This window comes from Mytilus galloprovincialis, chromosome 7 (genome assembly GCF_965363235.1).
Source record: "Mytilus galloprovincialis chromosome 7, xbMytGall1.hap1.1, whole genome shotgun sequence".
Taxonomy (NCBI): domain Eukaryota; kingdom Metazoa; phylum Mollusca; class Bivalvia; order Mytilida; family Mytilidae; genus Mytilus; species Mytilus galloprovincialis.
The window spans coordinates 25,619,139-25,684,200 of record NC_134844.1 but is presented as its reverse complement, the minus strand read 5'-3'; the positions used below and the strand labels follow the sequence as shown (position 1 = coordinate 25,684,200).

Here is a 65,062-nt window from a genome sequence, read left to right as displayed (position 1 = left end):
ATACTGAGTTTACACTTAATTCGAATTCGATTCGCCTTAAGAAATTCGAATTAGTTTAATTCGCATGGGAAACGTTTTACGTCCTCACATCAATTCTAATTCTAATTGGAATGCGCGTCAAATTCGCTCTACTGTCATAACGACGTTGACTTTTAATTCGGATTAACAAAAAACGTATTTCTAATGCGAATTAGTTAATTCGAATTCGCCAATTCGAATTAAAAAAGAAGAGTGTGTGAACGCGATTAGAGAATTCGATTCGAATTCAATTCGAATTAAAGGTACGTATGAACGAGGCATAATACATTGAATTTCTATGTTTGTAACTGACTATATTATGTAACTGTCTGTTTATGACACCAGGTACTGTCTGGTCAATGTTTCATTGTACATATTTGAATAAAATTTTATCAAGAGAAAAAACCCCGATGGCTACAGTGCTGAAAGTCCCTGGCTCGATCCTGACTCGGGGCGCTGGAAATTTAGTACCATTATTAGGGTAATTTTCACCCTCCCACACACATCTCTGAGACCTAGACTGGAGATTAAACTATAATACGTACTTTGGGGGCCTCGGTTGGTCAAAGTGGTCCCCGACTTTGACCTGGAGATCAAGCTATAGATATCTCTTCGGTTTGTCTCTTTCCGCCGAGAAGCACGGTGGTTTCCCCCGAGTTCTTCGGTTTCTTCCACCATAGTAACAGACTTCCCTGTGTCTCCTAACACTCCCTCTGTGTTGGGTTGGGGATTATCCTGGTGGGTTGTATATAAGTAATTAGTGATACATCTCCATTAATCCTGATAGGGAGTGTACACGGATTCCACTGTACCCTCGGAGCAATCGAGGGGTGCTCCGATCACGGAGGGATCTTCGTAAATACATACATACATGCCGAATTTTAGTTATATTTTCTACGTTAAATTGGTTTTCTTATCACTAAATTATACTTCATGTCACTAATAAGGTTGTGTTTGATTTGAATTTTATCGTTCAAATCAAACACAATCTTTTCATCGTGTGTTCTTGCCAAGAGAGTTAGCGTGAAAGGACAAAGTACGATAAGGCCTGTTTTTTGCCCCCCCCCCCCCCCCCCCCGCCCTCTCCTTTTTTCTTATTTTTCAAATTCTGTTTTTGAAAACTACTTCTTATGTTAAAATATTCCCTAGTTATTGGAGTTTGTTAGGATGAAATTCAAAACCACTTATTTTAGCAACTGGGTGAGCTTTGGGGTGGGGTGGGGGGTGGGGGGTAAACTTTTTGTCAAGATATTCAAATATTGTAATTATTATTCTCTTTTTTAGGTGTTATTTACAACATTTTGTTATTCTTTAAGTGCCTGCGCCAACGTGACACAGGCATTTTTTATTCGAATGCCATTAGCACTGTTTTTGTTGTCTGAATAATATAATAAGTAATTTTTTCCAGGTCACGTAGGCACACCCTATTAAATTTTAAGAAACAATTGCCAAAAATCGTAAGTTTCTCTTCTTAGGGAGTTCTTTGGTGCCCTTTAACCCCCAAACTTTTTCAGAAATTAGTGATTTTGAAGTTCAGACAAACAAACTTTAAACCTAAGGGAATATTTTAACGTGATAAGTAGCTTTCCAAAACATAATTTGAAAAATGAGAAAATAGGGGGCCAAACGGGCCTTATCGTACCTTATATATCTTTTTAGTGTATTAAAATTGTAAATGACCGAATTAAAATACGTTTATATAATACTTCACTTTCGATCACGAGGAAAAAGACCGATCGCATAATAAATATAACGTATATTTCAATTTTGAATTTCATTTTTATATGTTGAATTTCCTGTTATAGTAGAAGAAACTTACTAAATGCCTTATTGAATATCTATTATAATAGAAAGGACTTGTCGAATGTCCTATAGTTATAGCAGGTACTTGATGGATGTACTTAATTTAAAGCAGGTACGTGTTTAATTCCCCTGTGTTACAGTAGGAACATGTTCAACGTCTTTTAGTTAAAAGCAGGTATTTGATCAATGTCCTATAGTCATAGCAGAGACAGTCGAAATCAGTTTTTCATTAACAGACTGGTGAGCGTTTACATAATGCCTGCATTTTAATACTGCTTTCAAGCATCTATATGTCCCTCAACATTCTTACAGCAACAGTGGATGAGCTCATGCCAATACATTGTAGCTTTTGCAAGCCGTCATCTTAGTTTTTCCTAATCAAATAAATCTGGTAATGGCATAACCAGGATTTGTAATTTTAAAAACAATTAACCCCAAATAACTTTAGTCAGCTACACGTTTCGAATGTTGTAGTAGTGCATCTCTTGAAATGAAATTTTTGATTTTAATAGTTTAAGAGCAAGACATACAAGTCATGTACTCCATGAACTGAAATACATCAAAAGTTCTTTCCAAAACCTATCCACAACCATTCAATCTGCAATCTGTTGAATCAATAGAAAGACAACACAACATCATCTTATGATCACTTGTTCAGAGCAATGCTCTGTTATGTCCTTTCTGTGTTGTTTTAAATGTATGCTACAAAATTCCTCAAGTGAACACGATCTAAATAATTCTAACTGTGTTCTGCAGTATATATCTCTTGCAAGTTTTCTGGAACATTAAATTCATCTTGTACTCGCCTTCAATTTCCTTTACTATGAGAAGACGCTTATAAAATACAATTGTCAATGTACGTGCTTGTCACACACAACGTTAATTTAGTGTCCATCTGTTTTAATATTCAGAATACACGGTATAGATTACCTTAGTCGTGTTTGGTGCACTATTTTGGAATTTTGGGTCCTCGATGCTCTTCCACCTTCTACTTGTTTGGCTTTTTAACTATCTGAGCGTCACTGATGAGTTTTATGTAGACGAAACACGCGTCTAGCGTTTCAAATTATAAACCTGATACCTTTGATAACTATAGACATATTGAAAGTGTATTCATTAAATGTTTAACATTAGTTGGTTTACGCATGTTAACAACTACAGATCCACCTAGATTGAGGGAAGACACTACAGTTCGAGGCGACAAATTATGTATACATTTTGACAGAATGTCAGCTTGTGTACCTAAACGGATCGTGTCATATTTGACAACCAATGTACAACCTTGAAAATAAAGAAAATAAACTTCTCAAAAACGATAGCTTTGGTTGCCAAACAAGAGAGGGAAACATCGCTTCGTCACGATGGTCTATCTCTGAAGCTTGTCTGCATTTGATAAAAGTCAATAGAAGCAGGCTACCACTTTTTCAAACACAACCTCCAGCAAAATTGTTAATTAACGTGAGAGTACCCAAATTGCGCCTATTTTGACAAGTATTTTCACCTGTATTTTTCAATGATCCAGAAAAAAAGTTTCCATTCTATGTTTATATTGTAGACCTATCCTTATTTACTATACAGTTACACCAATATAATTTTGAATCTGTATTGAATCATAGAAAAATGCTTGTAACATTTTTTTGGCTCATTTTTAAGATACGATACAGTTTTGATGAACATTTACAATTTGGCTTTTTTTAACCTGATTAAATCAACTATGTAATAGAATATATACCTTCATATGCTACTTTTTGAGTAAAAGGAGGTAGAAATTCTAGATATTTGCACAAATTTGGGATTTGTGGACGTACTATTCCTTTCGAAAGAAAAACTTTTTTTCATTTTAAAAGATAAACACAAGCTGTTTTTTTGTTAAATTGTGTGTCATTTTTGTTTTATAAATATTTTTTTTTACAAATAACTCATATTTATCAAATATTTTTGAAGAAGGACTGTAATATTTTGCCAGTCTATTCGAAATAACACAAACAAATGTGGTGCACACTGTTAAATAACCCGCTACGCGCGTTACTCAGTGTGCACCACATTTTTTATGTTATTTCTTCATAGACAGAAAAAATATTACAGTCATTCCTCAAAAATATTTGAATTCCAAAATAGTGCACCACACACGACAAAGGTAATCTATACCTTGTATTCTGAATATTAAAACAGATGGACACTGAATTAACGTTGTGTGTGACAAGCACATTTTTTTTTTGTTAAAATCATATTACTTTTTGTTCAATATCTAAAGACGGTGAAGACATGGAAGCAACGTCATCAAATTTACCACTACATACCGAGAAACAGCATGGTGGAATTAAAAAGGTAAAACTTTGAACTTTTGCATTTAATGTAGAAGGTAATCTTATATTATTTTCTCGATGCTCGTCCAAGATAAAAATGTTAATAACGCCGATTTTTTTGTGTTTCATTTGCCGTGGCAAAAATTACATGTCTATAATGTTGAAGACATGTTAATATGGTATAAACTTACACCCTTCTTTGTACTAGATTCACACGCTGAGTTTGAGCTTTAACGTATTAGTCACAGGGTAATAGTCCAGATAAACGTTTCACTCTATCTTGACGCACGATTTATACATCGTGTCGACCAATCTTCTTTACTCCCGAATTGCACTGTCAGCTCTACCTTAGATAGAAACAATGTTAAGACAACAGAGTTAACTTCTTATCCATTGTATCCTATTCTTCAGGTATTTGGAGATCAGTTTGATTTCTTTTAAATCCAAGAAACTTATCCACATGTAAAAAACAATCGAAAGATTGTGTCCTGTTATTGGCCATTTCAGAATCTAATGCATTCTGGCGCGTACACCAACACGTCGTGATTAGTTAATAATGTCATAAACGATGGAAATTCAATCAATGACGTGACGTTATTTTCATTTTAGAGTACGAACAATGAAATTACCCATTATTCCTTAGATTTTAAAACGGCCAATTAGATACTTCCTGGCTAATACAACTCGAAAAAAGTTCGAATCCATAGATTGATTTAGATAACATAGTTGAGGTCAATACATAGCTGACTGCCATCTAAAACTATCAAATTTTATTATTTATTCCAGAAGCTTTACAAATTGATAAAGATTGTCCTTGGAGGTGTCGGACTGGTATTGGCATGTTATATAGCTTATTCCATTTCTCAAACAAAGTTAGTACTTATAGCAAGGATATCACGACACCTAAATGACACTTTAATTTAAGATGCGTGTTTGAAGGTCAACAACAATAATCAATAGAACAAAGTAACAGTGTCTTCATAGTTGTTTTTATATAATAACAACTGCTTGAAGGTCTTTAGTGGACTTTTTAGGAAGTGAAAATTGTAATGGGAGTAATCTTCTCGAATGAACTTTGAACGTCCTGTGTTACTTTGTATCTCTGCTTTTCTGACCCAAATACCAATGTGAATCAGAATCGAAACATAACTTTAAATTTTGTCACTAAAAATTGACCGAATGACATATTGCAAAATTTCGTATTTCACTAACAGTCAAAGTAAAAAAACCAGGCTTAGATTTTGTTTTCTTTCTCAAAGTGCAGAATCTGCAGATACATCATTGTTGTTCATACTGCATATTCGAGTTATGGTCTTTCTTATAAAATTTGTGATGGCGTTTAGTTACTTTTGGAATCATGATTTTGAGGACATATATGCCAAAGTACATGCAATTTTTTTCGATGTAAGGCTTCTGTTTTTGTTTGTTTATCCTGACACGTTTCATGGTCTTTCATTTGTAGTGAAATAAAGAAAAATGTAGAACAACAAAGTAATGCAAAAAAGGTGCCAGCCAGCATGGACTTAAATGTCGGCAAGTGCCTGTCTAGTGTTTAATTTCTAGAATGAGTTTTTTTTTCAGAAAATAGTTTCATTCCTATCTGCAACGCTCAGAGCATTTCCGCTTATCAACAGTTTGATTGCAATTTTCTTAACTTTGTGTGTTTGTCTTCCTCACACATTGTTGTCAAACCATGGAATTCTATGTGACTGTCAAATAGTTGCAAAAAAGATTTTGCTAACTTTAAACCCTGTTATTCTACACTGTTCTACATAAGAAAAAATAATGCCTGTACCGTATCAAGAATATGGCATTTTTTCTGTTCGTATGATGTGTTTAAGCTTGATTTTTCCATTCGATGAACGACATTTTTTTTTTTTTAATGTTCCTTTCATTGCAGTCCTATACCATGTTATATTTGGGTTTTACCTCCCTTTTCCATCGTGTAACTAGATGTCTCTATGTTAATACAGAACGCATGATGAAGTATGTCTTTGTTTGTGATAAGACGTGGAAAGATTTGTTTTGATTTGTTTAAGATATAAATGAAGGGAGATTAATTTAAGACTTATAAGTATAAGTCATGTTTATGTTGTTAAATTGTTCCTATAGACTCAACTATAAGACAGTTATTTTTAGTTCTGATTTTCAAGGCTTTTGATTGGCTGTTAACTAATTATGACATCATTGATCGTTTAACATTGTTACTGCCAGGTCTTGTGTCTTATCAAAGTTTATACAGAGTTTATATACAACATTCTATATTTTATTACAACTTATTTACACTATTGACATTATTATCATCATTCGATATTTATACGTTTTCCAAGGATATAACTGTTATCAGATTATTTGCGAAGTGGAATTTATTAAATCATAAACACTCGGACATTGACCTTTCAGTGATCATGGCCGATCGCCGTGCACCTCGTTTCAGACAGAGGTCTAATCAGTGGAACAGTTCCGACCCAGCTAACTGGACTGCTAACAAATTGAAAGTTGAATTGGAAAGTATTAACATTTTTGTTCCTGTTTCTCTGGGAAAAAACATGCTTAAGAAGATTTACATGGATAACATCTCGCGTAGGAACATCGCCCCAGCTGACCAACAGATGACAGGCAACACCTCACAGACATCAGCATCATCAGACATTGCACCAAGTACATCTACTGCTGATGCAAGTTCTAATTTGAACTCAGTTACAATTGCCAGTTCTAATCAAGCTCCCGATCAAAGAGATTTAATCTCGGACAGCGGAAGTAATTCGGCTAGGAGCAGATCCGTGACAGAACCGCGGATGAATTTCCAGAGTGGAACGACCGGATCTACGTCATCCAATATGGCGGCGCCCAGTGCCAATGTCAACAATGAAGTTATGACAGGGATGTTAAATTCAATGCAGTCCATGCAAGGAACGATGCTGGGTTTACAGCAGACAGTTATTAAATTAATTAACATCAATGACAAACCAGTAACCGTTGGCGTTGAGGATAACAACCTCAGCACTGCATACGCAGCCATGGGAAACAACGATCCCGGTCCAAGGCCAAGCACCAGTGCAGGAGCTGAATCTCCATGTAGCCAGGCTTTCCCATTAAATGGTGGGTATCTCTTTCCTATATCAGAATTCGGGGTTCCATCAGAATGTATTCCCCATGTAGACATTGTTTCTGATGCTATAAAGAAACGCATTTGGGAAGGGAAAGATGTTAACTTAGCGGCCCTGTTAATTCCAAAACATGAAGCCGACAAGAACATTATTCAACAACAAGGGTCTATAACAGTCAACTTATCTTACCACGAAGACACTAGGCTTCTCAAATCTTTGACCATTAGTGAATTCATAACTGCCTTTGGAAAATACAAGAGAGTGATGTGTTCGAAATTCACTAATAGGAGAATTGAGTTGGACAGATACGAGGCCAATATTATTGATATATACAATGTATATGGGGCTAAGTTTTATGACTACCATTGTCAATTTTCAGCCAGGGCAGCAGCAGCATTGAGAGACTGCAACATTAAAGTTGATTGGTCCATCAAAGATACCACTATGTTAAGTATGGTTGCAGGGAATGCTAAGGTCAATTCATGCTCTAATTGCGCATCTACCATGCATTTGTCATCATTTTGTCCACAAATTCAAAATACAGTAACAAACAAAGTGGCCAACACAGCTAGTTATTCTAAAAGTTCAACTTTTGCTGTGAAGGATTTGGACCGTTATGGTAGAAAAAGAGTAACTCATAATGAAACTGAAATCTGTAATAACTTTAATGATAGGAGGTGTAATAGGCAACCATGTCAATATGCGCATGTTTGTTCTATTTGCTATTCTAATAACCATGCAGCATTCAGGTGTCCAGGAAAGAAAAATCCAAAACAAAACAACACAGACAATATTAATAAATGACTAGATTTTAACCAGAGAGAAAAAGTTGATACTCCAATTAATGTAAATGAGTTAAAGCAACAGTTACATAATCATCCAGATAAACAATTTGTAAACTATTTATGCCATGGCCGTGCTTTTGGTTTCGATACCTTAATTTCTAATACAGATGTTCCTACTAAAGAATGTCGAAATTTAAGATCAGCTATTACTCAACCAGATATTGTTGATAAACTTATTGAAAGTGAAGTTAATAAAGGGTTTTTAGAAGGGCCATTTGAGGAATTGCATTTTCAGCAATACAGAGTAAGCCCAATAGGTGTTGCAATAGGAAAATATTCAGGAAAGCCAAGACTTATAGTAGACTTATCTTCCCCACATGAAAATATTGTGCATCAAAGTGTTAACGACATGATTGACAAAGATAGTTGCTCTTTATCATATGTGCGCATTGACGATGCAATTCAAATTATACAGAATTTAGGAAGATACACAACCATGTGTAAAACCGATATTTCTGATGCGTTCAAGTTAATGCCAGTATTACCCTCACAGTGGCACATGTTTTGTATTAAATGGCGTACAAAATATTATTTCTATACCAAACTTGCATTTGGCTGTCGATCAAGCCCAAGAATTTTTGATAACTTGTCGCAAGCAGTATGTTGGATAGCAAAGAATAATTTTGGCATAGAATTCATTTTGCACCTTCTTGATGACTTCATAACTTTTGAACATCCACATAAATGTGGACAGAGAAATATGGATTTATTATACTACATTTTTGACACTCTCAAGATTCCAATGGCTAAACATAAAACTTCAGGTCCAGACACAGTTATTGAATATCTTGGAATTATTCTGGATTCAAATTTAATGGAGGCAAGACTGCCAAACGATAAACTTATTCGAATTTCAACTTTCTTGAAAGAGTTTCTGATTAAAAAATCCTGCACAAAACGGGAGGTGTTACAATTACTAGGCCATTTAAATTTTGCATCTAGAGTCGTCATCCCAGGGAGAACATTTGTATCCCATCTGATCTTAGTGTCAACAACAGTTAAGGCGTTACACCACTATATCAAACTAACATGTGAATGCAGGGAAGACATTCGAATGTGGCTCTTTTTTCTTTCAAATTGGAATGGTGTCAGCATGTTTTATAACAAAGAAAATATAACTTCTGATGACTTGTGTTTATATACAGATGCCTCTGGTTCTATCGGTTTTGGTGGCTATTATAAAGGACTGTGGTTTGCTGAATCATGGCCATCAATGTTTTCAAATTTAGTAGTTGATGAGAAAGAAGTATCTATAGCTTTTAGAGAATTGTACCCTATAGTGGTATCAGCCGTTTTGTGGGGACACATGTGGAAAAAGCAACGAATAATTTTTATGTGTGATAATGAGGCTACGGTAGCCATCTTGAAAAAAGGACGTTCCAAATCAGCTCATATAATGCCTTTAGTAAGGAGACTTACATTAATTGCTGCACAACAAAATTTTGTGTTTTTGTCTAAACATGTACCAGGAAAATTTAATTCTAAAGCTGATGCTTTGTCTCGTTTGCAGATAAACAAATTTCGTCGCCTTGCAAAAGAAGCACAGGAGGTTCCGTGCAAAGTTCCTCCTCCTCAACTTGTGTTATGGAGCTCGACACCGTAGTTAGCCAGTTGTGGGAGGCAGCAATATCTACAGGCACAAGAAAAACTTATGAAACTGGTTTTAGATCATACACTTCTTTTTTGTTATTAACTGGTGTTGTTTCTTTAATATTGCCTGGCTGTGTACCAGTCAATGAACAGTTATTATTACTTTTTGTTGCTTATTGTACAAGTAGACTACATATAAGTTATAGTACTATTAAATTGTATTTGTGTGGTATTAGGTTCAAATGTTTAGAACTTAACATTAATTATCCTGATTTAACTAAGTTAAGACGACTCAAAGCTATACTGAATGGAGTAAAGCGTACTTATAAAACCAATCCTAAACCAAGGTACCCTATAACTTTTGATATTTTACAGAAAGTCTGTCTCTGGCTGCGCCAGAACAGTAGTTATGAGAATTTATTATTAGAAACTATGTGTACAGTTGCATTTTTTGGTTTTTTAAGATGTGGTGAATTCACAGTTGATAGTTGTGGAAATTTTGATCCAGCTTTTAATTTATGCATTTCAGATATTACTATTCTAAGCGACAGTATACATCTTAAGCTTAAAATTTCTAAAACAGATCCTTTTAGACAAGGTGTGACTATTAAACTTTTTGAAACAGGTACTGAGATTTGCCCACATAGGATATGCTGTTTGTATATGAATAATCGCTTTCAAAGGAATCCGTCTCCTGAAACTCCATTGTTTGTCGATTTAACTGGGGCTGCTGTCACCAGAGCTAAATTTCTCTCTTTATTCAAACATGCTTTAGATAGTTTAGGTATTGACTCTACCTATTACAGTGGCCATTCTTTTCGTATAGGGGCAGCGACAACTGCCGGTTCAGTTCAGGTTGAAGACCACTTGATAAAAGTTATGGGAAGATGGTCTTCAGATGCTTACTGTAGATATATAAAAATTTCAGAGTCTGACCTGAAAAGAGCTCAAAATTCTTTAGCAAAGAATTGATAAAATTGGCAAATTTGTCAATCATTATATAACTATATATTATTATATGAGATACATTGTACTAGTTTTACAGTATACTATATTGCGGATCGATCTAGGATCACTTCTATGTCTGTCGTCATTTAGGTTTAGGAATAATTAGGACTTATGTAGTGTAGTATGATACATGTATTAACAATGATAAGATTGCATGTATATAAATGTATTGTTTTGATTTATATCTTTGGTTGTTATAACTTTTACTTAATTTTGGGGCACTCAGACCGCATACATTTCATGTATTCAATCTGATTTATGGCCGTATTAATTAATTAATCTGGTAATGGGAATACATAATTCATTAATTCCCCAAAATTCTGTAGTTTTCATTTGTTTCCATGTACAGTACATGTACATTAATATTTGAATGGGCTATTAAATTTGTCTAGCAGTTTTGCTATCTTCATCCACATCAATTTGAAGTAATGCTCTTCCGGCTCTTGTAGCACACTTGTCTTCCGGCTCTTGTAGTTCTGGGTACACCGAGTAGCATCTAACATTGCTTCCGGCTCTTGTAGCTAACTACACCGAGTTGACCGCTACACCGAGTTGAGCATTACTTCCATGTGCATTACTGACATTGTTATTCCGGCTCTTGTAGCCTAAGCTACAGAATTTACAGTGAGTAAACACTTACTCTTATGTTCTAAAAGCTTTCCAATAGCTGCTACACCGAGTTTAATTATGTCAGTAATTTAGAAAATGCTGAGTCTGCCCCAAACCCAAATCAAGTATAAGTTTTTAGTTATTTTGTATTAAGAAGTTATGTAATATAGTATAATCTTTCTGATTAGAGTAATTTTGAGTGATTTATTGTGTATGTAAATATTTTGATATTATGTTTTTTATTAATAGAAATTATTAACTACTTTAGTTTTGTCTAATTATTACATTAGGGAGTGATATAATCGAGAATCAAAATAGTAAGTCGACATCACCTTTCTTATTACTATACTAGTGGTAAGATCCGTCGTCAAATTATCCATACATGTAAATGTAGAAATTGGTATATGAGAAGCTGCACTCCCTTGCAAATATGAGGTATATGTCAATGCATAGGATGATACTAAGCAGAGTCTTTACAGTACTCAGTAACCTGTTATGCCTTATAGTAGAATATATGGCATCATTTTTAAGCTGTGCACATACTTGGTTTATCTTATAGAGTTTTGTCTTAGGTTGTTTCTTGCTTCTAGGCATATGTATATACACTTAGTTTATTGTCAGACTCTACAGAGCTCACAATGAGAAATTACTTGCAGTACACTATGAACACTAAAACATCAGGAACATCTACAACTATACATGTATGCTGATTGATCTCAGAATTACAATACAACACTATTACTATATTTGGTGGGATAAGAATACAGTTGAAGGATCAACATGGTTTTCTATTCTAATTAGTATTTACAAAATAAATTAAGACTTATAAGTATAAGTCATGTTTATGTTGTTAAATTGTTCCTATAGACTCAACTATAAGACAGTTATTTTTAGTTCTGATTTTCAAGGCTTTTGATTGGCTGATAACTAATTATGACATCATTGATTGTTTAACATTGTTACTGCCAGGTCTTGTGTCTTATCAAAGTTTATACAGCCACTACCATCCCCGCCGCTCTTCCATAAATTTTGAATGTTGTTTAGCACATTTAATGTTGCTTTGTTAACATATAACTTCTTGTGAATATTTTTTCATATATTTATCCTTTTAATTTAGTACATTATCATGATTATTGTATGTATTTACACTTGTCGACTATATGCATGTACTTTGGGCAGATTCAGTTAAAATTGTTAAAGCCATATTGGCCGTATTAATTAATTAATCTGGTAATGGGAATACATAATTCATTAATTCCCCAAAATTCTGTAGTTTTCATTTGTTTCCATGTACAGTACATGTACATTAATATTTGAATGGGCTTTTAAATTTGTCTAGCAGTTTTGCTATCTTCATCCACATCAATTTGAAGTAATGCTCTTCCGGCTCTTGTAGCACACTTGTCTTCCGGCTCTTGTAGTTCTGGGTACACCGAGTAGCATCTAACATTGCTTCCGGCTCTTGTAGCTAACTACACCGAGTTGACCGCTACACCGAGTTGAGCATTACTTCCATGTGCATTACTGACATTGTTATTCCGGCTCTTGTAGCCTAAGCTACAGCATTTACAGTGAGTAAACACTTACTCTTATGTTCTAAAAGCTTTCCAATAGCTGCTACACCGAGTTTAATTATGTCAGTAATTTAGAAAATGCTGAGTCTGCCCCAAACCCAAATCAAGTATAAGTTTTTAGTTATTTTGTATTAAGAAGTTATGTAATATAGTATAATCTTTCTGATTAGAGTAATTTTGAGTGATTTATTGTGTATGTAAATATTTTGATATTATGTTTTTTATTAATAGAAATTATTAACTACTTTAGTTATTGGTTAAGGAAACTGGACTACCTGTGAAAGACCACTCATCATTTGCAGGAGAAATGACAATCATAGTCAATTCATAACCGAATCGAATGCACTTGGAGCGTGTGGAAGGTAGCGCTGACATGATATTGACACGGTAGATGAATTGCAAGCATATGTGACCTTGACCACCAAGGCCCACCCCTAATAACAATGAAATGTACATACAACATTTAAAACTGCTGAAAAGCAAAGCAAAGCGGCCATCACCAAATCACAAGGCTATTTTTGTAAAGCAAGTTTTTTTTGCCCTCCATGTCCTTTAGAGCTAGAGGATAAATGATGCAAAACCATGCGTATTGATTTTTTCATGGCATTTTAACTAATGTCATACATTAGTTATATCTAAGAGCACAATCGTGCCTTTGAACGAAAGTTTACGAAATAAAAAAAACCCAAATAATAGCGAGTCGACCATAGCATACATTATTAAGTACACTTTTGTTTCAAATTTACCAACAACAAAATCGAGGGTCTCAAATTAAAATATAATGAGTTGAAGCCTGTTATTCTATGGATATGTGTCCACATAAAATGCGAACGAACAATATACCATGTCTTGATTAATCATAAATAAACTAAAGTATAAAAAATAAACGAACATGTACAAAGGAAATTTTGTAAACATTTTACTTATTATTTGATTAAAAAAGAAATGGTAGTAATACCAATCTGTCTTCAATACAGCGAGAAAATACCAAACCCGGAGGTGTGGTTCAACTGGCCCCTACATGCAAATGCGTATATGAAAATAGTATTTAGGAAACAAAGTTAACCAGGAAAACTGAAAATTGACCAATGAAACATTAAATGAAGTAAGTAAAGTCAGATAGACACATACACCTTTCTTTTAATTCATAAATCAAATATAGATATGGTTGATTAGTTGATTAAAGTTAAGAAATAATAGACCAAAACACAAACACAATTTAGCAATGAACCCTGTTGCCTTTATATGCATCGTTAAATATTTCCATTAACCAAAGACAGTTGAACTTTTGTATATAATATTAGAAAAACAGTCAAAAGCACAATAAATGAACATTAGGCAATAACCCTTGAAAATTAGGTCAAGGTCAAATAAAACTTGCCAGACTGACATGTACATCGTTAAAGTTAGTTGACAGATTGCATTTAGTATTGAAGTGCAAAATAATGGCTAAATTAAAGGGAAATGTACAAATTTTAAACATTTTTTTTGGGTAATCGAAATCGTTTTTTTTTTAAACGTTTATTTTTATAGTTCGTTCTTATGGTGTACTGTTATACCATTTTCCAAGGTAAGGGGAGGGTTGGGATCCTGCTAACATGTTAAACCCCACCACATTATTTATGTATGTGCTGGTCCCAAGTCAGGAGCCTGTTATTCAGTAGTTGTCGTTTGTTTATGTGTTACATATTTGTTTTTCGTTTATTTTTTTTTATTTAAACAAGTCCGTTAGTTTTCTCGTGTGAAATCCTGGTACCTTTGACAACTATTTACACCACTGGGTCGATGCCACTGCTGGTGGACGTTTCGTCCCCGAGGGTATCATCAGCCCAGTAGTCAACACTTCGGTGTTGACATGAATATCAATAATGTGATCATTTTTATAAATTTCCCGTTTACAAAACTTTTGTTTTCAATAAAAACTTAGGCATATATTACCTAAGCCGTATTTGGCACAACTTTTTTTGAATTTTGGATCTTCAATGCTCTTCAACTTTGTACTTGTTTGGCTTTATACATATTTTGATATGACCGTCACTGATGAGTCTTATGTAGACGAAACGCGCGTCTGGCGTACTAAATTATAATCTTGGTACCTTTGATAACTATTGAATTGTTTTACATTGTCATATCGGGGACTTCTATAGCTGACTATGCGGTATGAGCTTTGCTTATTGTTTTAGGCCGTACGGTGACCTATAGTTGTTAATGTTTGTATCATTTTAGTCTTTTGTTGACAGTTGCCTCATTGGCAATCATACCACATCTTCTTTTTTATATATGTTGTTGCTAAGTATTTGACAAAACGGATTTAAATCTAAAGCATTTGTTAAGATTAACATAAACATAAACAAACTACGAAAAGCTTGACCTTTTGCAAATCTAAACCGTAATTAAGTATTCCCATTTTAAAGTTTAATAGCTAGTAAGTAATTGTCCTGTTACTTCTTTACGATTCTATCTAGCCTAGTTTTATGTAAGTAGGACGTTACCACCAAGCTTTCGAACTAACCCAGCTCACAGTACACACGTTTCTTTTCCTTGTACACATACGGCTGATATTTGAAGACACTTAACAGTTATATTGATGTCAGTTTATCTAACACCGGTTGCATATCGATTCACCAAGAAAATCAAAAAGGTTGATTAATATTTTGTGACAATAGGTCTATAAAGGTTTAAATTCCAAAAAAGTGTAAACATTATACGAACACGTGAAGAATACAACATGCGTCGAGACACTGCTAAAACTTTTTGAATGCTCTGAATTTTAAGTTTCGCCATTTTCAATTCTTATTATCTCTTTTGCAAGGTCTTTCTGCTTTTTCAACATTTTCTCCGTATAACCTGAAATAAATTTGTTTATAATGAATTAGATCGATACTAAGCAAAAACAAAATATAAACGACAGTAAACGTTTGAATAGTCCCGACATATAAATAGATAGTAAATTAGAAAATTCATACGAAATTCTAAAAGAAACGCTATGAAACTAAAAACCAATGATATACCCTTAGTTCTATTATTACGTGCTTCTTTCAATTTGTAAACAACATCGTAATAAAATTCTCGAGAATATATCTATACTTAGCGCAGACTCAGATATATGCATAATAATGGATGTTACATTATACATCTCACGTAAATTCATATGTATTGGACCCTTTTTACATCAGAGGCCCCTGAGGGGGCCTCGGGTGTATTGCCATCGCCTACTTTTCAAAGATCAAAGAGATGCATATATAATTAGTGTTGGAATAATAACCGACATTATAGACCCGCGGACCTATATAGTGCAGAATAAAATTCCGTATCGCTTCTTTTAAATTCATGTTTTCAATGGATACTCAGTTTTTTTTAATTTTTCTTAATGCAAAATTTATAATATGAAAATGTTTTGTCGTTAGAAATATTTGTATATTAATCAAACGATCTTCAATATCAATGATGTGTCGAAAAATTGTTGTTGCGGATGAATACCACGAGTGCGCAAGAGGGCAAGAGCGAGCGTGTAGAAAATCGAGAGGAAATCAATTCACACATTTATACACAGAAAGGTAATTATATTTCAATTATTTGATTTGGAGTCACCTTTTTAAACCGTTTGTAGCATATTTGTCTATAATATTAACGTAGCAAAACCAGGAAAATTTAATCTGTCATAATATTAAAATAAATTATCAGGTCACGTCCCGCCCGGCCCGCAGCCATTTTGAAAATACCAGCAGATTGGGTAGAAGTAACAAGAACCTGCAAGGCCTTTAAAGATAAGGTTACTATTTGTGTATTTTTTATAACAACAATTTGTTTTTATAAAGATCTCAACAATTTTTGGAGTCAAATTTCTTTTCTTCGTAAATAACAAGTAGATTGATCACTTGGACACACACACGGAACTATTTTCTGTTTTGTAAGATACTGTTTCGGATTTTCGCTCCTTCTCCGACTTAGTTTGTTGCATTATTATATGTGAATATGTCACTTGACTGGAAAATACGCGGAATTTGTAATGACTTTGACTATGTCTATGTAAGTAATTCTAATATATAATTATTGGTTGGATTTATTGTTCATATAATATTCAGAGAATCTTCGACTTTTTCTTCTTCCAATAGAGTTGGACTCTTTTTGAGTGTATAAAGACTCTTGCTCGTAAAATCAAGAGTCTTACTTTACACTGAAATGTCAGAATTTGGGTTAATCCCATTTACTGAATTACTATAGATATATTGGGAGAAACCTTACAGTTTTGGAGATATAAATATAGATTAACTGTCCTGTTTTTTAAGTCTTCCTTAGCTTGTAGTATTGTATAAATTTATTTTGACCAAACATGACATGTATCGCCAAAATTATATGATAATTTGATGACATACTTGTGCTTATCATACTCTACAGCATTATTTAATTTAAATGTGTAACCATATTCATGTCAAATTTTAGTAACTTATATTAGACATTTGTTCACACATACATGCATATGAGAACTTGAATTGAGCAAATATGATTAGTTATATCTATGAGAAATACAATCAGTTAACTTTATCTATGAGCACCCATGAGATCTTAAATTGAGCAAATATGATCAGTTATATGTTGAGTAAAATTTGAGCTAGATCTACTCAATTGAGTTAGATATATATCAATATTGAGACTAATCTAAATGGTTATTTGAGCACACATGAGCCTATTTATACTATTGAGAGCAATATTGGGATACTGCATGAGCAAACTAAGCAAATCATTATTGAGACAAACCTATGAGCGCTATATTTTTAAATTTGTTCTTGACAATTTGTTTTTGTTTATTTTAAAAAAAAAATATAGGGACAACAGAGTTGGCGTATGTGGGTTCGATTCCCACCCTAGGCATTCATTTATATTGGCTGGTGCAAAGCGGGCAGTTTAGCTTAGTGGCCCCACACTGACTCTGTTGTTCATATGTTACTTAAAAAAATTAGGCGGCATCGTTCAGGTCTTGCCATCTTTATTTTTCTATTCGAAAATCAGACACAACAAAACCATTGAATAATTGTGAAAATTATACCACAGATAACTATGGTAAAACTTTAATTGTTTTAGGCATAATTAAACTTGGCTGCCATCCAAGATCTAAAAAGTTTTTATATTGATGAATTATATATATCAGATTTGGATTCTTTTGGTTACAAAACATTTTGGATGGTACATGTAGGTAGCGGCCAAATCTTTATTCCTGAGGCTTAAAGCTTTCAGGTCTGAAAATTGCCCAAAATCATCACATTTTGACAAATTTGGAACGTAAAATGTACTTTTATGAAAAGAACTGATTTATTGAGTGTTAAGACTTTTGAAATAGACCCAAATTACGAACCAAATTGAGAACTTTTTGGAGTTTTATAGTTTAGGCTATTTTGGGCAATAAGTGAAAATTGTCCTTTAAATCAGTGGTTTCACAATAACCATTATATACTAAGTATCTGTTAGAAGATAGCTCTTTCACAGTACATTGTTAAACTTAAAGATAAATATATACCGACAATGACCAATATTAATGATGGAATGAGATTATACATGTATATATACTGTTTTATATTGTTACATGTACATACATAAATGAAAATTAAAACCAAACTGTTGTCATTATTCATAAAAAAAGAAAAGGGAGGTATGATTGGTATAAATCAGACACCAGCTCTAGACAAAATGATGAAAAAGAAATAAAGCTTATAACCATACAACATTTTTACAATCAGAAAAAAACTAAACATAAATCAGTTAGAAATAGCCATGAAATGTCAAATGTTAAACAATATATACAAGAAAACTAATGGCTACATCAATGTACAATCGGGAAATCAAGATATACACCAAAAAATTACAAGGCCTGTTTTACAGGTTTCTTACAAAGGACCGACACATTCATATGGTAGTTGTAATCTATATGTATAGTGCAAAAATGTTCTCATTGCTATACCAGTGGTATCCAAAGTATTAAATACAGAACAAAGTAAAAAAAACCTAACAGTTGAAAAACTATCCAAATGTTTGACGTAGAATATGATTAAAAAACGAAAAACAGTAAAATACACGTTTGTCATTAAGTTGTGAAAGAATGTACATTAGAAATGTAAAATCAAGTGAACAAATTTTTGATATAAGCAGATCTAGACGGTATATTTTTTAAAATATCCTTACGGGTTCATCGTAATCAAACATTAAACAAGAATAAACACCTGCCTTTTGGTCTTTCATTGACACAAGAACAGCACGGGCACTTAGCTACATAACAGAAAAAGCTTAATGGCCTCATGACAAGATTTATTGGTGAAGGTATTCTATTCTCATAACACATAACCACTGAATGTCTATGGTATCGCCATTTCTGTTTTGACTTTGCTGTAATTAAGTTGAATCGTGCGCTGCAAATAAAATCAAATATATCGTTTACACTGTATATTGAGGCAAGACACAGAAACATGTTATTCAACGCAATGTATTTTAAGTCATATATTCAATACTAACCATAAGTTCAATTTTCTGACGATGAAATTCAACTGTCATAAAACGAGATAAAGAAGTGATTTGAATGTTTGTAGGTTAATGGAGATGTATATAATTCTCTGTACTTGCATCGTAGCATTTTTTTTAAATGGGTTGCCATTTATTTAGAAATTATGTTACTTTAGAAGAAGATCTTGTACACTTATATATATATACGCTTATTTGATAAAATACTTTCATATTATTTAGACATAGGATTGAGTCAAATACTGCATCAGCATTCCTTAGATAATTCTATTTCAAATGATTTGTTGATTCAGAATTCAATGTAACGTCGATTAACAGGTATCTGGTCACGCTATAGTTTTGAATATTTTTCAATATACACTTATATTGAAAAATATAAGTCTGAATGGGGTTCGTGTTGTTTATTCTTTAGTTTTCTATGTTGTGTCATATGTGCTGTTGTTTGTTTGTCTCTTTCATTTTTAGCCATGGCGTTGTCAGTTTGTTTTAGATTTATGAGTTTGACTGTCCCTTTTGGTATCTTTTGTCCCTCTTTTATAACTGTTGCTATGAAAATGAAAAAGGGAAAAGTACTCCCTCTAATTAGTAACATAATTTACAGGTATCATTTATGATAAAAATATTCATGCAAACCTTAACATAGCTATGACTATGTTTAATAAAAGCCAGTTAGACAGCATCATGTAGAATGCGGCAACTACAGAAGTTATCCAGTCTCTGGTAGGACACCTCTCAACCGTTGGATCATTACTCCAAATTGTTACATTATCTGTACAAATGCCGTTATCTGATGCTTTAAAACGAGACAAGTGTAAAGAAATTCAGTTAATGTGTGATACATATAGTTTGTTTACAAACAACCGTAATCAGTGTTTTCATTGTACATTTCAATGTTAGTCCTTATAATGTTTTATGTAAATATGCGCTGAGAAAATAATGGTTGAATACATATTTGATGAATACCTTTTTAGATTCTAATACGATGCACATATTAGCATCAAATAACGTTTTGTAACGGAAACTTGGATTTAGCACATTATTAGCTAGAAAAAAAATACAAAAAAGAGAGCTTAAGCTTGGCAATAAAATATTTTTTTTTTATCCCAGTGGAAAATGTTACTGAATGATTCGTGCTTTTCTGTGTCCGTTAAATTAAACTGTCGCTTACAATATTAACTTTCAGGGTTTCGAAAATAAGTATTTAAGTTATGATGAACAAAAGTCTTTTCAGTAATTTCGATGTACTAGCACTAGTTTTGACAGAAGGAAACAGTCACTTATCTTTATGAAATAGTGAGACTAATTCATCGAAAAATTGTACAATCCAATATAATGATTTTTTTTTAAATGGCAAATGGACAAAACCTACAACAAGGTACAAGGAGTGTAATCTAAAAAATGCAGATGACTATCCATTGAAGTTAACTGTACGGATGTTTTTAATACATAATTGTTGAGAAAAAAGTCGCTAGTAAAACTAAATTCGTGTGCTTGTTTTCGATATATAAGCCATTTAAAATTTGGCGATTATTAATTATTTTTTCGAATATTCAACATTCGCACCTTTTTTTCTTTTCACAAAAATATGCCAAAAACGTAGTCTTGATCACTAGTGTCTGTGGTAAAGGTATTTTCAGAATATGATGTTGTAAACAAGAAAACAATTTTATTAACTCGCAAACACAATGTACATTTTTATTACACGCATTGTAAGTCTTTTCTAAGATCAATCGCATACAGTTAAATCGCAAAACATCGTAAATGTCTGTATTATATAGTAAATAGATTTAAGACAAGTATTTTGTACGCCAGACGCGCGTTTCGTCAACATAAGACTTATCAGTTACGCTCATGTCAAAATATTTCTATAAAGCCAAACAAGTACAAAGTTGAAGAGCATTGAGGATCCAAAATTCCAAAAAGTTGTACCGAATACAGCTGAGGTAATTCATATTCTTATCAATCCGATTTTACTCGGTTATCATAGTGTCATTAGTATACAGACCTTCCAGTAAATCTAAGAACGGCTCGCCGTAAACCTGCCAATACGGTGTCTTGAGAATTGTCCAAATTCGCCAGTTCTGAATTCCGTTTGGAAATGGTTTGACATCATGATTTGTATAAATGTTTGCATGATAAACTGTACCAGCAGCTAATATCAAAATCACCAGAATGACTAAGTAATACAATAAATCCACGAGCTGAAACATATATTCATATTAAACAGAACAATTCAAAAACAATGCCTCATTACTTTAACAATGTGTAAAAACTGAAAATACATTATCTTTGTTAGATAAAGATACCGAATAAATATTTCACTCCGGAAAGTTATTCTATTTTTTTTTTTATATTTCCTTAAGGTGGTACCAAACACTTTCACTAAAATCAATTTGACTCAGTTAATTTTCACAAAATTTTGTCAAAGTATTCACTTTGACCCTTTAACAAAAATATAAAAATTTCAATAATTTGGAACCAACTGTTTTGTCAGAAAAAAATACACTGGTTATATAGCAGTTTGACAAACATCAATTTTGATCATTGGGAAGCTTACTATTCCTTTTACAACACAACGTAATTAAAACGTTTAGCTGACTTTACAGAGTTATCTCCCTGTAGTGTTAGGTACCACCTAATATACTTATTTGTGATTTTAAATTACAGTACGTTAATTAATTCCCGTTTTGAATTTTCCTTGATAATGTTTGTTTTTTCCTTCTCCTTTTTTCATCAATTTTGACAATACGATTGTTTTTCGTTTAACATAAAAAAAAAATTAAAAAATACAACAATATGACAAACAGACGGTGTAATTAAACCCAATAAAAACTATTGTTGATTTATATTTATCGTATTGGTCGATGTGGCGCTAACAAACGGGTTTCGATATATTTTTGTTAAATGAGCTCAGTGCTAAACAAATACATTTCTTCAATACATTTGAAATTGTTATTGTGAACAATGTAACTTATTATTGAGAAGTCTAGCAAGTTCAAGAAACAGGACATACTGAGATAACAAAGTGAGGACCAATGATACTGTACTAAATTTTCAAACAAGATAAAACATAAATCAGCGTACTACGTAATACTTGCCATTTCTTTGACTATAATAATGATGATACCAATTTTTTTAAACATTAAAAGAATATTATATAGGCGAAGGAACATAAGAAACAATGCCAAGCTATATATTCTTCTAGTATCATTATGTATTTCCTCGGGACCAACTGCATGCATAAGGAAGGCAGTGATGTACATAACATCGCATACAATGTCCATAAAGTTCCATATGTCAAAAATATATAGAAATACTCGTTGAATCGAACAGTTACCATCCCTTGGTCGTACCTATGAATAAATAGATTTAATAAAAAGAAAAGAAAATTGTCATTTATGGAGGTGTGTAGAAGAGTGTTGATAACTAAGATTTTGTAGTTCTGGTAACCTATTAATTAAGTAAAGTTAAAAAGAGACAGCCATTTGCAGGAGATTATTGTTTAGAATCATACACTCGTAATTAAAATTGCACTTCTCTCTAAATTGGTATTCAAACTTAGCTTGAACTTTTGTGCAGTGAGTAGTCTGTAGATAATATTTATTTTCTTCTCGTAAGCTCCCCGTTGCAAAACACCATAATTGATTTCTTATGTGGTAGTTTTAAATTAATTGACATGATTTTGATATGTCGTCTACAATGAACTAAAGTTCTCATCAATAAAGTATAACAAACTTGCCGAAATAAAACATTCTTCAAAAAAGTCACCAATTATCCAGATAGAGACTACCCATTCCAATACAGATATCGAATTATAGTGCATGTCGGTCGTAAGGAAGATCACGAACATAGCGAGAACTGTAATATACAATGCCTAAAAAAGACGACTAATCATAAATACCTCAGCATTTAATTATAAAAAGAAATAAGGTATTATAAAAGTATTTATTCGTATCGTTAATTCTACATATTTTTTGTTCGCAAGAAATTTCGTGTCTATACATTGATTTGATTTGTGCATGCTCATTAAAGCTGTCAATGGTTCATTATGAATGATGAACAATTAAACATGAAAGAAAGTATAATACTTGAATATGCGAGGCAATTTTTGACAACCAAAACTAACTTAAAAAATAATAGTAAGTAACTTTTAAGTTTATCAAAAAAAGATATAATTTCGTTCATATTTAGTGTTTTTTCTCGATTAACCAATTCAAGTAAAAACGTTGATTGGCAAACAATAGATTACATCATCAAAATCAAATTTTTATAAGGACGTTCAAACGCAGTTTCTTATTTTTTTCCATATTTGTCAACGCTAAATCTCAGATTAGTAGGTTATAAATTTTATCAGCACCGATGACTGGCTATAAGTGAGTATTACATTCAGGTCTTAAAGGTTTGCCAACAGCTGTAGCGAAATAGGGCTAGTAAATTCAAAACAAACTCTCTTTATAGAATTTTTTATAAGTTAGTATAATCATCGTCTGTTTTAGTGCTGATATTATGGCTGGGGGCAAGCAGTCCACCTCATCGGCATTGATTCATAGTTTGAAAATAACAGTTCACACTTTATGCATCCTGTAAAGGGACTACCCAGTATAAACAATTGATTTACTTACCACGTTTATCAACATTTTGCTAACTGGTGCTGTTAAATATTTATACCATTGGCTTTTTTTATGATGGTGCTTAAAAATAAATCGATACATAAATAGGTCATAAATGTTAATTTTAATGTAATTGTTGAATTGGTTTTATGTTTTATGAACTTACACCACATACACTGCTTGCAGACAATTTTGAAAATGTCAGGACAACCATATCAGTCCATTATTGTAAATATAAATTAACAAAGAAAAAACAGGGTCTCGTTATGTCATTGCTATACTAGAAGTGCATATGAAGTTTAATTAGCTAATCAAAAAAATACTCAACGACCCAGTTAAGATACTTAAAGTAATGATCGGTAATTGATGTACACTATAAAACAGGATGCAAGTTACCAATACAATGTTTCTCTTGAATAGCCATACCTTTATAAAATCTGGACACTCAGGCTGTGGGCTATTATTGTCAATGTCCTTTTTGTTCTTCTCATTAAAAATGATGTCAGATGATTTATAATTTATATAGGAATATAGACGTTTGTTTGCATCTTTCTGTGTAGACGTATGAGATATGAAATCTTCCATACCAAACTGATGCCCAAAATGAAGAGGGCTTTCAATGTATTCCCAAACTACAGAAGCATGATCCAGTGCGTCAGTTGCCATTTCTTCGTCATGTTGAAACAGTTTATCAAGAAGTTGTACAGCTCTGTTTGCAAATAACCTAGTATTCATAAAAGTAATAAAAACGTGTTGCACATAACTAGCATTATTTCAGTCCTTGTTATTAGTTTGAACTATATTTGATACTAAAAATACTGTATTGCAATTTACTATATCCGTAGCAATCGACTTTTCATTACTATTTTTATGAGTCTTTTTTTTTAATATAGAAAGAACACAGATTTGATGCACAACGATATTTATCCAGTATAACTATCGACGCAATCAAACATATCATTTCGGGAAAGAATATTAAAATGAATACTCTAATTAAACAAACTTATTCATACCTGCTTTTCCCTTCAAATGTATGAAGAAAGACAGTATATATATATATATATATATATATATATATATATATATAAGTATGCACAGAACTTTCAATGGTATGTTTTGTTACATCGACATTTGGTAGATAATAAAGGAAATGATAATTGATAAACTGAAAAAAACAACCCTAATATTTAATTGACAAATTAATAACTGTACTTAGCATGGTCTTCTAAATTGCGTTGAAGTGAGTCCTCAAACCAGCTTTCTGCAACCTTAGCCATAGCCTTAAGATAGCAACTTGATATCAGAGTTGTTACTGGAAAAAAGAACAATGCAAGCAATGTTCAAATTGATTCTATCAAATGATATCCAACAACTATAGAACGGATTATACATAAAAATAAGCACAGATGAAATAGTGTGGTTAATATGCTTTATATCTAACTCTATCAAAGGCTGTACATTCGGTTACTAAAAAAAAGCAAAATATTGAAAAATTAAAACTTATTTGTCGCACAACACGAATCCTGTAGAAAATGAAAATGATATTACGTGATCCGAAAGTATACTCGTATTCAGTTTCAGATGTGGCACCAAGCGCGTTGACTATGGAAGATACAAAATTGCATTTGAAGTCTCATATGAAGATGTCGAAATTGAACAAAGGAAAAGGATACTTGGCGGCGACAAGTACCACCGTTTATTTTAGAATTCTAGGTAACTAGCAGCAAGTAGAATAACAAAAAAAACACATGTTATAAAGACTGTGTTGCAATAGCTAAACACAACATGCTTTAAATGATAAGAACAAAGCTGCCAATGAACAAATACCTACAAAAACTAAGTGACAATGATGAGAAAACAACCCAATTTCTAATGATGAAGAGTACAATTAGTTATCAAAGGTACCAGGAAAATAATTTAAGGTAGATCATAAGTAAATGTTTTTTGAGACAGAATTTTTTATAATTTGCCAAAATGAAGATTTTAAAATGCCTTTGTCAAAAATATAATAAAAAGTATGGGTCACCGTGCTATTTTTCAAGCTATGAGTCGTTGAAAATTGCCTAAATTTGGTTAGTTTGTTCATGAAAAAACACATAAGAGTGCATAAAAAAATTTCTATGAGATAGAATTTTGAAATAAATTGTGAGAAGATAGCTTTCATAATATGTTTTAAGAAAATAAAAAGAAAACATGGTGTCACCGAACTTGTTTTATTGCCACAGGTAAAAATAAAAAAATTTCCCTATTAGCCCAGTATAAATTTTGTACTAAAAGAGTTATCTCCCCTTAAATGGCTCATTTGAAAAATATGATTTTATAAAATCAAAAAATTTGGTATTTGTTAAAAAATTTTGAACAACACAATAGATTAACAAGTTTATCTTATATAAAGAAACAGTCTAACCATTAAATTGCAAATCTGTTTACACATTTGCTGATTTGGGCAAATAACTAGACCGAATTTGTACTGTGATTGTACAATCCAAGATGGCGGTATACCATGAATCTACCTTAATACACCAGAAGCACATTCAGTCTACATAAGACTCTTCAGTGACAATCAGATCAAAATAATTATTTGGCCAAACATGTTCCATGGCAAAGAGCATTAAGGACCCAAAAAGTCTTATAAAGTTGTGTCAAATACGGTTAAGGTAGAACAAGACAGTCGGAATATTTTTTTATCAAATGTGTGTTGGTGATTGATATTAACTTTTGACTGTAAACATTATTCTCCATTCCAAATAAAAGTCCATATACAAGTAGGAAAATGCAGTATAATCGCCAATGCGACCACTCTTCGCAAAAGACCACATGACATAGAAGTCAACTATTATAAGTCAACGTTCGGTGTTCAACAATGAGTAAAATCCATACTGCATAGTCCCCGAAAAGATTTTAAATTAGAAAACAAAAGGCCTGATTAACGCACAAAATAAAAATGAAAAACAATTATAAAAGCAAAAAATGACATCCACTGAATTAAAGGCTTCTGACTTCGGTCATGTATACGTACATACAGTAAACATAATATATATATTTGCAATATTTCTGCAAATCATTCCATTCCTGCAATTCATTTTTACCCCATTATTGTTAACAAGTGAACACATGATAATAATTCAGTCTGAAGTCGAAGACTATCTTTTTGTAACGAAAAAATACAAAAAACAAATATACAACGACAACCAAGGAACTGCAAACTCCTTACTTGGGACAATCACATACATAATGTGGATGGATTAATATCAAAAAGAAAATGTGGTATGATTTCCATTGAGACATCTCTCTACAATACACGAAATTAACAAGTATAGGTTACCGTACGACCTTCTACAATAAGCAAAGTCCTTACCACACAGTCAGCTATAAAAGTCCCCGAAATGAGAAAGGTAAGACAATTCAAATGAAAAATAACGGCCTAATTTATGTACTAAATATGAACGAAAGACTAATATGTACATGTAACACATCAACAAACGACAACCACTGAATTAAGGGCTCGTGACTTGGGACAGGCACATACATACAGATTGTGGCGGAGTAAAACATGTTAGCGGGATCGCAACCCACCCTCTAACGTAAGACAGTGGTGTTAGAGTACAACATAAGAACGAACTTGAAAAAGGCCTAACTCATCAGATGAATTAAAATAGAAAGACATCAAACAAAAACACAGAGTGGACATGGCATAGTATTGGTATATCTCAACAACAAAAAGACACTTACTTAAAGTACGTATACTGATTACTGACAGCTAGTTAAAAAGCCATTAACAACTAAAAAATCATGCATTTTATACAAAATTACCAATCGGTACACATCCAACATCCAATGGATTAAGTGTTAAGAAGACGTCATAAACAGTCAAATGATCTTGCGCAATGCCAAGATACAGGTATTGACAGATTGAAGATCCATGAATGTGTATACGTAAATAACAATTTACTTTTTTTGCTTTTAATTTATGATAACAAAATCAATACTAATACCAATAAAAGCAATATTCAATGGTCTAACTACAGTATTCAATTCGTAACCTTTTAGAATAAGTTTATTTAACATGTGTTGGAATGCGTAAATAAGCCTTCCCTAAGTTGACACGGTTGTGTTACAGCACAACATTACAAAAACTTGAAGAAAAAAGGCCGTAAAATGTATAAGTACTTTATGCACTGTTATAATGCAAACATTAAACGGATCTGCAACAAACGCACTTATAACAGAATTGTAATGAAATTAAGTCAGATGTATTTATGTAGTCTACTATGTCTTGTCTTGTCTTGTAAGAATATCCTGCCTTTGAAAGGCACATCTATGGTTTCAGAGTAGAATTTATAAATAGATTGGTGTATATAACACCCACAAATGTTTCTCACACTTTTTAAAATCTAAAACAAAACAATTTAGATTTTAAATATTCACGCCTTACACTGAGTGGTTGCAAGTAAACCTTTCTTTTTATTCGTCGGTAATGTTAATAATAGTGTATTACGTCTAATATGCAACACAAAGCAAAGTTTTCTACCAATGTACTCTACAAGATGAAAAAAATCAGTACATCCACATTTACATTGACAATTACAGAGCAAGGCAATAGCATCCGATATTAGTTGTGTACTAATCTCTACCTTTTCTAATGATCGACACTTAACGCAGAGCTCGCTATTATTGAGAATGTGTGAAAGTTCAAGCATGTGATGATTTCTAGCAGAAGCTAAAGCAGGACATGAATGGATGAAATGATATAATGTTTCAGAGTCCTCCTCACACAAAAGACATGTTGGGTTGATGTCAATCTGGTGAAAAGCTGCCCTGTTACATTGGAGAATATATGTACCAGTAAGGAGTCGTAGTTTGATGTGGAGACGTTGGATGTCTTTTGCAGAAGTCTGGATACTTTCCAGAGCATTGTGGAGATGACCACTATTATAATTAGCTGTAGAAATATAAGAAATACTCTTGTAGCAGACAGACATGGTCACCACATGATCAACCCAGTAGGTGACAATCGCTTTCCTGATAAGGTTCTTCCATTTTAATTTCGAAGGTGGTTCATCTAAAATGTTAAAAATTGATGGTAGACTGTATTTAATTAATAAAGATCTAATTTTTGTGAACCAACTGTCCTTTACAGCAGCTGAGATAAGAATTTGTCTTTCTGCAACTTGTCTTTCTATAAAGTTCTCCTGTCTTGAAATGTTTGCAAAGGTTCCTAAGGCTAGTTTACGCATTTTACTGATTACTGGAGTGTTACCCGACAGTATATATATGGCCATGTCTGTTGTGTTATTGGGGATAGATAAAATTTGTTTGATACTTTTCCGATAGAAGAATTCAATTGGTTCCATTTGAGTAGAATTTGGTAATAGTATTTCTAGGCCATAAATGAGTACTGGTAACACGTTCATGCTACAGGATTAAGACCATTCTTGCCATGCATGCCTGTTCCCATCAAGCTGTACATAGTTCTCCTTGCTTTGTTGATGTTTTCCTGGACATGGATTGGAATGGTTTGCCGCGGGTTACTACTATGGGTAATTCCTAAATGTACAGCTGTTTCAACATTTTGAATGTATCACTTAATATGAAATTAAAATTATCCTCTATTTTTGGTTTCCCAGTTTTAATAATTTTACATTTTGTAGGCTGTAATGAATACTTCTCCTGATGACTGTAATTCTCCACAGTTGACAAAAGGGTTTGCATATTGGTATGGTCATTCACTACCAGAGTGACATCATTTGCACAGGTTGGTATAGGACAGTGAATATGTCCAATATAGGATCCTAGTGCACTGTCCTCTAATTGGTTAAGAACATCATTTATATAAAGTTTATATAATTCTGTGCTTAATATTCTTCCCTGCCTAACTCCCTGCTTAATGTCGAAAGGTTCAGAGACCAGATTTTCCCATCGAACTGATGTCTGAGCACCAACACTTAGATCATGCAGAAGTAGCCATAATGAACCAGAAATCCCTGCTAGATATAACTTCCTATATAATCTACTATATTTTACGACGTCAAAAGCAGATTTTGCATCGAGCAGTGCTACATAAAAAGGGGATTTTCTGTATACTGCATCGATAATCACATCATTTAGTAGAAGAGCGCAAAATAATGGTGACATTTTAGACGTGAATCCTCTCTGAAATTGGTTTTGGATGGCAGCGATTATTTTTCTAGAATTTTACCTATAACAGGAAGGACTGTAATTCCTCTGTAGTTTTTCGGATCAGTTGGCAAACCTTTCTTTTTGAAAATTGGTGATAAAATTCCCATCTTGATGTAATCTGGGATAACGCATGATATACAGATGTTGTTAATTATTTTTGTCAATGCACCAGCCAGGTCTGGTCCACTATGGATGAAATGTTCTGCAGTTATTCAATAAATGTCCGGAGATTTGTTTTTATTTAATTTGTTAATAGCATTCTGGACCTCTAAAACTGAAAAGGAAATTGGGGTTGAGTCGTCAAGACAAGATTCCATGGTGACATTAATGTCTGCCTCCCTGTTGGTATGGTCAGCCTCAGGAGTAGCAGCAGGAGTAGGCAGGTTAGCAAAATGTTCATTCCACCCCTTTATTGTTTCTTCTGTTGTATTGTCATATACTTTTCCTTATGCTATAATTTCAGCTATAGAGGTCTTTCCTTGCTTGCGCTGATTATTTATTAACTTATAAAATGATTTGGTGTCTCCGTACCATGTATTCATATTTTCGGCATACTTTTCATCCCTCTGTCTAGTTATCTCATGCCGTCTTGCTCTACGAAGTTCAGATCTAGAGTTTTTTCTAAGAGTTGCACTTTTACCAGATTTTGGTTTATGTCTTTGTTTGCTGATTGCCATTACTCATTTGATTTTTCCATCATAATCGTCCAAATAACCGTGATTTTTAAAAGTTCTAAATAAGCTGTTAACTCATTGCAAATACAGTGTTGTCGAAGCACGTTGCTTCATTATTTGAAGCAATATTAGTTTTTCAATTATAAATTTCATAAATCCATTGATAGGTAAAATAAAAACTGACCGAACGGGGGTAACGTCGACCATACCAGAATAACAGTTTCCTTCTATGTATCCTCCACCCATCGCACAAGTCTATACTCAGTCACAATGGCACACTTGGGAATAGAACACTATCGATAAAATTCGAGATAAAATAACTTTTCTGTAATGACTAGATCAAATAATGACAACACATAATGCTAGTGATTTGACAGTGACAAGACAAGGAATACAATTTAAACAATTCTATATGTTATCATTACTAGTTTGTTTATAATATCTGATATACTTACACATTGGATTTTCACATGTTTCCCATAATTCACTAGCACTCGTTCTATCATTTGAAAAAACACAAAATCGAAATGGCTTGACATCTTGCGTTTGATCATCTATGTTAAATTCTTCCTTTGATTCGTGTTGTCTCGTTTTTTGGCAACATGTCACCATTCCTACTCTTGAAAAGCAAAGCCCTAATAACAATAAAAGCATACATTCTGATGTGTTTCGACTACCAAGAAAGTGTTTAAACACTTCAGACAGATATTGAGGGTCTTATGAATATGTTGAGACAAATTGCTCAATGCTCTTCAACTTCGAACTTTATTTTGCCTTTTTCTTTTTTCTTTTATTCGAGTGTCACTGATGATTCTTTTGTAAACGAAACGCGCGTCTGGCGAAAATTATGATTTTAAATACTGGAATCTATGATGAGTTTATTTTAGACAGTGTTAAGACTATATCAACTGAATAAAGACACGTTGTTCAATACAATAAGGAAATTGTATAAAGACTAAAACATGTAATAAAGTGAAAGTGAAAGTAACACTTTTCAAACCTTTACATTCATAGAATAAAATTTTCATTTTAGAAAATGCTAACTTTGTAGTGACACAAATTCAATTAAATAGTGTATCTTACATTTCAGGAGGTTATTCCCGATTTGGAATTCAGCATCTTTCGCTGATTTAATCTTCTGACTATCTGGTTGAGTGTCCTTTTGAAAGAACTGCACGGCTTCTGGACTAACGTTCTAAGAAAACGGATAGAAATAACAAAAAAATGAAGTCTTACAAAAAAACAATTCTGTACTGTATATATAATGTTGTTTGTGTACGATGTACGTACTGGTACAAATTTCATTTACAGGTTACATTTCTGTAAATATTAACAATGCAATTTCCCATAGGAACTCCTTTTACGGCTGAAACTGTACCACTTTTACTAAGAAGTTTTGAAAAAAATCTTATCCTAGAATTGAAAGTTCATATGCACTACAATTTTTTCAAAGGTCAAAATATAGGGCTGAGCGGCATATTTTCAACGTTTATATGCCCTGAACAGTTTAGAGTTTAAACTAACAAATTTTCTTAACTACCCCTACCTTGAATGAAGGGTTACCACAGATTTCAGTGTAAACAATATGCACATGTATATTTACTGGTTACATTCCAAAGTTATATCTCTATAAGATGGATCACAGAGAGCATAACTTAATTTTCTATGAATATTCTAGATCTCCCCAAAAAGAGGCGTTGTTTGAGAAACAGCTGTATTTACAAAGTGCAACCTACACGCAAATTGATGATTCATTTTCACAATTTTTGCATTGGAAAACGATTACGAAACAGTAGACGGCTCCGCAGTCTATACTCACCTTCACAACCAAATAAAGTCAAAATAACCAAATTATCTTTCACCGAACAACATGATACAACTTAACAAATATCGCACTAATGCAAAAGTGAAATGGTGAGATGCATTGATTTGCTATTGAAGGTGACTGCATGATACCCTCCGTTTTTGATTCCCTTCCTTTATTTTTTCTCTCGTTAGAAACGCTTTAAAATATTTAAAAGCCAAGGATGTATCAGTACCAAAACGCGTGAAAAGCTGTGACCTAACGTTACCAAAAAAAAAGTAATGGCCAAATTCAGCTGAGGTCAACATTGTATAAAGAAGTTTAAACCTTAGTTTCTCAATAATTCAAAAACTTATAATCGTATAATCGAACAATTAGCGAGCAGTGTATTACAAATCATGTAAGAGCCGATATATGTGTTTTAAACATTTATGTTATATGACATCATCTTTGTCAATGTTTGTTTACGTTACCTACTTTTAACAGTGAAATATATATAAATTTAAATCTTAAATTAAGTTGCACTAATATTTAAAACATTCTTTGTCAACGACATTTTATCTTTAGATTGAGATATTTAACACACCATTCTTATCCCATATTGAAACTTTCTATACACGCATATTTAAATGAAACAGTCAAACCTTCCAGATATCGACAACAGTGTGGCCCTTTTTCTTTTTTTCCTTTTCCATTTTTTTGACTTTCTGTAAAGAAAAAAAAGTTCACAATAGTACATTTGATTCATTGTATTACCTCTGTTTAAGGAGGCTCGCGGGCATAAATCCTTTTTTTTTTAAATATAAGATTTCACTAAATTTTTCCATTAAAAAAGATATTTCAACAAAAAAAGGGAGATAATTTGGAGCTTTTTCAATGATATATACATTTTAAAAGTCATCTGGGGACAACACGAATTATTTTTTTATTAGTAACAACTAATCAAAAAAATTAATAAAGGTTGTTTTGAAAAAAAAATTATTAAAGCTTTGCTGAAATTTTTGTACCCTCGAGCCCTCAGTCATTAATTTATCATATCAGTCTTTGTCTTTAGTATACATATTAAAACATATTGAAGACATTCATTATATAATTAAAGGCTGATTGTGGTATACAAGTAGCATTTAAAGATTTTTTTTTATCTATATTCATTTTTTTTTATATATTCTTATCAGATTTATACACCTCGTATTTACGCCTTGAAACTTACTGTTTAGCGTTTGGTAACCTTTTTACCTTTCTATATAACTGTGTAAGAGAAGCGTCATCATTATTCATTTTTATGTTCTTCAACAATCGTAGCACATCAGTTGTTTGATTAAGGATAGCGGAACACAGAATTTCTTTAATCTGAAACAGATAATATTTCACGATACACGTCAATTATTTAAAATAGAACGAAAATGTACTAAATATGTTTACACATTTTTTTAGTAACACTATATAACTTGACGAGGTCATCATTTGTAATTATTTTTGTTATTCATTTTAAATGACTATGAATATACAAAATAACATAAAAACAACTGATTATCTAAACCTCTTATACTAGTCGTAAACTTCTGACCCACCTGTTTGTCGCTATGATTTGATGAAGTCAAACAGTATCCACCAAAAAGTTCTTCTTTAGACAGCCAATCAATATCAACAGCATATTTTGAAATTGAGATTACGTCTTGGTCAATTGGTTTAAATGAAGGCACATACACACTCTTATTTTCCTCTAAAACATAATTGATTATTAAATAAAAATCAGTCAAATAACCAGTTTCCAGTCATATAATACCGAAAAATAACCTTAAACAAGCTTTACAATTTTTTCAAAAAATCCAGTATTGTTTCAACCAAACAGTAGTTAAACGATGATAAAATCTCTTTAATCCATTTGATATTTGAAATAAAAAAATGTTTATCCACATTCTGTAAACAGGACAAGAAAAAAATCATACGTTTACAGTTTATACGACTTTTCTTCAGATATATCAAAATCAAAGACTTCCAAAACGTGTTGCATGTGAATTATGACGCAGACATAAAGTAAGGGTTCACAAAATGTGACCCATATCCGTAAATTGTGTTGTTTCAGTTTCATTTTCATTCGTTCTTCTTCATAGTCCTGCTGTTGCATTTTTCTAAAAGGTTATACCTTCTGTTAATGGAATCTGTATAATGTTAACATGCATGATTTTACACTCGTAATGTTTTGGGGCTCTTTATAACTTGATGTTCGGTGTGAGCCAGTGCTCCGTGTTGAAGACCGAACCCTGATATATAATGGTTTACTTTTATGAATTGTGACTTGGATGGAGGGTTGTCTCATTGGCACTCATAACTAATCTTCCTATATCTATGAATGACGTATTCATTACTTTTTTAAAAGTCATTTACTTCGGCTGTGTGTATGTCAATGCTTAGAAATTGAAAGTTGACAATGAAAAAAAATGAGATAGTCACGTTTGCCATATATTCCATTGTGATGCCGTTCATACATTGCAATGTCAAGTAAATTAATCATATATTTAGCAGACTATCTGTTATTCATTAGTAGTCCTATTTTGTATTATTGTTGATAAATGAGACCAAATGGTATGTGCGCTGATGAATGAATAGACATGATCAATATTAAAATCTGAATTTGAAATTAAAAAATCCGACAAGATATTTATTTGTCCAAGAGACGAGTTTCTATGAATTCTACTTCCTAATAGTTCACATAAAAAAAATGTCTAGTATTTATCCACTATCAATACACATCCAGTGGAATAAACCACATAATGGTGGATAACAGATAGCCACTATATAATTACTTATTCGCTGTCTACTCTAATATATCTTTTATGATTTGTTTGTTGGTCCTTAATATGTTTTGTCATATACTTACCTTGATCATATGACCAAGCTCTCATTATTCCATCTGTTAGCCGTTCCCACAGACTTTCTGGTGTGTCCCTTATCAAGTCAAATATCGTAATCTAACAACCACAACCAAAAAAGATAAAAGTCTTTACTACATTAACAAACATTATGAAAACAGTTATTACGTATTTAATATTTTCGTTCCAAACAGAACAAAACAGTATAGGGAAAACACATTAATAAATAAAACAAAAACACAAACCCTCTTTTTGTAAACCATATTTTCTTATTCGATCCATTCATTTTTAAACTAAATATTATATATTTTTGTTTTAAATATATACATTTTGTACACAATGCTTAATTCAACCTTATCTATTTCTTTCAATAGAAATATTACGATACAATAAAGGTTCTCGCTTTAATCATTTGAATATATACATGTATATATATAAAAAAAAATAAAGAATAATACGATATCTGAAATAACAAAATATGTGAGTGAATTAAAAACATGCGCACAATTAGATTACAGACAAAAGATTACCATCCAATATCTGTTGGTGATGATACTGATAGCCATTTCTATTTTTGCAAAAATGTCCTCTGGTATTTTTCTATGAAGCAACAAAGGGGACATCTTTCTGATGTTTCGTGAGCTAATGAAATAAAGAAGAATTGTTAGAAAAAGGATTAAAACATAAAAACTTCAAAACTATAATACTAACAAAAATAAAACTCACTTCCTCCAACTCGAAAAAAATAGTAAAATAAATCCACAAAACAGAATACTGAGCGACAAAAACACCATATCAAAACTAGGTTGAAACCATATTCTTTGAAAGGGTAAATAGATCGTGCTTCATATGTGTTGTTGATGGAAGTACAAAACCAGTAAATAGTATTATTTGGTCATGGCTTAATCTCTTTAAAAAAAAGGAGTTGTGGTGACGATATATAAAACATTTTTACTGTTACATTATGGTCATGATTGCGCCGTTGATCTTTCGAATGCTAACTCCAACTTTACTTCATGCGTTCCGTGTTTCAATAATGTTAGTGTTAAAGTCATATGAAACGAGTGACTGGTAAAAAAACCGTGCATCAAATTCTTGAACCAATGCATGTATATACCATAAACTAAGCCTATTGTGCATGATGTTATCATTTTTTCGAATCCATATCGTATAATCGTCAAAAGAAATTATGATGTGAAAATGTGGCAGCTAATACACTGTCGTGGCCTAAAGACGTAATTTATTGATTGTAACCATAGTAAACAATCAACAAAGAAGCGGTACAATTGAGCACATGTATAACATGTACAATAAGATAATATTTTATTTCAATAACAGATCCATTCGTATTGCGATTACCAGATTTTTACGAGAAAGGTCACACTGAGTTCACTGCATACGGGAAGCATATCGGCGAATTGTTTACTGGAAGCAAACAATGTTAAAAAGGGTAAATTTCTTCAAAATGTGGACAAATTATAGAACGTTCTTGAGAAAAAAGTATATGTACATAAGTTTTATAATAAAAAAAACTAGGCATTTAGTTATAATTTCTTTTATTTGAAGTTTCATGTGACTTTAAACAAGAAAATGTGATAGTAAACGATAGCTCTTGGAAATCTTACCATCTGGAAAACATACACTCAAATGCTGGAGGTGCTGGATTATTGTACAAAATTTTCAAAATTTGGAAGCTCAAATCATAAGAATTGCCGTCAAATATAATTCTCAACCGAACCTATAATTTGGAATTTTCGCTACTTTATTATTTTTTTCAACAAGTGACACAAGTATATTTTTGTTTTAATTTTTTTCTCTTTTTCGCCCCCCCCCCCCCCCCCCCGCCTTTAATAAGATGAGTTTGCCCAATAGCTGTCTATGATTTCTCTCTCAAACTTGTCTTAAACTTTACATTGTAATGAATAGATACAAAAAAATTACCTTTTAAAAAAATTACTTTATTAGGAAATTGATTATATTTTGAACAACTTTAAAAGAAGGGGGCCACTTACTTTTAAAAATAAAGAAGATATGAGTCCTGGAATATAAAAAAATCTTGGATACCTGAAAGATGTACAGTTCTTTGGAAAAGTTTCTTCAAAATTAAAACAAGTGCCCTTTTTAACTAAGAAGTGGTTTTTACAACGAAACAAAAGTTTTTATCACTTGAAATTGATCCCTCGTATAAGGTATAGTCATTACATTGAAGGGTTACTCTAAAACCAATCTTTTGAATATATTTCTTCATAACGACAGTTTTTTTTCTTTTCTAAACCATCGTTAATAAGTAAAACTATGCTTGACACACGTGTGTCACTGAAACGACTTTAAAGTACCCACTCAAATCAATTATCTATATCAAAGTTAAAGGATAAAGTTTTAAATCAGAGACCTTTCTTGCTTTTGAACATTTTTCGTCATAACAACAGTTTTCTCCTCTGAACTATCATTAAAAGAAGGAGAGAAATCGTCAAAATTTTGCTTCAAACACATACGTCGCAAAGTGGTAAATAAATCCCTTATGAGGCATGTGACGGACGCAATTTCACCATATCATTTTGTCATATAATATAAGCAACACCTTTATTAATTAGTCCTTTGGTGTCGATAGCTATAAATGCAATCAGCTGATTATTGATTTCTGTCACGAGTTCAAGGTGAATTCCGAGTATTGTCTGATCAGGGAAAGTCCTAGAAACCCGAAAAAAGTAAATAAACAGGATGGATAAAAATAAATCGTTATATATATTTTTTCGCCAAATTTTTCGCCAATGACAAATTTTAATCGCCACAATTATTATTTTTTCGCAAATGGCGAAAATTGCGACCGCCAGCGGAAACCCTGAGTTAGTGTATCCAACTTAATTGCTTTACAAATTTCAAACTTCGTATTTAATATAACTCATTAATTCTTACTCTTCAATACACATAGCAATTAAGTCCGATACGCCACCTGAGCCTTTCATAACCACAACCGATATATTACACTGAACAGCCCTGGCAATATGTGAGAGTATTTCTAAATCACCATTTGCAGCAACCAATACTACTGGCACTCTAACTGCAAAAATAAATATTTTGTTATAAAAAAATGTTTTTTTATCAATGTTAATTCTGAATTTGAATCGATAGATATTACGTTTACTAAATGATCTCCTTTACCATTTCATGACAAATTCCTTAAAAATTGAATTAGGGTTTATTATGATATCTCCATATTAGTATATGCTTGTTTTAATTTATTGACGTTGTAAAGATGTATTGAAAAATAGGAAAGCATGTTGGTTGTTGCAATCCAAGATGCATTCTAGGAATGTTTAACGAAAAAAAACACAAAAAATAGACGAATAATGATAAGCCGTCAGAGTTTAAAAAACTATACCATTTTTATTATTTTCGTCTCCGAACTTGACGTAAAGAGATTGATTGATATATGTTTCCAATTCTAGAAGTTGCATATCATTATCCTGAACAGCAGTCTCCGGTACGACGTCTTCTTTTGGCTGTAAAATCTATGAGATACATAACAGACAGCATAAAGAAAAAGTAGAAATAGTAATACTTTATTTATGCTATGGAACGAGGAATTATAACTTAATAATTTCGTTAACTATTTTACTCAGAATCTAACATAGGATTCATAAATCAGGCCATAAGTTTTCTTGTTTAAATAAGGTTACAAATGGTACTTTGGGACATTTTAAGCTGACTTTGCGGTATGGGGTTTTCTCTTTGGCGAAAGCTTTGCGATGAATGATAGTTGTTAATTTTTATGTCATTTTGGTCGCTGGTGAACAGTTGTCTTATAGGAAATCATACCACATTTTTTATTTTTAAAAACATTTTTTAAATCACAGAATTTCCTCAATATCGAATGATTTTAAGATTATAAAAATGTAAAAATCAATCTTTTTCTCAAAACATTTTGTTGTATGTCAGATTTCCACAATTTTTTTCTTACCAGTCGAGTGATTAGGGGTATCTTTTATGGTTTTGATCATGACAATGTTTTGCAATAGGTTTTGCAGATTAATTTTCATTATTCTACTTTCACATGCTACTTTGGTCGGAATAATGTTTGCCCTCCTGCTTTATTTTTCTTTTTTGTATCTCTTTAGTTTCATGTTAAGATGGGGGAGTTATTTTTGAGATGTATACACTGCCGACAAAGTTTACAAATATAGAAATGGAAGTTTTCTCTTGATACAAGTTGAATGAAAATTTTGTATGGAAAGTTTTAAGGTTAAGATCAATGTATCAACACATCAAACAAGTATATGCATGTACTACCAAATTCTTAATTTTGAAATAAAGACAACGTTCCTACAAAAATATGGAATGATAATTGTACTTTATAAAATATTGTTGTAAAATAAGTATTGATATTTATTTATGTACATGTCTCAAAATCAAAGGATTTTGTTTTGTTGTCTTTTATATTCGTTTTTCGTAAATATGAACTACATTAGGCCGTTAGATTGTTTATTAAAATCGTTTACCATTTGTCATATCGGGAACTTCGTACCACACATCTTCAGATTCTGCTCAGCGTTTGGGTGTGTTGTTGAAACCAAAGAGAATTTTAAAATTACTCTATTTTGGAAGGTATCAAAAATGACGGAAACCCGCTGTTTTCTAAGAGTTTAGCAATTTGTTTTACACGTGTTCATTTTACCTTATTATTATCATTTTCATAGTACTGATATACCATTTCAGGGAAACCGTTAAGTTTAAAACTTTGAGTATTTTCAATTTGCTGCATCCATTTCATTTTTTGTTGATGGTAAAGGAATCCACATCCTGTAAAAATACATTGAATTCCGTAGCATTGTAGACCTACTAGGGTATTCGAAAATTACTAAGCACAAAAAACTTAAGAAAAAGTGCAAATCAGTTTGTTTCGAAATTAAATAGGAAACTCTATAACTGCTTTGATGTTCATGAATAACAACAGAACACATTAAATCACTAACTAAAATCCAAGCGTTACAAACACTCAATTGTTGTAGTTTGTGATTTGGCCTTAACTTCATGCCTATCTATTCTTTTTAACTTATAATGTTATACCCCATTAAACGATCACCTTTGCTCAACTCTCTAACTTGTTAATATAGTTAGATTTCTAAAGTTTTTTTTATTTGAGTGCCATTGAAGACTCTTTAATTGGCTTATAAACGCGCTTCCAGCCTACAAAATAATAAGCCTGGTATCTATGATGGTCTGATCTATTCATTTCACCGATAAACCATTAATACAAAGTAGTAGTATAGTATTTATATATCACCGACGCTTTTCATTGTTTCAGTTTGATCGGTCACGACAAAGATCAATCCTGGAAAGCACTTTAACATGCACTATTGATATACATGATATAGATGTCATTCTTATCATCACGATAAATAAAGGCAACATTAGTATACCGCTGTTCAAAACTCGTAAATTTATGGACAAAAAACAAAATAAATGAAATCATAATGAAATCAGTATACAAAAAAAATACAGAAAATATTTAGCATATGAAAACATAACACAGGTTTTGAATTGTTCTGTAGCTATATCATTAATAAATAGAATTGCGAACTTAAGACACACTTAAAATGTATACAGGTCAACAGTCTGTGTATACAAAATATCAATCCGTTTGATTAAATGATATTTTCTTAATACATACTCCCTGCTCGTATTCCGATACTCTTGAATAAATTCACTAAAATAGATTTGTGTCTTTCACTGTAATCCAACACACGTTTATTGTATTCACCAATAACAGACAAAACGATTCGTGGTTCTCCAACTATGGCACCTGCCAATATTGCAGATGTTACTGGCGTTTTGTTTACCTTTTAAAGAAAATAAATGTTCAATATCTTTAAAACACAGTTTAGAGATATTTCGACCTTTTTTTTGTTCTGACCGTAAAAATTTAAACCACCTGGAATTTGTTCTGTTTACAATATTATATTTAAAGGGGGAAAGATATATCAAAGGGACATTCAAACTCATCGGTCGATAAAGTTGTACAACGACATGGCAAAACTTTCAGTAGAAAATTCAAAAAGAAACAATGGACGTTACACAAAATACAACATAGCAAACTGAGACTGAAAAACAAAACCCCACAAAAACTGGGATGATATCAGGTGATAGATTTAAAAACAAATATTTTCTATCCTTTGTTAATTAAAACCGATGCTAACTTTCAAATAACAATGAATACATGCATAATACACATTTGATGGTGCGTTCATATGAAAATGTGATTAAGCTTGGATCTACTTATGTCGGAAAATATCATCTGTGTTTAAAACCAAATTCGTGTTATTTTTAACGTATAATTATTGGTTGTGAACTATGTTTTACCTTGTAAGTTAATCGACAATATTGCATAAATATTTGGAATAATTGCTCAGTAATTCATATGCATCAATAGTTGTCCTTCAAGTATATTCTTGTTTGAAAACTCTGTAGATATTTTGAGGAAATTATGTATAAGTTAACTTAGCTATGATAACTATTGCGCTATTAAACATAGTATAACAGTATATCAACTCGCTATAAAAAATATGCACTAGTATGTGTACTGTATGACAGCATATTAACTACACGCCCAAGTAAGCATATTTCCTTCTAGTTGATACATTTTTGTTAGAGGGTAAGGATGAATAGGTTTGAATTAACTAATTGATAAAGTACCAACAACAAGTGTCGAAATATATAGTTGAGTTACACAGGCAAAATTTGCTCACATGAATTTCACATCAATCTCACGTGAAATTCACATGAAAAATTTCACGCGAGATTCACCTCAATCGAGCTTATACATGAAACTCACGTGAAAATTTTCATGTAAATTTCACGTGAATTGAGATTCACATGATTCTGATGTGATTTTTCACATGAATTTCACGTGAAATTAACAACAACAAAAATTGATATTTTTCATGATTTTAATTAAATTTGAAAATTTATATGTTATTTGAAATACTCTATTTTAAAAATTTATGTGAATTTCACATGAACAATTTTACGTGATTTTCATGTGAAATTCACATGAGTTTCACATGAGAATCACGTGAAACTCACAAAAATTGTTTTCACGTGAGTTTCACGTATAAGCTCGTTTAAGGTGAAATTGATGTGAATTTCACGTGAGATTCACATGAATTTAAATTCACGTGAAATTGATGTGAGTGAAATTTGCCTGTGTACCTTAATCGCTTCACTCTTTATTTTACCTTAACATTATATATACTTAGAAAAAAAACAAGTTATGAAAGCGTCAAATTTGACTATGAATTAAGGAGTATTGAATCGCATTGAAACTGTATTCCTATTATTACACGCAAAATAAATATGATACAAGCCTGGGTGTATATGAAGTCTTTTTTTCTTGTGGGCTTCTTTGATGATGTGTGTATTACCAACAACAACAACAACTTATATCGTTGGCAACTTGGTCAGATTTATGTATATTAATGTGTGCCGTTTAAGTCAGTAGTTGTGTTTTGATATTAATCTATGTTTCTCTCATTTTTTGCTATGGGTTCTATGTATTGTTTACATATACCACTAATGTTATTTTGGTTTCCTCACCTGATTTTCCCCCTATTTAACAGAATGGTAAACAAATGTATTGATAGGGCGAAGAGTGCTTGGTGTTATGTTATATGCTTTAGTCGACAGTAAATACTATGTAAGGAATACATTTATGTGTTTCAATCATTCGCATAGCATATATCTTTTAAAACAGAAAATGTCGATTGAATTACCCTTTTTCTTTCCCTCTTTGTCTGAGTTTCTTTTTCATCTTTGGTTGTTTGTTCTGTTTGAGTACCAACTAATTCAGCTTTTGGATGCTATCAAATACATACGTTTTCAAGAACAAAAATTAAAACACAAATGATTTTTAATGTATATGCGGACTTCATTCACAAACTACTTATTCTATTTCGATCTTATTATTCTTCATATCATCCTCATGTTATAAGCAAATATATCTTAGGATTTTGCATTTTAAGACATCAAATAGTATAAAAATGAAATGGAATAAGTTTCGGCTTTAATTTACAAGACTGTCCAAGAAAAATATAATTCGAAAGTCAAAACTTCATAATGTGTACGGTTTCCATCACAAGTTTTCTATTTCGTGGTAGAAAACTAGTATACAGGCTCAATTTTTATTTGCAGTCGACTCTGTATTTCTCAGAAATGTTAGATCAAAATTTGTTCAAACCTCTATTGGTAAGAACATGTCTTTGGCTTTTGCATTATCGCATTCAGTTTCAAAATGACAATGATACATAAATAAAAACAGACCACAAGCAGTTACTGACATGCCATCTGCAGACCTCAACTAAACTAATTGAATATTAGGCACAATCCCTCCCGTTAGGGGTTAAGTATTATACCATCATAAAATATATGAGAAGAACATAACTGGTGTCATGCCAACAACTGGCCTATAAATAGACGTGTCTATTTTCGATGCAAAGACCCTATACGTGAATGAACATGAAAACCAAAATATACAATCTTTAATGACAGTATTGTAACTATATTCCTTCTTAATAAGTCTGTTTAAAGGTTTTTTAGCTTCTGAGGTGAATACTGACATTTTTGTGCTTTGTGAAGAATATAACCATAAAAGATTAGATGTGTAATACCTGAACGCATAAGAAGTCTGCATGTTGAGTTATACTTACGAATAAGGTCCTTGTACCGATGATAAAATTTAGTAAATATTTTAACCAGTTTGTGATATCGGGAACCCTGGTGTATTAATCTTTCAGTAATACATAAATTTCTCTTGTTTAAATCGAAAACGATGTTACATACACGAGTGAATTGGTATTATATCAGTTCTAATTATTCTAATTTTCCCTTCTCTGCATACACATTCTCCTAATTATATTACAAACTCGCATAAGAAACAAGTGTCAGAACAAAACACTTTTAAAACATGTAAATAATTCCAAATGACTATAATTTGATACTGGAAGTCATGTCGGAATCTAAAATCAGATTGATAATAGTTTTGAGAATAATCTTTCATGTTCACGATATATTGCCAGATGCCATACTTAGGAATAAAACCGATTTTGTTGCCTTTATTTTGAGCAATACTGTTTTAGCCCCAATTCATTGATAAAGCGTTTTTGAACTAACATAAAAATAGTACAACCATAGTTTGAAGCTAATCCTGGATTTCATTCACCATCTGTTAATTTCAACATTACGCAGAATGCAATATATAGAAATTCTCATTTGTCTTCATATTTGTTTTCTATATTAAGGCAACAGTAGTATACCGCTGTTCAAAATTCATAAATCGATAGAGAAATAAACCAAATATGGGTTTCAAACTAAAGATGAGGGAAACGCATCAAATATAAGAGAACTACGACACAACAGAAACACAACACTATAATGTATCACATACCGATACGAACTATAATATAACATTGGCTATTTTCCTGACTTGGTACAGGACGTTTGAAAAAAAAATTGGTGGATTGAACCTGGTTTTGTGGCATGCCAAACCCCCTGCTTTAATGACAATGTTAAATATAACATTAAAATGACAACATTACATAACAGGATTACAAAACAAATAAATTGGAGAAAATATAGGACAGTGAAACACGCAATTAATAGCCAACAAAAGGTACCAGGTTTAAAATTTAGTATGCCAGACGTGTGTTTTGTCCACACAACACTAACCAGTGACGCTTAGATGAAGAAAAAAATTGAAAGCCAAAACAAGTACAAACTTTAAGGGGGCTCGCGGGTCTAAGTTTTTTTTAAATTTAATATAGGATTTCGCTATATTCTTCTATAAATGAACTTAATCTTATACTTATTAGAAAAAATAAAATACAAAAATGGGGTGACCGTTCATTTACGCTTACGATCTGACTTCTAAAGAAGCATACATTTTTGTAAGGTAATTTTTTTCAAATGTTAAGATATTGATAGGCTACGGTAAAATGTCAGTTTCTTGTTATGCACAGCAAGGTTATAAAGAATGTGTTCTCATTTCTGCATTAAAACTTGTACCAGAAGAGTTTAAGCGGGATAACTGAAATCGACAATTATGCTTTTAAAAGTACAGCTTATTTGAAAATTATAATAAAAAATATAGGTCACCGATGAGTTAAAAAAGATATTTCAATTTAAAGCCAAAAACTGGCATTTTTGCACCAAAGGGAGATAATTTGGAGCTTTTTCAATGATATCTTCATTTTAAAAATCGTCTGGAGCCAACACGGATTGATTTTTATAAATAGTTTTTGTACCATAAGATAAAGTAACAACTTCTAAAGGTAATGAATAAAATTTGCAATGAAAAACAAATGTTGAATTTTTTTCTGAATTTTTTATACCGGCGAGCCTCCTTAAGAGCACTGAAGACCAAAAGTTCCAAAAAAGTTGTGATCAACACGGCTAGGGTTATCTGCCTGGGGTAAGAACATCGAATAGTTCATACTTTTGCAAACAGTAAATTTTATAAAATGACTATATAATAGATATACATGATAAAACTGAAGTGGTGACAAACTACAGAATAACTACATTACATAAAACAACCTAGTTATATTAATCAGTTTAATCCAATATGATATCTTCTTTAAAAACATCAATGTAGTTACGCATACCTTTTTTCTTCTTCTCGTAGTCTTAACTTTATATGCTCCCTCTGTTTGAGTACTCAATGATTCAACTTCTGGTTGCTATTAACTCAAAGAAAAACTAGTTAGATACAACATATTTCAAAGTTATCTCGATCACATGAAAATCATTAGTTTCAAGTATACCTACAAAATGTATACCATTCTCATGACAAATGTTTGTACAAATCTTAGGAGAAGGAAATTAAAAAAAGAAATTCACCTGTAGTCTTTAATTTTCTGCATATGTCTATCAGAGGGTAACATGGTAATTCAAAGAAAATATAAACGGAATAACTCAATGTTATTTTAAAAAAAAATCTATAATGGAAATGTTTTTTTGGTTTGTTTTTTATTTTACGCTTGTAATCTATATTCAAAGGTTGAGATATTGATAGGCTACGTCAAAATGTCAGTTTCTTGTTATGCACAGCAAGGCTATAAAGAATTTGTTCTAATATCTGCATTAAAACTTGTACCAGAAGAGGGCTAACTGAAATCGACAATGATGCTTTGTTGTTTATATCACGACCTAATTGGCTCAACAATAAAACAGTTTAACACGTTTTTAGGCTTTAAAGCATTAAATATTTCCGAAGTCTCTTTATCTGAAGATCAACCGATTATCACGATAATTATATATTTGACCAAATGTTAATTTTCATGACGGATGGTGCATCAATGTAAGGTGACGCGCAAGTGTCAATGAAGGTTCATGTAATGTAGTCAGGTTCTTTCCACAACACATGTTTTTAATGTCTTTAAAATTACAAAGCTATATTAACGAATTTTTCATGATCTGGAAATATTAATTAGGAACTGTTTTAAAAACCTATTCCTTACATATACAAATTTATACAAATGTGTGCGTTTCATACGAATAATTTAAAAGCATCACTAGGCTTTTTAATTTCTTTTTAAGTCTCTTGTCACTTTCGTTTAACCATTTCGAAAATTTTCATTTTTGGGATGTACACACTTTTTTGTTAAAGCAGTGACGAAATGCCGTTTAGGTTTTCTCGTTGTGCAATTTTTACTGAAAATCTCATATATGTGTACAGTAATCAATAGTACTCTGATTTTTTTAATGATATGTTTGTACTTAGTTCATAATGACAGTAAATTGCATGTTTATCTCTTTACCTATATACACATTAGGCATACAGATATTCATATTTATGTTTAATAGTTATTTTCTTTCAAGTCTTAAGTCATCAACGTTTCTTTATCAAAATTCATTCCGGTTTAAAATGGAAGTTAGTATCAGATTATTAAAAAAATGGCTTTAACATTTTTTTTCTGTCTATGGAGAAATGACATAAAAAATATGATACTAACTGAATAAAAGAGGGACGAAAGATAGTCAAACTCATAAATCTAAAATAAACTGACAACGCCAAGGCTAAAAATGAAAAAGACAAACAGACAAACAATAGTACACATGACACAACGTTAGAAAACTAAGGAATAAACAACACGAACCCCACCAAAAACTAGGGGTGATATCAGGTGCTCCAGAATGGTAAGCAGATCCTGCTCCACATTTGGCACCCGTCGTGTTGCATATGTGATAACAAATCCGGTAAATAGTCGAATTCGGTAGGTCACATTCATGAAAGGGAAGGGGATTGTAGTAACGACGAAAGGAACATGTCCGATAACCTTCGTAGCGTGTTAGATTTAAGGGTGTACCACATTTTTTGTGTTATTTCGAATAGAAAGAAAAAATGTTAAAGAATTTTTATTAAATTTAATTATAGTTTCCATTTTCAACCGGAATAATTATGATAATAATACTTTGGTGACGTATCAGTCTCATGACAAAATTATTTCTATCAGCCAATAGACAACAAACTGTCAGCCAATTAGAAGACGTGTCACATCAAAAATTAAATAATTTATAATAATATAAGACAATTTATTCAATTTGGACAAGAAATACCTGAAGTAAAAGTTATATATTGACCATGTGTTTGTATATGAACATTTAGCGCGGACATTTTATAGAGCGGAACAATTTAAGATTCAGACAGTGCATACGATTCATCAGTGGTACAAAAATTAAGAAAACAAAACAAATGCAAAGTATTGATTACTGCGTTACCATTGCCCTTAAGACGAAAAACATACCAGCAGTCTTATCGACAAGCTGGATTTTATGGATCAGCAACTTAATCAGAATTTTAACTTGCTACACCAGAGAGTTGTTTCTGTTTTTCTCCTATATGTTAGTTATGATTACCTGTATACTATCTCCATCTGTCTGACTTGCCATTTCAGCTAAGATTGGGGGCTGTAAAAAATATAAGGTTTCAGGAAAAGGATTAAAATACAATACTGGTATATATTTCGAAAATGGTAAGGATCACCTCAAAACTATTTATTGTATGTCAATTCTATCCTTTCTATAACATATTTATGTCATACAAATATACATTTATGATAGGCACAACTTGACAGTTGTTTTCAATCGTTCCGTTGCATGATATGATGTAATGCTTGATTTTATCGATTTGGTGGACTTTGTTTGTCTTTTCCAACTAAACAATGTGACGTCATATGTACACTCACGATGTCAAAATAAACACGGGACGTTTTATACCTCGCGTTCGCTTTGTTTCGTTTCAACGTTGACTAAAAGAGGATTTTGAGTCTCAAATGGATTTTAAGGGTGTATTTTTTTGTATAAAAAACATATACAAAAAACTAGATGTGTCAAAACGACACAAATGGCCCCGTCATAAAAATTTGAAAATCTGCAATTTCAACAACGCATGTGGTCACAAACAAGATGGTAGTCTCACATATAAAAAAATCTGCTCAAAATCTAAAGGCCTTAAAATACTCCATATAACTGGAATTTTCAACAATTTATCAAAGTCCAAAGCTCGTAATTTCGACAAAAATTAGTGAAGTGGACCTAAACATAAACTTGATCTGTAACTCATCATGGTAAACTCACACACCAAAAATCAGCCCAATATATCAAGGTGTTTAAAAAAAAAAGGCCGTATAACTGTGATTTCCAACAATTTATCGAGGTCCAAAGCCCGTTATTTCGGCAAAGAATTAGTGGAGCTAAACGAAACTCAAACTTGATCTGTAACTCATCTTGGTTAACTCGCATACTACAAATCAGTTAAATATATGAAGGCGTTTAGAAAAAAAACCCGTATAATTGTTTGTGGCAGAATGACGGAATGACAGAATGATGAATAATTTGTTTCGGAGTCATACCCCCCCCCCCCCCAACCCCCCCAAAAAAAATACGGAAATTGAATGGTCGCTTTATTAGTTACGGACTGGTAGAACGCAGACTTTACCACTTTAAAATATTTGTCAACGTCCAATGAAAATTCTAGTTACAAACGAATTGGATATTGAGGTAAGCACTTGTATAACATGTACAATAAGATTATACTCTTAAGTCCGATGACGGAATGATGTTTACATTTGATGACTCTCTCTGCCATTTTTTTCCCGTACTCACTTGCGTACTGCAATCACCGGATTTTTATTTGAAAAGTCACGCTGAGGTAAGGGAACGTTTTTTTTAAATTTGAGTGAGCGTCCTCCAGGCATGCTTTGAGGAAGGGCCGAGTCTTTTATGTAAGCTTATATCGTTCATAAACCATTAAACTCCAATAAATGTCATCCAAATTGAAATGGAAAAAGTTTATAATTAGGAGCTTGTATGAGCTTTTTGTAAGATTGTGTATGCTTGTAATAATATGTTTTACTATGTTGCCCTAGAAAATTATTAAATTGGCACAGCAGTAGATTTATCAACACTGGAGGTTAAACAGTTTCGGACAACATGTCTAAATAAGAACACAAGTTCTAATGGAAATAAAACATATGGATAGCATTTATATATCTAAAGTCGACAAAATTAACACAGCTGTGATTGTAATTAAGATCGATTACATCAAAGCAGGAAAAAGTAATCATTACTTGAAAATATATTAACCAACTACTGACGTTGTTGTCAAATTTATGAATGATAATATTAAAAAACTATATAGGAAAAAATAAATAGATTCACAAATTTATAATTTGGAATTATAACGAATCTAAATATGGACACATGCTCTCTTTTATATTAAAGATACTAAAGACTTCCTTAATAAAATCGAATCACACAAGGTCAAGAATGAATGCATTCTCATTGCCTACGATGTGAATTCAATGTACACAAATATGGAGATTGATTACTTAGAAGAAACAGTTATCAATGCATTAGTATCAGATGACACAGAGGAATATACTCCCAGCAATAATTTCCAGCAGTAAAGATTCAACAGTATTTGTTAAATCAAAAACAAAGAATTTGAATTAAATGTACTATTGTACCAACATTTTTTAGGAGCGCCCATTGGTGGTATATTTTCTACGACATGCACTTTAGATCTGTCTGTCCTATACTAAATATCTGTAATAAGTTCCAATGGAGGGAACGTCAAATTAAACTGTTAATACAGAGACGACACTTTTATGGTCTTCACATGCACATAAAACAGGTTACAGATTTGTTTGACATAGTGAACATTGTTAACCCTCTGCTTAAATACACATTTGAGGTGTCTAGATTTAGTATGATCTTTTTAAATACCGAAGTGTACAAAGGTAAAAGATTCTGTAATAACATCCTTGTTAAATCATATATAAAAAACGAAACGTATCAATATTTATCAATCACAAGTGCATATCCCAAACACACAGTTACTAGTATCTCGGTGTATAAATCTATACGTAATATAAGATTCATTCTATTTTAGTGACATCGATTAACTAGATAAACATTTAGCTAACTTACAAGATAAATTAGTTAAAAAAGAATATTGTAAAAATACAACAGAAAATGTTATTAGAATCGTTTCAAATACCACGAAGAGGAAAACAACTTTATTGAAGACTGTAAAGATTGTTGCCAATCTTTAATTTAAAAACAATATCTTTGGTTTCTGGATATTAAATAATGACTAAACAACTTTATCAATAATAATACAGGTAAATGAAATACAATATGTTAAAACGTTTGAATGTGTTTTTCGTGTATGCGTTATTACCTCTTGGATTCTTTCAAGCTCGGTTCAAATTCATTTCGTTCTCAGAAAAGTCCGGTTTTTATAGTTCTTAGCACGCCTTATGGATCCTTGCGTGTAAGAATATAGTTCCTTACCGGTCAAGGTTTATCATGTGAATAACTGTCAGTACGTACATAAATATGAATTATAAAGAAATCAAGCATGATTTCGTACGTCTCGACACCGATTTATCAATATACAGCATGTAAATACAAGTAACTAAAGAAATGTTGTAGTCATAACAAGCTAGAAAACAAAGATGTTATTCGAACACCACATGTTGGCGGAATTTCATAACGTTAAATCGGCAACTGTCAAATTTGCCGGGAACGACGTTACGTTTATAAAAAGGTACTGCCGCGATATTTAACGTTCACAACAAAGACCAATAGAACCAGCAATGTTCCGCTTACACTAATTACTCTCAGAGATCAATGCTCCGAATCTGTAAAACATGGAAGAAATTCGACAACTTTAATTTTTCCAATTATTGTATCAACTGCAAAAGATTTCATTGAACAACACCAACATGCGTTCTAAATCTCAATGCCGAACTCCGAAACAGTGGTGACGTTGCTTCGCTAAACTATCATTAAAGTCAACGTATCGCAGTAAAGAGGACGTAACCGCTGTTTCATAGATCGTCTCAATGCAACACTTTACACCATTTTTTATATTTCATATGAATAAAAGTTTGTTGTTTATAAATTAAGAAGAAATCTAACAGTGCTTCGGGATTTGTTTTGCTTATACTGTTATAGTATGGGTTTTGGGTTTCTTTTCCAAAGTCTCCCAATTACTGACTTGATTGAGCAATTTATTCTTTTGTAATTCTTATATCATTTGCATATCTATAAATACTTGAATTGGGTTGGTCAATTAGAATTTTTCTCTTGTTTTATACTTAGATAAACCATGTTTCCGAAACTACTTTCGTAATCTATTTATGCGCGATACACATTCTTGCAGGGATACTGGGATTTTCAGCAAATTGAGATTAAAAAAAAACCAAATGAATAACAGTTGTTTCTATTTTATTTTAATACATATATAACCAAAAAAAAAAAGAAAAGAGAGACAAAAATGCACTAAAGCTTCGAAATGTATAAAAATGAAATCCAAAATAAAATTCCGCGAAATTTCATGGAGGATTTGGCGAATTTATGTTTTGGCAAAACACGACGTCATACGAATGAAAATTTTCAGGGGAAAGATTATTTCGTTACGTGTACGCTTCAAATTCGGATATGCTTTTGATGATAAATATAGCAGCCATCAAACAAATGATGTAAATTTATAATCGCGTATGTTTAGCTGAAGAATCATAACTTCATACGGAAAACATGTCACTGAAAAGTATATGTAAATACGTGGAATAGTAAAGTAAAAGGTGGTCATTTAGTTATAAAGCACATTCATTATGTTTCTTATTTGAGGTTTCATTTGACTTTAACGCAATAACACTAAAAGGTGTAATACTACTAAACTATAGTATGTCACATCTAGTTGAATATGAAAAAGGGTCGTAAACCCTATTTCCTTGAAATTGATAGCTAACACCTCTCTCTCTTTTTGTCTCCATATAAGTATATTCCTACCTTTGGTCGCTTTCGCTTTCGCCTTCGTATGCACTTTAAAAATAAAAATCATTATCGTAAAACAATAATAATAATAATAATAATAATAATAATAATAATAATAATAATAATAATAATAATAATAATAATAATAATAATAAGAAATCATTTATTGATATTTTCACTGAATTGATAGTTTTCAAACAACTAATTTATTTTAAACAGTTTAAAGACATGGTTTTTGTAAACTTTTTCCAAAAATCTATATAGTTAGCAGTACTATCAACTGATTGTAAGGTAGAGCGGATATTTTAAGGAAACATATGATCCAATTATTCCGCCATAAAATGTGACAAGCCGGCCAAATAGTGCAAAAGCTATGCCTAAAATTTTAATGTCAGTATAAGGAACTATACATTATACTGAATTCCAACACACGTTGCTTCCCGGAGAGATCTCACTCTAAACAAATCTGACAAAAACATGATTAATATCTTGTACAAACTATATTAAATCTGACAATAGTTATCTTTTAGAAATAATTAAAAATTTCTGTGATAATAAAAGGGTTGATATCTCAAAAACATGTTTAAACTCACCGCATTTTTGCGCATGTCCTAAGTCAGGAGCCTCTGGCCTTTGTAAGTCTTGAGTTTTTTTAATTTTAGTTTCTTGTGTATAATTTGGAGTTTAGTATAGCATTTTCACTGAAACAGTATATATATTTATTTAGGGGCCAGCTGAAGGACGCCTCCGGGTGCGGGAATGTCTCGCTGCATTGGAGACATATTGTATTATTCATTTTTCTATGAATTTGTGACGACATTGCTCTGGTTTATCAACAAATACGGACTAATTGCGATACGGACTCGACCTATTTCGGATAATTATTTTGATCGTTTCCTGAATGAAATCCATCATTAGTTTAACAATTTAATTTAGTACGATACGAATATAAGATTATAACATTGAAAATGTCTTCATTACAGCTTTTGTTGACGAAACGACGATACAGTTTACAAATTTTAATCCTAGTATTGCTGATGAGTTCATTCAATACAACTTACCGGATGAACGTTGCTTGCATTCATCGGAAAATATTTTGTATATCTTAAAGAACTGGAAACCTGAAATGGAAATTATACAATTACAGAATTATAATGTATAGTTGCAAATTAACCACATATGTTCAAAAAAGCAATATTGGTTGAACATATATTTTGTAAATAATCGTGTGTAGAATTTAACAATATTTCAAGGACGTTATATAGTCATATATTTGGTCATTTACACAAAACGTTTCGTGAATTGACTACAATGTAAATATTACAGATGATGACTATAGATAATGTATTCTTCTGAATTTTCAGTCTCGTTGAAATCTTGTTCTAGAATTGTTTCCGAAACATGTGATACAAGTGGAAAATACAATGTGTTCTCAAAATTGACAGTTTAGTTGTGATACTGTTTTTTCATGATAATAACCCAAGAATTGTTTTACAATCCTGGTACTTTTGATAACTATTTACAGTCGTATACACCGAAATTCAGATTAAGATAAAACTTTAATTCTAGGAATTTTGGCTCCTTATTTGTGAACATCATTAATAGGAGAGGGCGAAAGATAACTGAGAGACATTCAAACTCAAAGATAAAAAATAAACAGACAAAGCACCAATATTTGACCCCGAATGATAACCGGACAAGAGGTAAAAATCGCTTCAAGAAAGAACAAGTATAGACACCTACGGCCAATCTTTCTTCCCGAGGACAATCAGGGACTGGAACAACCTACCAACAACAGTTACAGCGACCAACACCGTTGAGGGATTCAGAGCTGCCCTGGAGGCATGCTCTGAAAGGAAGTAGGAAAAACCAGTTGCAAATAATTTTAATTGTATATTTTTGCGAACGTTTTAAATGTAATTTGTAAATAGCCAAGAGAAATCTTTCTCCCAACACTGCGTAAAGTTTTCGCGCGGAACCATTAATGAATTCGGTTCCTTACCTGGAAGAAGAAGAAGAAGAAGAAGAAGAAGAAGAAGAAGAAGAAGAAGAAGAAGAAGAAGAAGAAGAAGAAAGAAGAAGAAGAAAAAGAAGAAGAAGAAGAAGAAGAAGAAGAAGAAGAAGAAGAAGAAGAAGAAGAAGAAGAAGAAGAAGAAGAAGAAGAAAGCAATGTTGATTTCAAAAATGTTTTATTCCGAAGTTATCATTATTGTGTCTTAGATATAATGATAGAAAATGATTATATTAATAAAGCAGTTAATACGAATTTGATCTATTTTGTTGTTGCCTCTCTTGTGCATCAAATATAAAAAAAAAATAGATTTTGACGCTAATTAAAAAACAATTTGCATCATAATGTGTGGAGGTCCCGGGTTCGAGTCCCGGTGGAAGCAAGTAATTTTGTCATTAAATTCATGCTCTCCGGCTGCATAGGAGCCCAACAATAAAAACCCACGGTAAGAAAAAATACCTAGCCAGGTTATAATATAAATATGAAATAGAAGAAGATATCATCATTATAGAGTTTAATGACTCTTGAGGTGGGTTAAGTGTGACGGGATTGCTTCCCTCAGAAAACTTGGTAGATACTAAGCCAGGAGTAAACGGTTGAGCTAAGGAAGTACTTCTTTAGAACTTTTTACAACTAAGTAACATCTTCGTCGTTAAAAGGATTGTTGCTCACAAGAAAGCTCTAAAAATTTTTTGGTCAGAACCATAAATCAAAATCAGTTTGTAATACAAAGACATATATGGACGAGATTCACATCCTAACGAAAATCATGATGGTCCTTGTATGTTGTCAATGTCGTTTAAAGCAAAAACAGCTAATTAATGTTGCATCTGATGTCATAAGATTTTTCCTGTTATTACTTTATTGAAATCTCATAGAACCATGGGGCATACTAGTTATATTTGTTAGCCTTCTCTTTCGCGACTAAAGATTAAAAAATAATATCACAGCAGAATATTTCAATGCATTTTCAGAAACCTTTTAATATATAGGATCAAATCAGGTTTGATAAAAGGAATAATGTGATGCAATTGATGGGATGAAATGTATATGTATACTATTAAAATTTAACTGGTGGACGACAAGCTGTTGTGTATTCTTGTGATATATACAAAATCCTGAATTCTCTGTTAAAGTTGGTTGTTTTTTGTCTCAATCATCGCAAATATTTGTACTTATATTGATATAAGATTGTTAATGTTCTTTTTTAAAGACTATACCTTCATATTAAGAACATTGTCTGATGCTCTGTTGGAAGTCATTGTTCAGCTTCTATGTCACTATTTTTATCTGAATCACCGTGAAATGAATTCTCTGTATCTGTAAATCATTGTGAATGTTGCATTGTTTTTTGAAAACAAATATTCGGTTATTAAACACATTTTCCCTTCAGACATATCTTCTCAAGCGTTAAGTGTTCTTTTTACTTAAACGAAACCTTCGTAAGATAGAGAGTTTATTCAAATTATTTGACCTGAAAACACAGCAATCTGAAAACAGAAAAAACCAACAAAATATTCTCAATGATTGAAAAATTTGAAAATAATTTTCAAATAGGAAGTTCTGTACTTCATTTTATTACGTGTTTTTTTATGTTCTTGTTGTTATGCATTTCCCCGAAGTTTAGAGACAAAGTTTCTTATTTTGTTGTTGAACAAGCATTTCTTTCTTTTTCTAATTTGAAAGCGTTTTACTAGAGCTATCTTCTAATATCTTATCTTTAAATTCAACGTTGTAGTTTTCTTTTGATCATACACAGTTTGCTTTTCTATGCAAAATATATACCCTTCCGGAGCACCTGAGATCACCCCTAGTTTTTGATGGGGTTCGTGTTGTTTTGTCTATTTCCTAAGTTTTCTATGTTGTGTCATGAGTACTATAGTTTGTCTGTTTGTCTTTTTTTTTCATGTTTAGCTATGGCGTTGTCAGTTTATTTTCGATATATGAGTTTGACTGTCCCTCTGTTATCTTGCGTCCCTCTTCTATACAAAATCTGACAAGTTTGCACAACCTGTAGCAAAAAAAGCCCGGTGGCCCGTACTTTTTATTATATATTGTTGAAAAAAAAAGCATGATAAAACCATATTTTGATAAATAATTAAAAATTCTACCTAAATGATTTTTTTTTCTTCAATTTATATATATACATATATATATATATATAGCTTTTTTTTGTTATAAATTATCTGCTATAATGGAATTCATTCTAGTCACATATAAAAATATTGGTGTATTTTTTCGCAAATCATTGAAATATTTCACCGAAACATTGACTACAGCATTGAAATATATATCATGTTTTTTATGGGAATATTTGGAAAAATTATTATATTGTATTGTCTTTCTAAAAGAGAACACTCTTCCCTATTCAAGACGCTGTCACAGATGAGTTCAGCCCTACCATTACACAAAAAGAACGCAAATGTAGTGTCTCGTCCACAAATATTCAAAAATAAACGTTACACATTTAGATATTATTTGTACTTAATAGTAGATAATCTCCTAAAATGTATATTTCGGGTTCATTTTTGTTTTTATTATGATGAACTAAAATTGCTGTCATCACTCAAGAAATTTTACGGTCGCCATCATGAGCTAATTGGCCATTATGACAAAAGTGTGCCAGAAATCATATCTGATATTCTTCCCAGTCATTATAACCTTCCATCATTACAGAACTGAACAAAGAAATAACACGACGGGTGCCGTATACGGTGCAGGAAATGCTTACCCTTCCGAAGCACCTAATTTCACTCCCGGATTTTAGTGGAGTTCGTGTTGTTTCTTATTCATTATTTATAACTGTTGATGTTAATGTCCTTTGGTGTTTTGAGTCTTTGTTTACTCCTTGGTTTTGATTGTTATTGTCTTAGTAAAGTGACCTTGTTTATGTTAATTACAAGAAAATATATAACGCCATAATTTAGGTTGCACTTTGTAAATGCAACTGCTGGTCCTAGCTATGATATCTGATCATATCTATGTTTTACCTTTTTATGATCGATCTTTCAGTTGACCAATCCTGACACCTGTCGATGGGTTATATGCAGAGAAAAAACCTTAAGGATGTACTTAGGTGAGCTTAGGTAAAATTAAATAAATCAATAATTCAAAATTGATAATTTAAGCTGGAAGAGTATTAGTAATATTGATAAGTCATGGAGCTCCTTTTCGGATATTTGATTTTTAAAATATGGCGGGGAAAAGGTTGGCTCGGACTTTTACCTTATATTTGCTTGGTATTATTTGGGTCTCAAGTCAAAAGACAGAAAATCAAGAATCTGCTTAAATTTTGTCAAATGACCTTTTATGAGCTAGTGAGTTGTATGTTAAAAGATAAATAGGTGTTATGGGGCAAAATATTTTACATTGTGTCGTATAGAAAACAGCAGAGGAGTCCAAGCATTTGACACTTATTCCAAAACCTCACCTAAGTACATCCTTAAGATTTGCATTATCAATAATGTCTTAATGGGTAAAAAAACAGACTTTACGGAAATTTTCAGCATTTATATGTACCGAACTTGTTAGATAGAGTTTAGACTGATAATCAAAATTCTTCACCACCTCTTCCCACATCTTTGTTCTTCTGAAGATTTTAATTTGGATACTTTTTATGTGAACTTATACTGATAAAATGCACAAGGTCTCATCGACCATGCAAAAATATAGACACACTATGCCAAATCATCAAATTCAATGCACATAGAGTACACAAAGCAGATGTAGCAACCTAACACATACCAAAAACGTAAAGTTTCTATTGAGGCGAAGCGTACGAACTTAACAACTCCATAGAATATTTAACATGATCAAGATTTTCAATTTTATTTGACTACAGATTTAAATAAAAAGATATGAGTCATAGTATCAAGATTATTATATGTAAATCTTTATAAAGAATGAATTATTCTGAAAAAAAAACATTATAAATAATACATGCATAACAAATTAGTACTACTGATCAAACTCTAAAAATCATACAACTACAGAATAATCGAGCCAATAGGTGCAACGCGTGTCCGTTCATATATCATTGACCTATGACTGATACTAAGATAAGATCTTTGTATAGTAGAATTTTGCAATACATAACGATAACTTAGATTGAATTTACATACAAATGATATATGTGTAACCGGAGAGCATGTATCTACTCTACAAATTTACATCTTCACCACCGGGATTCTAACCCCGGTCGCCTGCGTGACAGTCAGTTAACCCACTGGGCCAAACAATCGATTCTCTAGCTCAGTTGATTAAGACTGGCTTTATATGTTCAAACTGAAGTAAGGAAGGAAGCAAGGCCGCTACACTATTCCCCACCACAAGAGTCATCATATCTTTATAACAACACAAACCCTGGCTATACTCCAGATAACCATCGCGGATGTTTTAGTCGGGCGCCAAAGGTAACCGGAGAGCATGTATCTACTCTTCAAATTTACACCGTCACCACCAGGATTCGAACCCCGATCGCCTGCGTGACAGACAGTGCGTTAACCCACTGAACCAAAGAATTTATTCCCTAGCACAGTTGATTAAGATTTGCTTTATATGTTCTACCTGTACTAAGGAGGGGAAGCAACCCCGTTACATATGTTATACGCAATGCATTACAAAGGAGATGCCAAGATTGCGCGAACAAACGCACACAGGATAATACATTTATTTTTAAAATAAATTTGTGATCGTACATATATGCAATATGAATACATAGGGATAAAACCATAATTTAAAAAGACCATAATCACATTATATTCTTTTGTGTGTTCATTTTTAAATATTGATGTATGTGAGTAAATGTCACATATATCTAAACGATCTGTCCCTTTCTCACTACACAAATGATACATAACTATAATATGAACCTTTGGTGTTAATGACTGAACCAACTGAGTAAGTACACAACGTTTAGAGGGTATAATGATGGAGATTTAAAATGTATATCTAATATATTTGATTTATTCTATTTTTCAAATTATCTTATTTTTTTTTATATTTGTTATGTTTACTCTAAAAAATATTTTTGCTAGCTTAGTTTCTAGCAAATATATATATACCTTTATTCCTTCTATTATAGAGATTTGGTGTACATGAAACAAATAAATCAGAAAATAAAAAAAACAAAGAATTAAAGTTACTGGTTTAAGTTAATATCATCTTTCATCATGTTCAAAATGTATCAATTGTGTTGTGAATGCTTCAATGTGACAGTCAATTTATTTAATAAGGAATGTTTTACATTATTGTATAAAGTCAGAGCTTTGGTGGCATATTCTTAACCATTCATATAAGGGATGTTCATGAAACAGAGTTAAAAACTTTCTGTTTTGTGATGTTACACTTTTGTTTCAGGTAAGGGTGAATGTTGGTACCTATTCAAACGTTTAACACCTGTAAAATTTAGGGTCGGCAATAATACTTGAATCGAAAGATCTCTGAACTGCGCAAACATGTCGGCAATGAGTGATGACATCGACACATTGTATTGGAAAACAATTTTACGATCTTATGCAGTATCGATTGCAGTCGTTCCTCATGTTGGAGCATTTTTGCTACGATAAAACATCAAAATCAAAAATCTTTTTTTTTCAAATTTTAAACATTTTGCTTTCATGAAGAGTCAAATTTATGAAAGAAAGTATTTTCAGAAAATGAAACTAATTACCCATGCCTAGATAATACACACGTTTTTATTTTTAAGTTATGCAAAAGAAAGAGAAACAAGTAAAGTCTGTCGTCACGAGCTTTTAATAAAAAAGGTTTTTCACCGTATAATTTTTATTTTTTATGGTAATATGGCTTTTTTTATGTTATTACACCAAACTGTAACCTAATTTTATATGATTATTTTAATCGGAAGCTGGATGATGTATGAAATGTTTATGCCTCATATGTAGTTAAGACATAGCAGTCAACTAAAACACACTGAACATTTAAGGTTGCACTCGACTTTCTCTGTTACCGGGGGCGAAAATTCAAATTTTGCTTTAAAAAGACCTATATTTTATCTTGTTATTCGCCTATGCACACACAATATCAACATGTATTTGAACCCACCACAATCTCATATTTGGTGAAAGTTTTTCTTTAATTAGAAGATTTACCAATGTCTCGAATGCCATGCTATAACTTTTGCATAATCACGTCTATCAGATACATATCGCATTAAACTGTTAAAGACGACTGAAATAGATGTACACAATTCTAATATACGAACTTTTACATTAAACCTCTTCTTATAAAGAGTTCAATTTGCTTTGTTGAATTAAACTGAATATCTGCCTTTACATGGTCCAATTAATATCATGTGCTTCATACAATACAAGATATATGCGAGGCAAACTGAACTTCACAAACAAAGGACAGTATTCCGGTTCACGCATTTCTGTTTTCTTTATTAAGTTTTTTAACGCCTTATACGTATAGAATAAAATATAAAACATACCCAAAAAAGGAACAAAATTATCAGAAGAATCAGTCTGGTAATTGATTTTAATCTAAAAAAAAGCAGTAACAATCACAATAAAGGTGGTGCAATCTGGTAGAATCAATCCCCTTGTATTCGTTTAGTGGAGTAACATATAAATATAAATTTCTAATTTTTCGAATTATTCTCTTTTGTCGATATCTTTTGTTTTCGACTAATAATTAAAATAAATAATTTAAAGGTTGTTTTCGAAAAAAAATATCATAGATTAAACCAAAATTAAAAGGGAGGGGTTACAAAATGAAAATAGTATGTAATCATTCTAGTCATTTTTATCTAAAGTATCGTTTTGATATCTGTACTTAAACTTACCAATTGACAGTTTCACAAATGTGGCTGATCATAAATTAATAGTCTGGTATTTCTCCTTTGTACTATCGATACTGAAAGCCTTGAAATAAAAAAAACCACACACATGAGGAAAAATAATGTTTTTAGATTCTTTAAGTCAATATATCATGCCCCGACAATCATTATTTAACAAGTAAACAAAACATAAGACAAATATTTAAATGATTATTACCACATTAACTATTTTAATCTACAGTAGATAAATCTTTTCCCAATGTTATTAATTAGACACTGGAGTTGATTGTTTAATTTTTATTGTCCTTTTAGAAATTATCAATATAAGAATCTAAATATTTATAACTAAAGTGCAGTTATATATTTCATAATATGTGCCTTGATTAACTACAGATAAATTGTCTACGTTAGAGAGATTAGTTCAATAAGAACATAGCAGAAAAGTTAAGAACATTTATGTAGAATTGTGCATTGTTTTAACGAGTAGGTCCAATGAGACCCTAATTTGGTAATATTTCTATAAATATCTAAAGTTTAGTAACTTAAAACAATGAATCGTAAGAAAATATGTCCTTAAAGAACTTTTATGTATCAGTGTTCATTTGTTTATGTGACAAGTAGGATTAATTTCAGTTTTCCATTAAACTCACAGAAGACATGATCATCATGGTAATTTCCTTCTTTCAAAATAGAAAAAAAACCTAGAAAATTAATTTTAGTCTGAAAAGGTAATTTTGATCTAAATGCCACCAAAACTTTCTAAACAATAATATTCCTAAGTCATGTTCTATCTTATACATGTAGTCAATCCCGAGACTTGTACATATCGTTAGTTCAGTGCTGTCCACTAAAAAAGCTTGCAGTCCATTTAGTACTGGTGACATATTGCAGGAATGACTGTAATATTTGTTCTGTCTATGAGGAAATAACATCAAAAATGGGGTGCATACTGCATAACCCGCGTAGCTGTCTATTTGAAAGTGTGCACCACAATTTTTTTTATGTTATTTTCGAGAAGACAGAAAAATTGTTACAGTTATTTTAATTTAATTCTAAATTCCATTTTAAACCGTGTGAAGTATGGTAAGATGTTTTAAAAGAATGTTGATAAATAAAAACTAAATAAGTAATATTAACTTCCGGGCAATAACGTTTTATCTAAGAATTGAAACCTTCTTTTTGTAACTTCATTGCGGTGTAAAAGTGTTGACAGAAGAACATTTTGTATGAAGCGCGGAATAAAATGTCCGCACGGTCAACACCTTTACAACCCTATAAAGTTACAAAACTTATAATTACATATTTTAGCTAGGATCATGTTTTATTCAATTTACCTGTGAACTTTATTGAGTGACTTCATGTCATCATGAATGATAAATTTTATTGTGAAATGAAGTTGCTTAAGGAATAACGCGATATTGCATAGTATCCAATCTGAATCTCGTATTATAATGAAACATACATCTAATGTTATTATATTGAAGTGAAACATTAAATAAAACCTAGCCTCCATTATGTACAAATCTTTCAGTCAGGATAACTTCAAAAAGTTCTTGCACTGACTGTGGTAAAACCTTCCTGAATATGTATGACACAAATCATTTACAGTTTTATTTAGGATTTGTAGCTCACTTACATGACATAGGCTATCGCTCTCGAAAAGAAATATTTAGATATAGCGCAAACACCATGGTAAAATCGTTATATATTCAAGCCCTATAAATTATTTCTTAAATTTCTTTTATTTATATCTACGTTTAAATAGTGCCTTCGAATTAAAAAAAATATATATATACATGTATGCAACGTAGTCGGTCCGACAAATACTGATACACTTGCAATCTCGTGTAGTTAGGAATAATATTGTTCATGTGTATTGTTCGTATTTAATTTAACTCTTTACTACCAAGTAGATTTTGTGCATCTCCTCAAAAATCCGTTAGTGACGACGGGTATGTTTGACTCCGAGCTTGATTAACAAGGATAATCAGTTTTCGTTCACAGATCGATTGTTGTCTCTGGATATTACAACTTTAAACTTAACAATTTGTTTTACTTTTACCCACCTACTTTTAACAGTGGCAAGGTATTTCACATTTGCATATTTACAATTTTGTGTGACTAAATAAATTTAAATAAAAACGATGATTGCATCTAAAACATTGACTGGAAAGAAGCGAGTTATAAATCGATAGATACCATACTTCTTTTTTAAGGCGAAACAACGGAATAATAGTTTTATATTTTTATTTCAAAATTACTGCAATCGATCTGATTTTGTTTACATTTTTGTTGGTGAAAACACGATAGTATATTACAGTGACAAAAGGAGCTTGACAATTTTAGTTGTGCTTTATATCTTGCTGGTAAATCATAACAAATATATTCCTTGTATTTTGGGGGTTAATACGAAATCACTCGAGAACTGAATACTTTTTATCGTGTTTGGTCTTTAGACATTGAACCTTGGAAAAGATATAGCCAAAATCTCCTTTTTTTAAGAATAAAAAAAAGGATGTATTACTATCTTCCTAAATCTATTTACACCACAGTATGTTGTAAAGAAAAAAAAACATTGAAGTTTTTAATGTTTCACGACAATTGCTGTATTCCTTTTAGAACTGGATATCAAAAGTTTAGTGATAATACTATAACGTCATGAAAAGTATATTCAAATCATCTGTCGCCCTCAGTTGCTACGATAAACAATTCGTATGAGTGATAGTATATGCATACCCACGCACCCACATTATATTAAATAAGGAGATATAAGGTAGCTGACTGGTTATTACCTCTCTTACTGAAACCTCAGTCACACCTTACCGGAAAGCTAGAACGGACAACTGTTTTTCAATCCGTTCATGTCCGTTAGACGTCCGTTCTTATCCGTTAGACGTCCGTCCATATCCGTTTCATGTCCGTTAAGTGTAAGTTTTATCCGTTGACGTCCGGTCGAAAATTTTGAGCATGTTCAAAACTTTGAACGGACGTCCAACGGATAAAGTGTCCGTTGAACGTCCGTTAGGCGTCCATTTTGTACGGTACTCGTCCGTTTCGTTTCCGTTTTGTATCCGTTACGTGTCCGTTATACATCCGTTGGAGGTCTGGAAGATAAATTCACCAACGGACTTCTACCGGATGTTTAACGGATAAAACGGATGTTGAACGGATGAGAAACGGACTTCTACCGGACGTATAATGGATAAAACGGATGATGGACGGATCTGAAACGGATAAATGCCAATTGAAAATTTGGCGTCAGAAATGCCAATTATTGTTATGTCAGATTTCTTAAGGTTCATGAATTCTTATTATTCTTAATCGATCTTAGAGTTTAGGCACGTCTTCACAATCAAGCAGTTCTTATTCAGGCCAGACACTGCCCTTTGGTGGAATTTTGA

General features: G+C 32.0%; 1 protein-coding gene and 3 long non-coding RNA genes across 4 annotated transcripts; 1 reads left to right on the top strand and 3 right to left on the bottom strand.

Moving 5' to 3' along the window:
- The first annotated feature begins 6,516 nt into the window (after positions 1-6,516).
- On the top strand, positions 6,517-13,108 carry LOC143082633 (uncharacterized). The gene is made up of 2 exons (XR_012980424.1): positions 6,517-7,229; positions 9,593-13,108. It is a non-coding gene; the product is annotated as an uncharacterized LOC143082633 (long non-coding RNA).
- A 2,114-nt stretch (positions 13,109-15,222) lies between these two features.
- LOC143081593 (uncharacterized) lies at positions 15,223-22,721 on the bottom strand. Its single transcript, XR_012979977.1, has 5 exons — positions 22,472-22,721; positions 21,379-21,574; positions 20,007-20,166; positions 19,083-19,264; positions 15,223-15,710 (listed from the first exon to the last, which is right to left on the bottom strand). It is a non-coding gene; the product is annotated as an uncharacterized LOC143081593 (long non-coding RNA).
- Positions 22,722-22,907: 186 nt separating this feature from the next.
- On the bottom strand, positions 22,908-32,042 carry LOC143081592 (uncharacterized). Its single transcript, XR_012979976.1, has 6 exons — positions 31,921-32,042; positions 31,293-31,472; positions 25,196-25,295; positions 24,410-24,707; positions 23,996-24,064; positions 22,908-23,247 (listed from the first exon to the last, which is right to left on the bottom strand). It is a non-coding gene; the product is annotated as an uncharacterized LOC143081592 (long non-coding RNA).
- Positions 32,043-33,847: 1,805 nt separating this feature from the next.
- LOC143084165 (transient receptor potential cation channel subfamily M member 5-like) lies at positions 33,848-39,022 on the bottom strand. The gene is made up of 6 exons (XM_076260572.1): positions 38,897-39,022; positions 38,431-38,575; positions 36,045-36,156; positions 35,523-35,613; positions 34,213-34,364; positions 33,848-33,991 (listed from the first exon to the last, which is right to left on the bottom strand). Exons 1-6 carry the CDS (start codon positions 38,970-38,972, stop codon positions 33,848-33,850), a joined length of 720 nt encoding a protein of 239 aa, XP_076116687.1. The 5' UTR covers positions 38,973-39,022.
- Positions 39,023-65,062: the final 26,040 nt, after the last annotated feature.

Bases quoted from the DNA above. Each gene is read 5' to 3' on its own strand.
- LOC143084165 (XM_076260572.1), bottom strand. From the start codon at position 38,972: ATGCAACTTCTAGAATTGGAAACATATATCAATCAATCTCTTTACGTC. The intron at 34,365-35,522 runs GTAAGTATATGA...ATTATGTTTTAG, and splicing joins AGCTTGGTCATATGATCAAG to AGGAAAATAAGAGTGTGTAT. The intron at 33,992-34,212 runs GTGGGTCAGAAG...TATCTGTTTCAG, and splicing joins CAAATCATAGCGACAAACAG to ATTAAAGAAATTCTGTGTTC.